Consider the following 72,089-nt stretch of genomic DNA (forward strand, 5'->3'; position numbering starts at 1 on the left):
ATGCTACTGTCTGTATCATTGGGATGTACGGAACGTATTCAGTTCTGATGTTGTCCCTTTGGCTCCTAGCCATCATCAATGTGGACAGAGCTCTAAGGATCTATAGGCCGTTGCGTTACACGCCTTTCGTCGCGCAGCATACGATGAGGATTGTTGTGCTTGTTTTCATACCAATAGCGGGAGCTCCCGCTGTCTTAACTTACCTATTTTCTCGCCGTCTTCTTTTTCATGCACTCACTAAGGCGGTGTGTGAATCGAGGTTTGATGAGTTGACGAACGGCCATTTGAAATGGATGCCGGTGCTGTGGCTCTTTTTCATTGCTCCGTCATTCGTTACGACTTGTGCGAATATTTTCATTATGCGAATCGCAGGGAAGACGTTCCGCACCGATCGCGCTTTACGACGGGTCGTAGCAAAATCCAATCGGGGCTTCGTTGAACCTTGTGGTCGGAAGGTTGGAAGGGAACCTAGCTATTGGAAGAGTGTGAACATGAAAGGACTTCGCACGGTGGCTGTTCTGACTGGCGCCACCTACCTGTCTTGGTTACCAGCGGAGACCGTCTACATCGTTCATGTCATAAGCAGAAGCCAGATTGGAATTACTTGGGTTATTTTCCTGTCTGATATACCAGCCATCTGCAGTACGTGGTGGAATGGACTTCTGTACATGCTTACCAACAAGGATTACAGACAAAGCTCTATGAACATCATCAGAAGAGTCTTTCACTGTCTCTTACATCGCCATTTCTAAAACCTTGAAACATCGATAATAATAGTGATGATGATTAGAAGAAAATCTCGCAAGACAGACCTATGAAAGCTTTTTTTTTCAGTCAGAACAAAACCGTAGGAGTGCAAGTATAATCATATATAACATGCTGGTTTTGCAGTTAAGCTCACGAGTACCGGTACTTAATGTGCAGCCCACAGGGGGCAAACTGCACTCCTAGTGTCTTCTAGATACGCATCGTCCACTATAGAACATCTGCGCAGAAGAAAGAACAGATGACATCAGATGTCGCTGTCGCTTTGCCATCTTTATGATAATATGACCTTAGTTTGTTAAAATGAGCCCTAACTCCCCCATACCGCCGAAGGAGGATGGGGATTGGGGAGTTGACGCCTCAGAGTCCTTAAAATCTGGATTTTTAAAAAAATCTTCGAAGTCGAATAAAGAAATAGATATAATATACAGCTAAGATAGTGTTATATGAAGGCACTAATGACTGAAATTTCATGTTTGATTATGGCGGATCCGAGGTGCCCTGATTTGGGGTTGGGGATGAGGGGGAGGAGGGGAATTAATTTTTCACATTTTCAGCATCTTCTTGAAAATTTATTACGGATTTTCACCAAATTTGGCAAATAGCATCTTTATGGTGATATGATGTTAATTTTTTTAGACATATGCCCTCTCAACGCCAAAGGAGAAGGGGGAGGGCAGGGAGGAGTTGAAGCCTCAGAGTCCCTTCTGGAATGTTTCAGTTTCTTAGTCAAACCAAAACAGATAGAGCTAAGTTAGTGCTTTAACATCCCCCCATTCCCTCTTTGGTGGTGTGATCATATATTTTTCAATAAGATGCCGAAAATGTAGAAAATTCTCCTCCTCCCCCACATCCCCCCCAATCAGCTGGGCACCCCTGGATCCGCCATAATCAAACATGAAATTTCAGTCATGAATGTTCTCATAGGTTCATATCATTAACTTAGTTCTGTCTTCTTCTTTTTTTTGTGGTTCGACTATACGAAGATAACCCCCTTCGGGGATGTGAGTTGGGAGGGGGGGGGGGTGGTCATTTTAACAAATTAAGAGCATATCATCATAATAGATACTATTTGCCAAGTTTGGTGAAAATCCGTCATAGATTTTTCGAGAAGATGCTGAAAATGTAGAAAATTCCCCTCATCCCCCCCCCCCCCAATTAGGGCACCCATGAATCCGCCATAATCAAACGTGAAATTTCATGCAGTCTTTAATGTCTTCATACCTCTAACTTAGCTCTACCTTTTTCGGTTCGACTAATAATAGGAAAAATTCCAGACTTTATGGACCCTGAGGCTTCAAATCCCCCCCCCTTTTCGGCGGGGGGGGGGGGGGGGGGCTTATCTACTCAGACAAATTAAGATCATAATCATGAATATGTCATCTGCCAAGTTTGATGAAAATACGTTTTGGAGTTTACAGGAAAATTATAACGGTAAAGGTTCATGAGCAATTTTGTTAGACATCGAGATCATTTATATACATGTACCATCGGTACATTACGTAACACCGTGGAAGTACTAGTTCCAAGTCAAATTCTGCTTAATCTTTATTCTACTTTGATTACTCCGTACCTTAATTATGGTATTCTTGTGTGGGGGAATGCAACTAGAAATCTTCTTGATATACTGTTCCGTATTCAAAAACGTGCCATCAGAAATATCAACCATGTCGGATATTTGTCCCACACGAATGATTTATTTTTGAAAAATAAAATACTGAAAATATCAGATCTGTTCAGTTACAACGTCGGCATATTTATGTACAAATTTTCTGCCAACGACTTACCGGGTGTTTTTACTAGCATGTTCAGAAAAAACTATTTGATTCATAATTATCCTACCCGCCAAAGTGACGCATTTCACCTTCCACGTACTCGAACAATTTTCGCTAAAAAAACGATAATGTATACGGGCCCTAGATACTGGAATGACCTCTCCCCCGAAATAACAAGCTGCTCGTCCTTATATTCCTTTAAACGTAAATTAAAAGAGTTTTTATTGAGTGCATATTTTGCAGACACTGAACAGTCGTAATGTCTTATGTAATACTGTGGTATGTTATTGTCCAATCAAACATTTTGTCAACACGTTGCAGATTCCATTTAGGGTCTTGCCATCGGGCTCTCTGAATTCATCATTAGCAATTCCACATTCTACTTCGTTTCCCTCTCTTCCTCTTTCCCTCTACCCCTCTCTAACCTTCTATGCAGAGCTTGACGGCAGGCACCAAATGGCTTAATAGTTGTACATGTTACTTTTTGTGTCTTACTGATCATATCCTGGTGAAAGTTTTAATGCAACAATAGTTCATAGTATATATACCAAAGTAGGCTGTATAATAATGATGGCTCGGTCACAGTAAGTTCATATTAATGTATAGTTTGTTTGTTTTTCTTCTTCTTCTTTTTCTTCTTCTTTTTTATTACATAAAATTTGGCAACCTTACATCATCATTCTGGTCTTATCTTCTATCCGTTCTCCGTTTCTTTTTCACAAACACTGATTACTCGGGGCTTACAGCCAAACAAGCTAGCTTTCATGTAGGTCCCGTCATACTTCTCTTTGATCAACCCCATTTCGATTTCGATTTTGACCAGTTATCATTACATGTAATTACTGTGTTATCACCATGTATATTGTTTGTTTTCTGCACATTGTTCACAAGGTAAAAGAACTTGTCTGGTTTCTGTTGTAATGTTCATAAATGAGAAGTATGAAAATAAATGAATTGAATTGAATTGAGCATGATTTTTACAATTCCCGGCTAAATTGAACGTTTTTAAATTTCCCGGCGAGACGTTTTTACAAATCCCGTTGACGCAATTTTCGAGATTTTTACATTTCCCGGCGAGATGTTTTTAAAATTTACGGCGTTTTTACAAATCCCGGCGAGAAGTTTTTACAAATCCAGGAGTTTTTACAAATCCCGGCGTTTTTACAAAACCCGGCTCCATGCACAGACCGTCGTAGCGGCAAAGCAGAAAACACACTGATTGGGTCTCCTATGGCTCGATATGGGTCTGTGGTTGCCAAGCACAGGTTAAAGGTCTACCACGGAAAGCAAAAATTGGTGGAAGGTGGCCACGTTTATAGACAGGAACCGCTAAATACACAGGGTATTTTTACTGTATATATATGGTGAAAATTGCGCTTTTTAGGTAATTTAGGAAGTCAAAACCAGGATGAAAACCTACACTTCTCATTTTTCTTTGCATTGCAGTGGAACAAATTTGTCAAATCAGCCCCCCCCCCCCTCCCCACCCAAAAAGGTATCGAAATGCCCGCCAAAATGGTATCCTAATGAGATAAGCCAATAGTTATGTCTCATAAGATGCTTTCAATGTACCATCCATGGTGTGTCGTATAAACATTGTACGTGGATGTATCGATGTAGGCCTGCATGTAGTATACCATTAGATACCATGCCATACCACGCTTCCGATTTAAAGAGCAAGTTGATATTTGTAGTGCACCTACCCCCTTTTCACACGCAGTAATGCAGTTGCTTTTCTGTTATCATCTACAAAGCTTCCACAAAGTTTAATTTCAGTCAGAGTAATCACTCACCTACAGTACGTAATATCGATGTCGACACAGACGACTGGATACCTTAACAAAGAGGGCGCTCTTTTTAACCTGTCATTCTTAATTAGTTCAGTAAATTTTTGTCACCTCTGGTCAGTGTAAGGAGGCAATTAAGATCTCTGGCTACTATAGTATCATTTCTGCAGCTTTCGATTTTCCGCCCTTTCCACCGCCGGAGATGCAGTGCAGCAGATGAATCATCGGACATACGTTTATCAAAGGTGGGATTGCGCGCATTAAGTGAACTCGAAAAATTGTTTCTCAAATTTCACAGCCGTGGAAACTGATAAAAAACTCAGTGGAATGATTCGTGGTGATACTGGAGTTCCACAGACGTTGAGCTGAGCAGACAGAGAACAGAGTTGCCGAATGTGGAATTTAGCACAAGACATAGTGATTATAACAACGTGCTGGACGCAGCATTAAGATTAAGTTATGCTAGTACCAAGTAATTAAACCAGTCCTTAAAACGTAAAGATGAATTCAACTACATTAATTGAGACTTTACCACGGGGATCGCTACCACTCTTGGCTAGTCAACTGGGAATTCTCGTTCCCTCAACTATTCTCTCAATTTTACTCAACACTTTCACCATCTTTGTTCTCAAAGACGAGAGATGTGGGTTGGACCGTCTCGTTCGTCTCACCTTATGCTTCTTTGCGGTCAACAACATTATAGGAGGGTTATGCGTACCCTTCTATATCTTGGGACCAACCCTAGGAAAGACCAACGTTTGTTTCGGAGGAATGAATGGCATTTACGTATCGTTAGTCATGTCTCTCTGGTTTCTCGCCATTATCAATGTGGACAGAGCGATTAGAATCTATCGTCCTTTGCGCTACAGTCTTATTGTCACACAGAATGTGATTACTGTCGTTCTTACTGTGACACCGGTAACAGCAGTGGCCGTAGTTCTTAGCGCTACTCTATCTCACACTTTGCCCTATAGAGCTATGTACATGGCAGTTTGTGAAGCGAAATTCGCTGAGTTGAAGAGCAATCAACTGAAATGGATGCCTGTGCTGTGGATGGTCATGATTGTTCCGTCCGTCATCACGACTTGCGCAAATATTTTCATCCTACGAACCGCGCTGAAGACATTCCGCACCGAGCGCGCCTTATGACGGATAGTAGCGCACTCCGAACAAACTTTCCCCAATGTCTATGGTGGCAATCATGGCCGAGATGGAGCACGTCCTCATCAGCGGGGAAGAATTAACATGAAGAGCGTACGCACTACTGCAATTTTGACTGGAGCAACGTATACGTCTTGGCTGCCATCCGTACTAGTTTTTGTGATTCACGTCTCAGTGAGAAGTGCTTTTGTTCCAGATTGGCTCAATTTTCTCTGTAACATTCCTGTGATCTGCAGCATGTGGTGGAACGGTTTACTCTACATGGTTACCAATACTGAGTACAGAAACACAGCTCTTGGTATCATCAAAGCCAACTATAGAAGAGTCTTTCCACGCCGATTGTGATAAAATAAAGCGCCCACCCCTGGCTATAGCTAGTATGTACTGAGTACCTGACATCTTACAGCAGGCTTCTATTATAGCTGCCTACAATAATTATGGTAAGGCATAGCCACAGATGAATAACGGACACGCAATATAACTCTCCGGTAAGCCACATCTCGATTGGCGTCGTTTTCACCTCTACGGAATCGGACTTTTGAAACCCATGGGTTTCCTTGCATTCCAAGAGAACCCATTAAAAGCTGCAGGCGCCATAGACCAAGCATATCTTAAAGAATGTCTCAAGAGATATTTAGATACATACAGATCTATCCCTCCAGGTTACGATCTTCCCAGAAAACAAGAGATCCAGTTTGTCTATCTATTGCTCACCTGACTATATCAAGTTCACGTTTCACGCACGGTCCTGCAGACGAGTAGGCCTATATCCTACTATATACTAGGTATTCAATTATCGAAAAACCATCGCAAACCTGAAGGCTTTCGGAGGGCTTCAGTGCGGCATGGTGTCCATTTATATACTCTATAACAGCTGACAAGAATACGTGCCATGTTTGTAACAAATTGTACTATGGTTTTTTAAAAAGAAGATCAGATTGTGAAACTTGATATGGCCCCCAAATTGGTTCGTTAACACCAACAAACCAACCTTTAAAAGTACACCCATCATGCATATAGAATATACCGATAATTTGGCTCTATCGTTTCTAGTTTTAGAGAAAGAAATTTGATTTAAAGATTCTCTGATGGGGAGACTTGATGGGCCCTGGGGATAATCCAGGGGGCCACGGTGTGCCCGTTTGACCAACCTGCATCCCGATTAGCAAAACATTTGTTAGATAGTGTTAACACATTTTTCTGTTTGTATAGAATTCGATATTTGCTTCATATGAATTGGTATCTGTGAGCGTTTACCCATATTGGTGCTGCGACATGACACAGCCAGAATAAAGGTATCATATAATGGGGTACTAGGCTTGCCTTTAACACCTCCTTTATTGGTATCATTAGAAACGACTCCATACACAACCCATGTGTAGAGACGCTGGTGACTGACACCAAAAATACAACGTATCATGTGCCCTGCAGAATATATTGGTTGATATTTTCCACATCTCAATGTTTGACGTACGTTTCCTAGCAACGTTTTGGGCACTGATTCGCTGTATCACAACACACTGCACCCGCCTTGACGTACCAGCGAACAGCAGCGACAAGGCATTACTAGTTGATTACGTTGACATACGACATTAGCTCTCCGCGATAACTGTCAACCAAAATTAATAACTTTGCTAAGCTCGTCGTCACAGATTTCTGAAAGGAATCCAAAATGCAATATTTGAATTCACTATTGATCGTCTCAGTAAAAGGCGAGCTAGCATCCGTATCTCTCTCTCTCTCTCTCCAATTAAACTCTTGGTTTTATACACGCGCTTGAAAGAAAGAGGTATACATGGTATAAATCGGGAGACCTGTTGCATCAACTTGTGAAGTTGCGGAGGAAACGCGCTAACTTTTCCTGGTAACGCCATTTGGCTGTAGTGTTTTAGCCGCAGACATTCTGCAGCCAATAAAACATTCAAGATGAATTCAACTACATCAATGGAGACTCCTCTCCGGGGTTCGCTACCACTCTTGGCTGGTCAACTGGTACTTCTCGTTCCATCCACTATTCTCTCACTTTTACTCAACACTTTTACCATCTTTGTTCTCAAAGATGAAAAATGTGGGTTGGACCGTCTCATCCGTCTGACATTCGGTTTCCTTGCAGTCATCAACATTCTTGGAGGACTCTTCGCTCCTTTATACATCTTGGGACAAACGCTGGCAAAGAACACTGTCTGTATCATTGGGATGTACGGAACGTACTCAGGTCTGATGTTGTCCCTTTGGCTCCTAGCCATAATCAATGTGGACAGAGCTCTGAGGATTTACAGGCCGTTGCGTTACACGCCTTTCGTCGCGCAGTATACGATGAGGATTGTTATGTTTGTTTTCATACCAATATCGGGAGCTCCCGCTTTCTTAACTTACCTATTTTCTCGCCGTCTTCTTTTTCATGCACTCACTAAGGCGGTGTGTGAATCGAGGTTTGATGAGTTAACGAACAGCCATTTGAAATGGATGCCGGTGCTGTGGATATTTTTCATTGCTCCGTCATTCGTTACGACTTGTGCGAATATTTTCATTATGCGAATCGCAGTGAAGACGTTCCGCACCGATCGCGCTTTACGACGGGTCGTAGCAAAATCCAATCGGGGCTTCGTTGAACCTTGTGGTCGGAAGGTTGGAAGGGAACCTAGCTATTGGAAGAGTGTGAACCTGAAAGGACTTCGCACGGTGGCTGTTCTGACTGGCGCAACTTACCTGTCTTGGTTGCCAGCAGAGACCGTCTACATCGTTCATGTCATAAGCAGAAGCCAGATTGGAATTACTTGGGTTATTTTCCTGTCTGATATACCAGCCATCTGCAGTACGTGGTGGAATGGACTTCTGTACATGCTTACCAACAAGGATTACAGACAAAGCTCTATGAACATCATCAGAAGAGTCTTTCACTGTCTCTTACATCGCCATTTCTAAAACCTTAAAACATCGATAATATTAATGGTGACAGATTAGAAGAAAATCTCGCAAGACAGACCTATGAAAGCAATTTTTCAGTCAGAACAAAGCTGTAAGAGTGCAAGTATAGCATGCTGGTTTTGCAGTTAGGCTCACGAGTACGAATGTTCAGCTCACAGGGGGCAAACTGCACTCCTATTGTCTTCATGAAACACATCGTTCACTGTAGAACATCTGCGCAGAAGACTGAGAACAGATGACATAAGATGTCGCTGTCGCTTTGCCGTGGCTAGGACCGGAACCATAAACCAGTCAATTGGCTAGTTTCAGTATCGACTTTCATGTTGAATCACTAGCACGTCCGTCCGAACTAGTGAGAACAAATCGGCATTTTACACAGAACTAATACTTAGATTCATCTGATTAGATTATCGTATTGACCACGATGATGATGCTGTATAGGAAATATTTAAGCAAATGTAGTTTCGTGTGGCACGTTTTTCACCAAGTTGTAGGGCTCGAAGAAGTTAATGAGCGTATTAGACTACAACAGTACCTGCATTGCCTTCGTCAGTGCTGTCATTCCATTTCCTGGGACCCTTTCAGCCAGTCCCTCCGGGGGTCAGCACACGAGCTAGACACCCACGAGTCACACAGCCCACGAGCTAAACGCCAAGCATGCCATGTAGAACAGGTCCACGAGCTAGAAAGGGTCCATAGCTCTTGACGTGCACCCTTTATATCCGCCGCCTAACAGCGTGCTGATCTATTCGCGCTGATCAACATAGCAGCGCGCTGACCCTACTCACTTCAACGCTGAGCTTCTCATCGAGTTATGAAATCATATACAAACACTCGGGTATAGAGAAGAGCTCTGTGGATAGGATGCCTTTGATGTTTACACAAATACCATGGCAGGTCTCGAAACTTGGATCTTCCTTTACTGAATCCTTGATTCATCATGACACACCTATAGTAACTGCATCGATAATGACATCGGGCGAGTTTGTAGTCGGTCTATTGTTTTCATCGTCCGCTTCATCGATATGAAATTTGTACTGAAAAAAACCCACAAAAAATAGACAGAACAATATCATCCATAATGAATAGTAGAATTATGATTCTTTCGGTTATTATTTCAGATAATAATCACAACTACTTTCATCATCGTGGGGAATCATTTTCGTTGTTTATCTAAACTTTTGATATCAATAGTCTTGTAAATGTTACCAAAATTGACCAATATATCCCTGTATAGAATCGGAAAATCAATTTGAATACATTCAGAAAAAGCACTGTTTGTTTGTCTGTTTTTAATAAAAATGTAGGCCTACAGAGCAAACATGTGTCACAATACAGCCTTAGTTATTCGACCAGCTGGATACTTGTTATTCTCAAATCTTCAACAGATATTATAATTTATGTGAAATCGTTCATTGTCACGCAAATGAATTGTTGTACTGTGTTTGTGCTGCTTTTTGCTGTTCCACGTTTACCACGTGTGTCAACACTGATTTTTATGGCAACTTGTACATACAATGATTGATGAGAATATGCGTCGTGATATAGTGTTATAGATACCGAAAATAAATTGCGTTGAAAAAGATAGAGCATCTCATCCGTCAGAGGCTGTTTAATCTTGATTTGAAATTACCCTCTTCTGTTTCCCTTATACAAAAGGGTATAATAAGAAGCTTTGTTACAGGAACTCCTTTGACCTGGTGTGTTTCATAGACTCAGTTTGACGACAGATTTAAAGCCCACATCAAGTGGTAACTTTTGTGATTATTTATACGCAATCGTGTCAAAGTTTATATACGTTTTTTACCCTGGAGTTTAGTCGTCAAAGTATCTTGCAATGTATAGAACAAGAAACTTCTGCCGAAAAGACGTACTGTTTTGTCTTTCGAGTTCAAATGATACTAGCTCTAAAATATTGGTCCATAATGTGACTGCTGTTTAAAAAACAAACAAACACACAAACAAACAAAAACACCCTATTTGCATTGTGTGAGTGTTTTATATGGAAAGTATTGATAATTTGTATAGGCCTAAAGATAAGTCATATTACTCTGTATTCTTTGCCAAAAACGGTCAGTGAGCATACTTATTGTTTCTTTGTGTAAGACATGGCTACATCATAGATTCAAAGTGACTTCGAAGTATTATTTTTAAGAATTTATTGCAAATTCATTTTCATCGGTCAGTGGAAGGCTGATAGGATCAAGGAGACATACCTAAGCTCATTGATCAAATGTATCCACCTCGAGAATTTTACACTGACTGTGAGTGGCATTACCAAATATACCGGTCATCTTTGGTCTATAGACAATAGACTTTAGGAAATTTGCCAGACTGTTCTGAGACCAAAGTGGTTCGGTCATTTATTCATTTCATTTATTCCCAGCGTACATTGTTGGGGGCCCCATAACTAGCATCAACCAAAGAAATATAACAGTATGCAGGTATAGAAACAAATACATTCTTATAATACTAGTAAATTCAATGAAATCAAAAGTTTTTTTTTCAATAGTTTCAAGCCTTACAAAAAGACGATAACGATACCATTAGTATAAAATTATTTTCAAGCAGATATCAACTAATGTTTTAAAGTCGATAATTACACAACCTTATCTATTAAGCCCACCCCATCCCACGGTATCTTTTGTTACATCAGAAATAATAGAACACATCGCGAGTAAGTAGGCCCTACTTATTAATTACTATCTCCAACTGAGCTCAGACTACATTGCGTCAATGACGTCTTTCAAACAGCGAGCTTACTTCATCAGTTTTCCTATTTAAGTGCACAGAATAATAAATTGTTGATATTACTTTGATATCAAATTGTTGTTATTACTTTCTAATCAGCCATCACTACACTAGAGGTGACATATCAATAAAACTGTTGAATGTCTGGTCTTTTCCATGTCGATACCCAATGTGATTGATAACTGTATTATAAAGTCAGGAACTTTGTAAACCTTGTCTCTGAATTTTGATTGCAATGAGCTCTTTATGAAAAGGCAAGGTAATATTAGAAAACATAATCATTGTTATGATGGTTGTTGAATTCAGACTAATTATAATATATATGATTATTGCCCAAGGGGTTAATTACTCGTTCATCATTTGCGAAAGTCATAAACCTCGTCCGTTTTCTGACAGTGTTGAATTACATTCTCCATCAACTGTCAGGATTTGACGAACTGAAAACAAACTAATATAGGTTTACTCGAAATCTCATTTTTAACTGTGGAATCATCAGCCATTCTGAAGAGAATTCTTTGTAGGACAATGTAGGAAATGTCAAGTCGTGTCCATTAGTTTGTTTACTTTGAACCGCAAAGGTATAGATGCTGCTTTTAGGATTTATGCTTCAAATGGATACACCAGTAGGCGTAGTGCGGTGTGATAAAATCTGATAATGTCGAATAATTTTACCTTATTTAAACTACGGGATTCTTGCTTGGGGTAATACATATCAGATATTACTTGATAAACTTTTTTTTATTGCAAAAGAAAGCGCTCAGAATTGTTTTTAATCTACATACCAGAGAACATACAGATGTTTTGTTTTTTGACCATAATATACTAAAAATAAAAAAATTGTATGTGTTCCAACTTGGCCAGTTTATGTTTAATTATAACAGCAATTTCTTACCTAAAATATTTCACGACTTATTTTATCGAAACAGTCATCCCACGCGACTATCCGACGAATTTCATCTTCCATTAATGAGAACCGCACATGCCCAAAGTACATTTCTGTATACCGGACCCAGACTTTGGAATAATTTGGATAATAGTTTAAAAGATTCCCCCAAATTTGTCACGTTTAAATACAAATTCAGAAAACACCTACTCTCTACATATAATTCTAGATAACTCAAATTGCTTTCATTCATGCTTGAGCTTTCACCTATCCTGATGTCGGAGCACTTGGTGTGATCTGTATGCAGACCTCTCTTCTTTCTTCTCTCGTCTTCCTTTCCTGTCCTTTGTTCTTCGTAGACTTGTATTGTTACCGTCTTCTCTCCTCTCGGTACTGTCTCGCGTCTTATATGTGTGTGGGTAATGTGTGGACGAGTGTGTTGTCCTTGTCATATTTTCCCGGTACACGTGGTTCAGTGAACAGTGTCCGGGCATTAGCATTGATATTCATTTTTTTCCCGACCTGCGTATCTCAATATAACTACATGTACATGTTTACAAATGACTTAAATAATCTATATCAAATACAATAGCTATAAAAATACACTCAAATAATATATCATTTACTCATTATTTATCTAGCGATCTACGTTCCACAATCTTTGCTGTTTAGTGGATCATTATATTTTCCATAATCGAATCTATTTTCCGCACGCCCACGAAGTATATATATTTATTGTTCCTCCTAATTATTGTATATATAAATATATGTTGTTATCTCGGATACTACATGAATCTTTTGCAAATGTTTGAACAATATTATTTCATGACATGCATACTTTGTATTATGCTTTGATTTTCGTCCATTGGAAATAAACTATGATTGAATTGAATTGAGAATTGGGAATAATTATTGGTGATATTATCTTGGTGTTATAGTTATGATCCGAAATCTAAGATAGCAGTTCTCAGTAGTGCGCGTCAATGCACTAATGCAAGGAAGGATGAAAATAATGTAAAAATAAAAATTGCAAACTAACGTTGTACACATCAAGGAAACTTTGAAAAGACTTCTGTATCGTTATTATTAAGATGTCGTTGGTCACTAACCGGAGTCTGTCGAGTGTGCTGCCCTCTTTTGACGCTTATGCGTTCAATGCTGTTGTCATTTCCGTCACCTGACCTCAGCTGACATAATGCACTGATATTCTATTTCTGCGGTTTCAGTACATAATACAGTAAATGATATTTTACCACATTTACAACATGAAGTTCATTAGCTGCAGAAGGAGAAATGATGTAGTAAGATAATAGAAATTATAATTCAAAACAAATTTTATAGAGCCTGTATAAAAAGTCTCGAGTTGATCTTGCATCATAAGAGAATAGAATGTCGGTAAAAGCAATTAAAGTAAGGGCAGATGGCCGCCATATACAGGTACATCTTGAAGAAATGACAGACATAAATTCAGACGCAGTGACATATACAAGAGGGCTGTATTATATGATCCATGACTTGTGAGTGCTGTTTGAGGTTTTGAGTTGTAGTATGTATGTGGTGCTAATGTTAATAGTAAATGTTAGGACGACGCGTCATCTTGTTGCAATGCATGAATATCATAGGAATACTTACACTTGTTAGAAAGATGTATTGTTGCAATTCATGCATTTATATTTACGACACTGATAGAAGTGATTTCTTATGTAGGTTTGGGCTTGGAAACCAGTATGTCTGATTTACAAATATAACCGACACATTATTAGTTTCGGGGGTTACACACACACACACTCACACACAAAACACACACACACACACAAAACACAAAACAAAACAACAACACCCAACTGATTGTCAAATTCAGCTTGGACGTTACATTCTTGGAATCCTATGATGAACTATTTTGACGTGAAAACACACACCAAGTCAGTTTTGCTCATTGTTGTCTTCTTGACAGCAACGCTACAGACGGTTTGGAAATGATTAGTCCTGAAATATAAAAATGGGACACTATACCCGAGAAAAGAGAGAAAGAAGTTTACTGAACCAGTTTTAGTTACAATATCAAAGTGCTAACTTCCAAGGAGATTTAAAACTGGAAGGAGAGTAATCACAAATCACAGACACACACATAGGGGTTCTTTTAATTACATACTTTTCGTAATAAGGACAATTCAGACGTCTCCATTTCACGAGCTTATCAAACATTCTATGGCTGAAGCAAATCAAAACTTGTGAAACGCATAATGAGTACGCGCAAGTTAATGATATAAACTTTGCAGTTTTAAATACCATTCTCAAATTCAGGTTTGTATGGGAGACATAAAAGTGGATTACTGCTGTAAAAAAAAAAAAAACCTCACAAAAAGTTATGTTTTTACTACGAAAACTTCTGATATTCCGAGAAGCATACGAATACACCAATAATTTCGGATATTTCACAAATAATTATCAATGTGATCAGATAGGTGTAATCACATCCCGCTGATGTGATCTTGTTTTCCATATTCACGCATCTCATGTTTTCTTTTTCGAAATACATGCGCCCTTTGAAACAGGCAAAACAAGTGAAAGATGTCAATAAAAGCACATACAATGTAGCACATGCTTTTATTGATGTTTTTCACTTGATTTCTGGCATGTAGGCCAGAATATACGAAACGGGGTATACACCATTTGAATAAATTTTCCCTGCAGATTCCATAGCTATATCGCAAGACAATGTATTGTGTGTAGTCCTATATATAAAAAAAAGTCACATGGAAATGATGCAATGTTTATTCTGTTAAACTGTGCAGCTGCACTTCACTCGAACCTAAATAGCACTTTATTTTACAAGGACATGGAGCTATATAGGCTACTATACATTCCCTAAAGACACTCAACACAAAAACATTGACATGTTTGTGGATCACACGCTATGAAAAGTTCTTATATAATTATGTCATGTTAACTCTTTCTCTACCAGGCATACAACGCTATGGGATTTTCTTAGCCAATCTGCAGCTTACAAAGGGTTAAACAAACTCCCAGGGGTGGATTCATCATGATATTGTGTATCTACTCTCATCAACCACAATAGCTTAACTGCATCTTGCCCTTCACCATCTCTTTGTGGACAAGTGCTCAAATTTCTTGTTTTTTTCTTGATTTCAAACAAGAAATGAAATCAAATGAAATACGATCTCATATAAGACATAGTCTCATTGCCCACTCACCCGCGCGGTCCCTAATTCATCCCATTTACGTTAGTGTCTTTGGTAGGTAACAGGCAAAAGACACTTTTGTTAGCTTGGCTTGGTCAGCAGTACTGTCCGAGATGGGCAATAGGTGGCGCACTTCACACAGCTCATTCTGTCCCAGTCCTTTCGGAGTCTGTCATTTTCTTCGACCCACACCATGCAGGGAGGTGGGTCTTATAATATACCCACCTCTAATGACCTCCCTGAGGGTGTATCAATGGGGACATGGCAACTAAGGTATTGCAGAGTTCACTGAGTGGCAACACAGTGGAGGCTTTACACTGGATAATGAAGATCATTATAGTCATACTTATTCGACTTTCGTTTATAAATACGAATAAACAAATACTATTTTAGAGCTCCCGTCGCTGATGTTTTAATACATCAACCAGCTTTCAAATCAGTATGATATTCCACAAAGATTACATTGCAGGATCAAATTATATTTAATTACATTTCGAATGTAAGAGGGAAAATACGTAAAGTTTGCTTTAGCTTACTGTGCTACCCAAATGTTTTTCTTAAAAAAGAAGAAAAATAACATATAGGCCTACTACAGACAGTCATAACCAAGTGAGTCCAGAATGTAATCATGGAGCTACATGATGTAATCATTACTTGGCATAGCACCCAGTACAATCAGTTGTATGTATTTTGCAGATATGAGACGCTATTCCCGACTCACAGATGGTACAATAATTTCATGGCGTTGTACTATTGAATTGATTTGCTATCCCGCCCCTCTACCCAACAACGCAATTCCAGTGAGGCAGTAAAAAGTGGAAGATAGCCAAACTTAATCGGCTTCCCATCCAATCAACTATTGGTGAAGTCACAACAGTCGCCATGCTGCCTGTTGATTGGCTAATCATCTGACAAAAGGACGAATGTCCCGGATGTAATTTTCATCCACGGCTTGTAGTATGTGTGCATGAGTCCGGAAGCCAATATTGTAAAGCGTGAATCTAGCGGACGTGAGGATTGCGTGCATGCAGCGGAATGCGACCATAAGCAGCGGAAAGGTTCCTGGTGACCATCTCTAGCGCACGCTGGGCTCTCCCTCTGCCTGTACTCACTCGTACGGTACTACATCACCCTGCTCGGCCTCGGTGGAGAAACAAAGAAATCACTCGTTGAGGAAATCACAAGATGGGGGTCTTCCACAAATTGATTGCTGCAGCCATATCTCTTCTATCTGTGTCAGGTAAGTCTTGTTTCCTACCTTAAAGATTTCCACGAAAACATTGAAAAAGGGGGAACTTTCCTGTTACGAGTACGTGAGTAGTGCAAGTTATGTCATCCAAGCCTTGTCTCGTAAGATGAGTGCACAGTGTTCAGTTTTTATGAAAGCCTTGGATGACTCGGAGACATATAGGACTCACTCACCAGCGTCCTCTCTGGATGAATGATGGAGCTAAATTTGGCTCCATTGATAATAGCATTGATAGTAGGCCTTTAGAAAAAATGTGTCTATCAAAATTTATCTTTGAGTGTCCTGCTTCAGGACATGGTCATGATCTTGCTAAAAAACAAAAATTCACTTACATCCTTTATTCTTCTGCGCTCATGCCCAGTATCAGCCTTATATATAGCACGGAGCAAGATCCATGCTCATAGTATTCATGGAGGTTTAGCCTAGAATCCTGGTACATTGTACTTAAAAAAAAATGTTTTGTGTTTGTGTTTTGTTTTGCTTTGTTTTTTTTTTTTTCTGGTCCGAATGTTCCCTCATATCGTGGTATGAGAGAGATCTTTCAGCGGGGAGGCTAGAGAGTTGACTACTGACTGCCCCTGCATGGGTTGGAGAGAATAGAGCTACGTATAATCAGTAGAGAAGTGGAAAGAAATCATCTTTAGCTCTTTCCACCTCCCTAATACAGCTGTAAAATAATAATGTAACTACAACGCGTGCTTGGCTCCATGCACGACATAGACGCCTGATGACGAAAACACAAGGCAGGTGTAGGAATTTTGGCAAAGTGTAAATATCATTCACCTTTGTGTCACAATGGATTTGTCGAGAGATAAAAAATACCAAACTTTCTCATAACACAACACACGCCCGCTGACCTCTAAGACATTTCCTTTCATAAACGATGAAGTAGTTGTGAACTCGGAAAGAGGCGTACTTTCTTTTGTTTCTCGATCGAGCGCAATTGCATGCGGGGTAACAACTGCCCATTATACAGTCAGCTATGTAGGCTATTGCTTCAGAACCCTTACAGTTAATAGGGACATCATGTAGACGGAGGACATCGATATCGATGAAAGGTATATTTATCACCAGTGTAAGCCTATCGCGATGCTGATGGTATTATCAATGAAAGCCTCTTTCGTAAATTTCTTAGCCAATATCAACCAATATCGACGTACTGCGTTTAGAATACAAATATGTACTAACTAATAGTTCCTTGTGTAGATTGACAGAGTTGAATGTCAGATGAATATTTATAAAGTGATGAATACCTATGATCTAATGTTGATTTTATCTGGCACAGTTTATTGACGTCATTATTTGATAAACGCTGAACGTGTATCCCTTTCAGTAACACACCGATTAATCTAATAAGACCACTATAGGGTATTAATATTAGTAAAGATAACTGGCAAGATGGACGGTATACCGCTTCCCGCGCTTTGTTTTTGTCTGTTAACATCCAGGGAGATGGTACAACCTGCCACATGGATAAATATTAGGGTTTTTCTCGGCTAATGCCACTCAGATATATAGCTAATCAAAATGAATTGAAGTGACTTTATGCACCATCGATTTCCAGCGGTATGCCATGCCGCAGTATAAGCGCAGCTATTTCCTATCGCCCCAGCCCCTTGTGTTTCTGCTTTGTTTCGTTTTGTTTTGTGCGATGTTGCGTTATTCTTTTGTGTGTGTTTATATTCAATCGACTGAAGTCTCGAATGTTAAGCGGATGAGGAGCGGTCTGTTTGTTGTTAAACATACACACAGCTCACACACGCACAAGAAGCCGAGCACAGTTTGAATGAATTTTGGGTGGAAACTCCAGTCGTAACGTCTCAAGTCGATTAAAAATAAACACAAAAATCCACGAAAATCTCGTACCAAACGGGAGCTGCAAGTGAGAGAAAGACGTAGGCAATTAAATCGTAATTTTATCCTTGATTACAGATTACACTGTTACCCTACTCACAGACGGTTGATGTACTTTGGGATAAACATTGTGGGAACACACACATCGTCTTTGCCTATTGAACCAGATAGCAATGGTTATATACGACCCACACGGGGGGAACAAAGACTGGCGCGGCAACGCTTTGTGCCTAGTTGTAATCTGAGTAAACCTTTATAAACTTTAGTACTTGGTTTACTCACCTCCCTGGTTTATGCTTATCGGCCTGGTAATAAACTATCAAACAGCCTCTATTTTTGCCAAGAGAGCGTGTGATTTTGAATACTACCACGTGGCCTGGTTCACTCAAAGACGTTGATATGAAAAACTCATACGATCCCGTCGCGGCGTGTATAGCCAGCTATGAGCGGCTATAAAAGAGCTTGCTTTGCAAAGAACTGTGAAGATAATGTGTCTGTTTTCTTTCTTTATCCAGCTTGGAGCGAATTGGTGATAAACACCCTGCATCGTTTGCTGTGTTTGTCAGAATATTTAGCATGTGCCAAACTTCCATCATCCTTACTCTTTGCGGCCATGTCCTGCTTTATGCCTAGAAGATCGCGAACATTTTTCAGTCTGATGTCATATCGGGTTCGTTGTAATAGAGCCCTAAAGGCCTAGTGCCTTTTTGCGCCTTTCTACCATGATTGTGATGAAGTATATTCTCAATTCGAATTACGCGTTTTGATGGCATTGCCTGGCAATGAAATAGCATCAATGAAAACTCACAGTCGTCGAATGAATGAAAGTGCCAAAGCGCTGGCCATTTTCTTGACAAATAATGAGTTTGTAGGATTAATTCTCGTTTTATTTTAGCTCATGGCATATCGCTTCAAAATCAAAATCGTTTTGCAAAACAAATACAGTCATAATTATTGCCACAGGTGCGTGTATTTTCAGTTCATGTTGCTCCTGATTTTACACGAATCTGTCTACTCTAAAGTTCCTTCTGTCTATTTAGAGTTGAAGAAGTCGTATCGTTTCATTGTACCAATTCCCGCAGATGTTAATAACACCTTTATAGTCGGATATGAAAGTAGTATGGGCCGCTCCCTGCGAGATTATGTTTTATTTGCTATGTCGACAAAGATTCTATAGAGAACATTGAGCAGTCAGGATTTGTACGTGGTCAAAAGTGTGAGTTAATGGCCTTCAGATTCACTTCCGACAAGATTCCTTTCCGCTGGATGCAGAGCAGAGAGATTTAATAGATAGAGCATGGCTCTTTTCCGGACGCCACTACCGGCGGACCAATAGTATATTCAACAATGTCGGTGTATATGTTGTGTAACTCAGCTCAGCCAATTCATAGTAATATACGGACCCTAACAAAGTGAAAGAACAATGAAAATAAAGCACGAAAGAGAAAAGCCAATGAAAATCAGTATTATTGTAATTTTACATTAATAGGTTCTCTTCTGACATTAATACACCTATAACATCCGTTCGATTTGAAAATTTTCTCGTCGATAGATGATTATGCAATCGTTATATAACTTAAGTTTCAATGTTTTATCTATTACAGGAAGTTTGATTTGAGATAACACTACGCAATGTTTTCTTTTTCGATTAGATGTGTCGCAAATACAAATTCAGCAATTTCGCTTCGATTTCTCTTTGCCATGTTTGAACAACAATATAAAGGAAATATAAAGAAAATTCCACAAAAAAATATTTTTTTTTCTAGCATAATGAAAGAGCACCTGACTAACCGCTTTCAGAAAGCAGAGGGAAAAATTGCTACACTTAACATATTATGTCAGTATCAAGTCAAAATGGAAAGTGTAATTTTCATGAAAAATGAATTATTGTGGAATTCCCTTTATATTGTTGTCCATTAATACGTAATAACCTCTAGTAGTCACCTCATCCAGCGGTTCCAACACCGAAACTTTAAAAATTCATAACTTTTGCACCGATTGTTCGATTTTCCTCAAACTTTCACTGATGTGTTCTACTAATGTTGCTGCTTTCACTCAATTAACATTGCTCTTTTGGTTTGGGTTCCCTTTAAAGGGATGGTGTAGTTTTGGATGAGATGGGGCTTCAGGTTTCCTACTTTTTTGTGAGATAATGAGAAACCTCATATGAAATATTAAAGATAAGATTTTGTTTGAAATGGCTGAAATATCCAAAAACACAGAGGTCGTAGTAAAAGGTGGGGCCCATCTTTTATTAGGACCATGCTATTTTACTTTGTTTTGGGGTATCTCCGCCATTTCAAAACCAATTTTCGTCAAATAAACTTTTGACTTCTCTTAGAATAGTATGCTCTTCGATATTTTGTAAGAGGATTCTAATTTTCTCACAAAGAGTTAAAATCTGAATTCCCCGTCTCAACCAAAACTATACTATCCCTTTAACTTCGATTAAGTATTTCCCTGTTGTTTTATCTCCACTTTGACTTTATACGTCTTATTTGCGTCCATACCCTAAATCGTTTTCTATCGATAGCACCATTGTTTATAAGACACATTACCTCGCGGTATAGAACAGCGGGATGAGTGGCAGCCGCCATACGCGATATTGAATCATTTCCTCTCCTCTTTCTAGATGTTATTATACTAATGATGCACAGGATAGAGTGCGTTAGTGTAGGCGTAGTGCACTCGAGGGTATTTACAATTGTGAAACATGCACGAGGCGAAGCCGAGTGCATGTTGCACTACATAAATACCCGAGAGTGAGCTACGCCTACACTAACGCCACGAAATAATCCTGTGCATCATTTGTTTTATAAAATGGGTCGAAAATTCGAAAACTAACATCATTTTTCAGCGTTTTTCACGTACCTTTGTGGGTCAAGACGTCCGAAGATGTTCGTCCCAAACTTTTACGCACGTCGCACTCGCGGAAGTCCCGCACATACAGTATAAGTATAATGGGGGGTTGGGTTTCCGGACACCCGCATGAAAACTTACTTATTTTACATAGAATATGCACCCTTTATCTTAAAGACTTGATATAGACTCCTCATATAGGCCTACTAGACAACATACTCTGAAAACGGCGTGAGAATTAACCTGCTAAATCGTTGGATTTGCTCTTCAAAGTGACTCCATGTACGCGTCCGGTCCCATAACGCTTGGTCTACTGTACTGTACAAAGTGTACGTATAGTACAGTATACGTACGTACGCCACATATGTTATGCACAAGGGAAGACAGGCCGGCTGGCCGGCAGCCCGAACTAGAAGTTGTTTACAGGATTGACAGCGCGTACGCGTATGCATGCAATTCATCAAAGGAGCCGCCGCGCGCACAGACGATCGGCAATCTACCATAGGATTACAGGCAGTGCAGTTGTACTGAAGTAAAGGAAGGAGGTGTGTCTCATTTCAGCGCTTCCTATTGGCTACATTCTTGAACCCATTTTATAATTTGTTTTATCGTATTTCCAGATATTTGTACATGTGCGTTCACTTCGTTTTTATATTTGACTGTATTACGTGTCCCGTTGCTAATCTGCCACAATTATCTATTTTTAAACAAATTATTTTTTCATTGTTGGTGTTGTTACTGTTGTTGATGTTGTTGTTCATGATCCATGGATTTTTACGAAAACAGAGCCCTGAGGAAGACCGGCAGGTAGTCTATTTCAATTTCAATTTATTTTCGTATTTCTCGATGGAAAATACATGGTATATAACAAAATATAATACAGAATGTCCAGCTTGGATATATACATGAGGAAATAGGAATACAAAAGTAATACGTAACGGTCGATGTGTCATTTTCAATCAAAGTAAAGGATGCGAAAGAAATACGATGGAACCTACTAAAAAGCAAAGCTTGTTGAGTGTAGGTCCCAACAAAAGCCTAGTGAGGGGAACAGGATGAGGAGCACGAGTACAATTAAGACCAAAAGTAAGGATAAACAAAAGAGAATGACTATCACTCGGGGCTCAGAAGATTCTTCTCACATGTATTTATGTGTGTGATAAAATGAGAACAAGTAAGCACATGCTGCACACTATAGCAGTTGCTCTAAAAGCAATTTTGACATGGGAGTGATAATGACGTGAATACTTAAGTACTATATAATTTTAGGGTTTAAACATTCCGGCTTCCATAGACACTCAAATCTGTATGATTGTATGATATTATTTTATTTAAATACTTGATGTGTGTGACTACTTTATATCGTTTTGAAATGTAATTGTCTATTTTATACTGTTATATATTTTATGCTGATCAGGCTACTCTGGATAAAGAATTGCAATAAATAAATAAATAAATAAATAAATAAATAAATAAAAAATAAATAAATAAATAAATAAATAAATAAATAAATAAATAAATTGAATCCTGTAGGCCTACTATGGGGATGTTTGCCATTACAGGAGACTACATAGTATTACACTCTAGGGACTCGAGACTCGAGCAATATATCGAATTATTTTACCATGCTCTGCTCTGGTTGTTTGCCTTACGTGATGCACGTTTTATAAAAGATTCGCCACTGCACACTAATGCTGAAAATAAATATAATATCGTATCGTGCGATCTTCGTCCATTTTGTACAAGAATGATTTACAAACGCTGACTGCTACAAGTGGTTTGGTTGCAGCGTTGAGTAGTGTTGGAGATCGTACTTGAGTCTTTTGATATGCTTGCGGTACGAAACAATGCCAAAAAACTCGAAAACACTTGACTTGCGTGTAAGAGTGTTATCATGACCTCTATGTAAGGGCAAGTATGTTTTCATTGAATAGCTTCCATCGTTTGTGTCTCTTTGTGATGTCACGACTTCGTGGCAGTAATTCTTAGCAGCACCATGACATCCTGTTAAAGGGTGTGTACAGTTCTGGTCGAGGTGAGGATTTAGCTTTTAACGTTTTGCGAGATATTCAGAAACTACTCCATGAGATGTCAAAGAGCATGCAATTTTAAAGGGTATCAAAAGTTTATTTGATGAAAATCGGTTTTGAAATGGCTGAGATATCCAAAAACAAGGTGAAACAAAAGGCGTGGCCTGTCGCCTTTTATTATTATCACTTTTTGGGATATCTCGGCCATTTGAAAACCAATTTTCATCAAATAAACGTTGAATCCTTCTTAAAATTACATGCTCTTTCATATTTCATAAGAGGTTTCTCATTATCTCAATTAGGAATGTTCAAAACATGAATCCCCACCTCAACCAGTACTGTACAGTCCCTTTAAAACACACTGTCAATACCTGTACCCCGAGAATGTTTTGGTACCAGTGCCTACCATCAGTGCATGGTGCCTACCATTTTTTTTTTTTTTACCAACATCCTCTTACCTTTCCTCCTTCGCTGGTCTTCCTCGTCCTCCATGCTGTGAAGTGTGACGTCACAGTGACTGCCATCGGACATTGAACCCGGCCTTGTGTTGGCTGTTGGGGAAATTAAGTCTCAATACTATGATAGCTCCACGGTCTCAATATTCCAGGGTTGTATCATAGGAACTGTATGCGCGCGAGAAGAAAAAAAAAATAGGTTGGGGGGGGGGGGGGGGGGGGGGGGGGGTTGATGAGAAACCTTTTAAACTACCTTAAAAATGAAACAAACTAAAACAAACAAACAAAAATGACCCTTGAAACTATGCTTTACTACGCTGACATGATAATTGTTGTGCATATAATGCAAATGAGAGTTGGATATGTGAACTATAATCTTCATATGCCTACGTTTTTCTGGAGGGACCAACATGGGTTGCATTTATTATTATGTACAAGCTAAAGATTGTCTTCCGGCTCTTTTATTTGTGTAAACAGTTTAGTTTTCAATTTGTGCTACTTTGTAAATCTATTCTATGCTTTATTTTATCGGTTTACAATGCTGTTTTCATATTTACTTTTGTAATGTGCGAACAGTAACCTCGGTTTTATGTGTTTGTTTGTTTTGAAATCTTAATAGGTTTACCCACTATTCACTCGCACATCAGCACACAAATCCTCCTCGAGCATCCAGGACTGCTCTGGAAATTTTTGTCAGTATATTTGTCTATACGTAGCCTGGCTTCCAGACGCAACGATTTTACTCGGCATGCTATCCTTTACATTTACATTTACATTTACAACGCTGATTCAGGATTCAGCTTTCATCTTATCACGGAGCTACATAGCTCCATGATCTCATAAAGGCCAAAGATAGTGGTGGTGGTGGTGGTGGTGGGTGTAGTATGTTGGAGACCTGTCCTCATTTTGAAAACTGTGAATGCCGATTGTAATTTGTATAGGTCCTTAATGTAACAGAATGTAAGCATGCAATATGGCAATATGTCATGTATAATCAACTTTTTCTTCCGATGCTATGCGGTATTGGCTTTTTATCTGAATCCTATGACATTACCACTTTGTCTTGACCCTTGTCCATCGCCGCCCACCTTTACGCCGTAATCCTAAACTTGTAAATCTGCATCATGCAGGATTCAAGGTTCTTAAAACAAGACAATTTTATGAAAGTCTTCCTGATTTGGTAATTATTTTTTGTTGTTGAGATACATTGTACATTATACGTGTACCACCATGCAGTTCCATGGTAAAACCAGTGTATCTTCATTGTAAAACCTGTGTATCTTCATGATAACACCATGCAGCTCCATCATGGTAACACCAGAAGCTCCATGGTAACACCGTGCAGCTCCATGGCAACATCATGCAGCTCCATTATAACACCAGTAGCTCCATGGTAACACCATGCAGCTCCATGGTAACACCAGAAGCTTCATGGTTACACCATGAAGCTCCATGGTAACACCAGTAGCTCCATGGTAACACCATGCAGCTCCATGGTAACACCACAAGCTCCATGGTAACACCATGCAGCTCCATGGCAACACCATGCAGCTGCATGGTAACACCAGTGTATCTTCATTGTAAAACCTGTGTATCTTCATGATAACACCATGCAGCTCCATCATGGTAACACCAGAAGCTCCATGGTAACACCGTGCAGCTCCATGGCAACATCATGCAGCTCCATTATAACACCAGTAGCTCCATGGTAACACCATGCAGCTCCATGGTAACACCTGGGCCTCATTTCATAAAAGGTTGATACGATGTCAACTCTTGCTGGAATGGCAATTGTCATGGTAACGACAAGAATCCAGCTTCCTGATTGGCTGTTGCTATTGGAAGTTGCCATTCCAGCAAGAGTTGCCATCCTAACATCTTTTATGAAATGGGGCCCAGAAGCTTCATGGTTACACCATGAAGCTCCATGGTAACACTAGTAGCTCCATGGTAACACCATGCAGCTCCATGGTAACACCACAAGCTCCATGGTAACACCATGCAGCTCCATGGCAACACCATGCAGCTGCATGGTAACACCAGTATAGCTCCATGGTAACACCAGTAGCTCCATGGTAACACTATGCAGCTCCATGGTAACACGCAGGTACTGTATCTTCCTAGCTACTCTTTGTATCAGTGAATGTTGGTCAGTAGCCGCGCATTATGGGCCTACACAGACGGATTCAGTATAATCTGTTGTAGCTCCCATGTCCATGGTATATGATCATGGAGCTATTAGTAGCTCCATCCCACTAGGCAATTTGTTACCGATTACCAATATTACCGGATATTACCGGTAATATCGCCCCGAAATTTGACTAAGACCAAATATTACCGTTATTACCATGTTATTACCCAAATGATACTACCTGTTACTGTTATCACCCCGATGAAACCGACATTTACAGTTACAACAGGGTGATGAGGGGTAATATGGGTAATGCTGAAAGGCTTCGTTTTGTTATAACCTTGCAAACTTGAGCAATAACAGTAATCTTACAGCAATTCCAGCGAAATTTTCAAATCCAAAAAAATTACTGTTATCACCCCGATGAAACCGACATTTTACCGAGTTACAACAGGGTGATGAGGGATAATATGGGTAATGTTGAATGGTTTCGATTGGTTATAACAATGCAAACTTGAGTTATAACAGTAACATTCATGCATGTTCATGAATATTCAAATGAGAAAATGTGAGACCTAATTTTAGTAACCATGTCTTCACGCATTACAACATTTTGCAGGTATCCCCAGAATGTGATAGAGTATACGTCAGTTAGGAATAGGATGTAGTATAGGTATAGATGGTAGGACATTAGGAACAGGTAAGGTTAGGATAGGATTAGAATGAGGAGTAGGGCATATTAATCTCAAAATTGTGCCGAGCATAATCACATAACTAATTAATATGCCCAATTCAACCCTTAGTCTTTATTTTTTGATAATATCGTGAGGTAATAACATGAGAATGTGGGTGATATCGGTTACATCATACTGGGTATTGGGGAAAAGCAGTAATAACGGGTAGTAATAACGTGGAAATGCTGGAAATATCGGTTAACATACCAGGTAATTGGGTAAATGGAGTAATATCGGTGGTAATATGAAACGTGGAAATGCCAGAAATATCAGTTTCATCATACCAGGTAATATTGGGTAATGCAGTAATATCAGGGTAATATTGGGTAAATGCATGAAATATCGGGTGGTAATAAAATGGAAATGCTGGAAATATCGGTTACATCATACCGGGTAATATTTGGTAAATGGAGTAATATCGGGTTCGGGTGAAAGATTGGTCTACTATTTCCCCGTTTATTACCCACTGGTGTTACCGTGGTAATAGCAACGTTATTACCTGGTAATATCGGGTAAAATGCCCAGTGGGATGCTGTAATCAGGGACGTACTCGATAGGCTCGTATACCTCCTTGATATAAAACTTGGCATCCCAAACTAGGAATACCCAGCTCACCAGTCACTGTTGTGATTGTGGCTTAAAGGACAAGTTCACCTTCATTAACATAAGGATTGAGAGAATGTAGCAATATTAGTAGAACACATCATTGAAAGTTTGACGAAAATCGGACAATCCGTTCAAAAGTTATGCATTTTTGAAGTTTTTGTGCAGTAACCGCTGGATGAGAAGACTACTGTAGTGTGTGAATAACTTAGATGTCACATGCGTACAACAATGTAAGGAAAATATAAAGAGAATTTCACAAAATTTCATCTTTTGAAAAAAGTACACATTCGCCCGACTCGTTACCGACAAATGTTATGGGTAATATTATTCCCCCTGCCTTTAGAAAGAGGCAAGTCAAGTGCTCTTTTATTATGCGAAAAAAGTGAAAATATGTTGAATTTTCTTTACATTTTCTTTATACTGTTGTACGCATATGACTCACAAGCTGTAGTAGTCTCCTCATCCAGCGGTTCCAACACAAAAATTTTAAAAATTCATAACTTTTGCATCGATTGTCCAATTTTCCTCAAACTTTCACTGATGTGTTCTACTAATATTGCTGCATTCTCTCAATCCTTATATTTATGAAGGTGAACTTGTCCTTTAACAGCGCGGACCACATGCCTGCCAGCTCCCGTGCCATGTGGGGTCCCCAGTGGTTATCAATCAATCACCCTAAAAGCCACTAGAAAATTGAGACATGTTGTGATAGGGCCCGCGCTTTTATCCCTCGCACTTGGCGCGCTTATCCCGGGGCTGTCGGCTTGGCCTACCCCACTGAGCTCCGAGGGCTGGGAGGTCTCGCGGCGGAAAGCCCACCCACCTCGATGGGCATGGCGTTGTTATAGGAGCGGTGGAAAAGAGGGGGAAAGTTGTTGGCTAAACATAACGCAACATGAATCATTCTACATACTTGGTAGGCCTACACGTTGATGCCGCTGAAAAGAGACTATTCTGAGCTAGGCCTCCCATCATCTGAGAAGGGTGGTTGGACGGATTTTTTTGAAGAAAAGAAAAGAAAAACAAACAAACAGTCGGTCTTGTAGCTCCTTGGTTCAATCACAATCATGGAACTGGTTCAATTGAACAGCTTTAATGGGATATTAATTACTTAATCAAAAGTTGAATGGTTCATTTACATTTCGTCTAAATGCCGGCATGTTGGCTTGTTTCTTTTGTTAGGGAAAACCGCGATGGATAAATGAAAAAAGAAACCAACTACATATCGTTATATGATTATAAAAGCTGTCAAAATTTGTAAAATTTTCTTAGATTAAATGTTAATCACCGTCACGTGTTGGGAGTGCGGTAGAGGCCAAGCGAAGAATGCCAAGGTGAGACGAAGCTGATCACGTGACTCAGGGAGCTACTCGTCTGAGGTCATCTAGACTGGAACCTTGTCAGGTGTGATACCTGACGACCAATAAATCATCTCTTCAAATTGGCTTCTCGAGAAATGGAAATGAAAATTGATGCAAGTTACAGGTACTGTATCACTGTCACAGTAGAACGGACCATGTAGCTCCAAGGACGTACGTACGTTGAGGTCTTGTACATCCACATCTCCATCCACAAGTTTGCAATTACTCGTTCTGGTGCGTGTGTAGTAGCAGAAAGAAATAATTCAGTAATAATGGAATGCATCTATAATTTAAAACCCTTCCGAAAAGCAAAAAGTGTTCAATTGTTCACTTGAAAACCATAACAGAAAACGTGATAGACAAAAATTCTGATCCTTGTAGTGGTAGAAGAATATTCTTTCTTCCCAGAATTAAGGAATCACAATTTGAATTGTTGCAGATTTAGTTCATGATGCAACTTTGCTCTCTATTTTTTTATTTATTTATTTATTTATTTATTTTTTTTTTTTTTTGGGGGGGGGTTGTTAAAAATCAAAAGGACTCTGTTTTGCATCCCCCAACTGAATCATTCGTGATCGTCGAATGTTTGTCGCTCATCAATGCGACAGATGAAATGTACTCACATTATGATGCATGTGACATGCGGCAATTATATAATATTGACTTGCCTTGAGTGAGATACCAGAAAATATTCTTTCATTGCGGGCAATATTTTCTGGTATATCATTCATTCATTCATTCATTCATTCATTCATTCATTTTTCATTTCCAACAGAAACATATAAATATATTACAAAAATTGAACACAGTGCATAAATTTCATTATACAAAGTAAAGGATACATTTACAGAAAACTTGTAGGTATAGGAAAATGTTGGAAATGGGGAGGAATGCTAAAAAGCTGAGCTTGTAGGGTGCATTCCCCCCACGCGTAATACAAGAAATTATATGATCGATTGACTGATAAACATTGAATATGGATGAAACAAAGAAACTAAGACAAAAAGACCTATAACCTAACTTATCCGAAACAAAAACCCTGAACAAATCCCTACACTAAGTCGCTGTCATGCCGGAAGAGAGAGGAGAGAAACAAAGAAGTATGTGTGTGTGTGTGTGTGTGTGTGTGAGTGTGTGTGTGTGTGTGTGTATGAGAGAGAGAGAGAGGGGGGGGGGGAAGAAAGCAGCTTATTGCGTGGAGTGAAAAAAAAATAGAAGGACACGAGAGGTAGTGGATGGATGGAGCCAGTCAATATCATAAAATTATTACCTATCCCCTATAGGTAAATTAGGAAAATAATAAGTGAATACGGCTATACACTATGATATAGATCAAGCCACATTTGACTACCTGTAGATCATCACCAACATGTCGAATAATTGCAAACATGTTCATCAATGTACATCATTCATCTCTAACTTCCAAGATACATATGTAGTTGTAACAGGCGAACTTCAAACATCTGAACGTATTTACACTTTGTTTTTGCTTCTGTTTCAATTTGGAGAGTTGTAATAACTGATGGTCACTGTGCAGTTATTGAGCACGAATGGGACTATAGTCATTGTTTGACGCGTATAGTGCTGCTGGAAGTGGTCGACCTTGTATGAGTTGATTTATTGGCGTTCTTCTGCGGTCCGTGTGTCCCGGATTTGTGAATGTCTCCTCTTTGTGATTGACCGGAATGTTTACATGTAAAGTGAATGGCGAGACCCGGATGAAGGGTGATACGCACGATTATCGCCCGCTGACCTCGAAGACCGATCAAAATACCAACTACAATTGCCCCGCAAAACTACCTCATATAGGTAATAATCAATGATGTTTCTTACGTAGAGTTCAGTATGCTATGACATGCAGAAATGAAGATGAGGCTAAAAATCCTTTGGAAATGTTGGTTTAAGTTGATCGGAAAACTGAAACGCGACATCCTCTCGCAAGAGGACATCATATCTCTCCTTTCAGGTGAAACATTCCTGAATAACTCCGATTATTTCCTCAAATAGCGCAGAAGAGCTCGAGGTCTCTTCATTAAATAAAATACATATTCTGTATTGTTACTGCATTCTTCCACTCCAGTGAAGGCCACGCCCCGAAGGTAGAACCATGGAGGTGTATATACGACGGAGCAGTTGCATATCCATATAGCAACGATCTGGTACCGTAGCGTTTTCATAACAACGAGGAGGTGTGCTCACTGACCACCCAAGTTCAATCCCAGCGCCAAACATTCAGTGCTAGTCCCCGGTCAGTCAGGGGCTTAGCAGTAAATGAAAAGACCTGTCCGTTTCTAGTCTACCTCCCAGTCTCAGAGACAGTTTTCCGACGTTATTATGCCAGTTTAGGTATAAGCCTATATATAGACCAGATTTCGTCAAGCTCCAGCTATACATCCTTCACATTCAAATAAAATGTTTTCCTCCAGTAGTTCAATACGTAATCAAAGAACATTTGAAATAATTCACGGCTGGGCAATATAAACATTAGCTCTTATGAGAAAAAAAAAAAAAACAGGAACAAAGAAAAACAAGTGCCCAGAAGTACCGGCATGACTGCACGTTGAACACAATGTAGAATGTTTTAGGGGCTGCCACAATATTTTTTTTTAATGATGTTTTACCAAATCTTTTACCAGAATTTTATTTTGAATATAATCCTGTACTTTGGCGTTCTCTATTATATTCCACGTATTGCTGGTCTTCATCCTATTATACGTTTGCAAATCAAAATCGAACTTTCGGGAAGTTTTCTGGAATACAGGCTTTCCTAACCCCGCTCATGCATGGTGTGCCATGCTACAGCCGGGAGGGGAGACGAAACGCTATAATCATTTCAGGGTTTGCGTCTGAAGATTTTCAGCTTTCTTCTAATTCTTCAGAAGATCACTTTGTCTTACTTCATATCCCAGTCATCAGCTATTATGTGTATACGCATGGATTTCAGTAGTTTCAGTGTTCAGTGATATGGATGTGAACATGTGGTTGCGGTTGAAAGGTCTATGCAGTCATATAGGGGTATTGGCCTCTTGTTCTTAGATACCACAATGTTTTTACAATAACAAGTTAACAATATACTATATAGTATACAAAGATGAGTACTTGTTGGTCCAATCAAAATGAGACTTACCCAACAATTATGGTTAAATCACGAACGTGAATCTTGATAATTAGTCATTTTAAAATCACCTTTCACTTCCTGTGTGTCTGTCTGTGGTCACGTGATGGTTTCGATGGTCGCACCTACCAAGGATTTGGGATCAAATGGTCTATTTCAGTAGCCTTCAACTCAATGTAATTCATAGGCCTATAGGCCTAGGTCTAAAAACTCCAATTGTTATATTGAAACACGTTACATATTTACACCGGTAGGTTTTTATGTCATGTTCGCCACGTCTGATTTGCATAATTATGTGCTTACGACTAGTATCTAGTCCTCAGTGAAAACATAATGTAATTCCAAAACAAATGTCAAAACTGTAATTCTCAAATTTCTTTGAAACCGCGCACTGTTTTCACCAATTTTCCATCTCCCTGAGTGTATAGTCGTCGGAAGAGGACAGAGGCGCCGAAAGTAATGGCATGACTTTTATCACTATCATGCACTAGCTATCTGGAAGACCTTGGAAAAACTGTATATCTGTAGGTATGGTATCCTGGGTACAGGAAATGTATAGGAGTCAGGAATTTAAAGTAGGGGATGCCGGATGACCCGGCGATGGATGAGGATTATAATCCGAAATGAACTTTAGCCATTTTCATAATGTCTTTCTTTTTGTAATAGGATTGTATAGGGAGGTATGAGAAAATAATGTGTAAATTATCGATATTAACAATATTACCCAATAGTTATTCCAGAATGTAATGACAGATGGTTTGCTATTGCATCATACCCACAGTAATTTTCATTTCGTTGCTTTTCTTTTGTTTGTGTTTATGGTTGTTTTATACTTTTACTCTTATGTTTGATTGATTGAGCTCCCTCTAGGTTCCCCAAGCCAATATCCGGTGCTGTTAAACAACCAGCGATAAATGACATGTGTAGTTTAGCCTCACTCCAATGCAGTCTGATAATTATCTCCCTGATTTCTCTCCCTGTGATGCGATTGCAGCATTCGTCTCTGCGTCTTTCAATATGTGACAATTATATTATATACTGTATATAGGAGGGCCTAAGTTTTAGAAATATGTCATATTATGTGCTGATCCTAAATTCAAAATTTGAGTACTAAAATTCTGCATCCAATTCCAAGACCACTGTCCAAGACTATATAGCAGCATATTGTAGCTGAGCCTACGGTTTAAATATCCCTCCGACAAATTAGATTGGATTTTCTCTCTCTCTCTCTCTCTCTCTCTCTCTCGCAAATATAATGGTTCGATACAGTTTTTCTCTCAGCGTAGACTGCATAATTTCACACATAAAACATACCACGCGCTGTTTTCTGTGTGTGTATGTGTGTGTGTGTGTGTGTGTGTGTGTGCGTGTTGGAGTAGATGAGTTGAAGTCTTCACATAGTAGGCAGGATTCTTCTGATATTTATTGGAGTTTGTCAACAAAGAGTAACAAAAATATGAACACCCGAACAGCAAATCACAAAACTTTCATTCACAAAACGGTCGCTCATGTTAAAGACGTAATAGATATATGTTTACCGTCACGTTAATCAGACTAAAATGATTATAATGAGAGGATATCTGTCCCAGGATAAAGGAAATTCGAACATTGTGGTTACATAATGTGACATGAATAGTGACTTGCACAAAGGCTACACATGTACGATTCTGTCCGTTGCGTCTGGGTTATTTGCAAAACAGAGCTCATATAGGCGGAGTAATGTTTCTGCTGACCGACCAAAAAATTAGGACAATTGTGATATGGGCGGAGGATGACGAATGAGCCATTAACGCGATAACCAGTGAGCTGGCCAGAGAGTCGATTGACAGCGTGCACGAAGTGACGACAGGTGCTTGTGACAGTATCATGGCAGACATGAGTATTTAAAGGGAATGATACAGTTTTGGTTGAGATGGGGGAATTCAGATTTTATAACTTTTTGCGAGAAAATTAAAAGAACATACTATTCTCAGAAGAATTGAAAGTCTATTTGATGAAAATTAGTTTTGATATGGCTGAGATATCCAAAAAACAAAGAGGTAGTCATAAAAGGTGGGACCCATCTTTCATTTGGACCTCTTTGTTTTACTTTTTTTTAAATATCTCAGCCATTTCAAATCCGATTTCATAAAAAAAATCTTGTATGCCCTTTCTTATTTCATTAGCGATTTCTCATTAGCTCATAAAAAGCTAAACCTGAACCGATCTCAGCCCAAAACTATACCACCCCTTTAACCCTCCTACCTCCATTGTTGTGAAATTACGATTGATGTCTTGAGGAGTGATGCCTCAGGTGGAAGAGATGGGGTCAAAAGACTATCATGTCATATTATTCCAAAACTGATTTCCCATATGGAAAAGTTGCTCGACCCTTACCCTCTCGGACTTCCTGTCGACTAATATGGAAGGGCTTACGTGGCTACCATTTATAGTAATGGTTATGTGCATGTGTGTACGGCTGTGTGTCCCGTACGCGTATATTATTATGTGTCCTTACGATGTTCATGTCAGCATTTCATTTTCGTGGTTTGAGGGCGTACTTCTATCCTTGTTACCCAGCTGTGCTTGTGTGAGTTAGCAGGGTGCCTTTAACCCAATCTCCCTTTGGAAATTCATTTAGCATCATAATTGACAATGATTGACGGATGATTACGAACAATTATCGCAGCATGATCGAAGCAACTTGTGAAACATATGATGTTTATTAGCAGGAGCCAGTCTCGACCCCTTGTCAAAACCAAGAGTGCGGACCGCAGGGGAGACAATGAGTGATAAGGCACAATCCCTCAGCCCCTCATAGCTGCGATCCACTTCTCACCCTGTCAATGAAATGGACTATTCCATCACGACATGAAATGCTTTCATTGCTATAGTATTCAACGAAACAAGAAACAAAACAACAATAACACTTTCAATCGCCAATTTGTAATTGGTCTGCTGCGCTGTAAAATAATGGATCTCTGCACAAAAATCCACTCTTTATGAATACATTTTTTTCAAGTAGATTATTATTAACTTCTTCAGACGAAGATTGAACGAGATATTCAGAAATTTATTCACACTTAAAAAAAAAGACCCCAACAAAAACTAAGAAACAAAGCGAGATATAGCCTGTATTTGAATGAACCTAGTGTTGAGTTTCAAATGCAACAAAAACAAATTATTAAGATTAAAAAAGCTCATTTTAATATTTCTGAACTGATGTGGGTCGACCTACTCTCAGACCAGTTGCTATGTAAAGCAAATAAAAATTTTCTGAGCTTTTATCTAAAACAAACAAACAAACAAACAAACAAACAAACTAATAAACAACTTATTAAGAAGACAAACCAAACAACTAACGAAAATTCCTATCCATGGCATGTTAGGAAGGGGAGGTGTATAGGCCTATGTGATGTGTGCCTGTCTATTTTATTAACTTACTTGATCTTTGCACCTGTTGTTTCCTCTCGGAAATGAAGCCATATTTCTCTACTTTTCCTGTTTCTTTCCGTAGTGGTTCAAGGTCAGCTTCCCTTACAGAATTCGTCAGCCGTTGGTAAGTCATCTACATTGATATTTGTTTCACCGGAAAAGACTGAACTAGGGCATCTTTGTGATTGAATTAGTGTCCTTTAGTCTTTGTAACGAACGTTGTCAAGATTACGTCCAAATGCGCATATCTGGTGCACTTGTGTCCACATAATAGCATGCACAATCTATTCTAATCGTGTTTTAAATATAACACTTGTTAAGCTTACCATCAATTAGCAGAAATATCCTGTGTTTGAATGACTGATAGTTATTGCAGCTCAGTGAATAAACATTGTTTATATGGGCGACGGAAGCTAGGCCAAGTAGGCCTATTGTCAGTTCATCGTACGATAGAAATGGATCAAATTTGGCATGATCCCAATGATGGTTACACGCATGTGCAGTGCTAATACTGAAGACACCATACCCGTGGTCTACATAAGACCAAAATATTATGTTATGATGACGATGATAGTGACAATACTGATTATAAGGAAGCCTATATGTCACAAGTTATCGCAAGATTCGAGAACATCAGGCTGATGAATAATGTGTACACTCGCATCTCACCTTGTGTTCGTGTACGTCGACGACTCAAATTTCTGCCTTCAATGATTTTTCTCTCACGCATCCGTCTGTGTTCACACGCTGACAGGTTCTCCGCAGTGTGAACCGCTAACTCTACCGATATGTGTCCAGAGAGATCTTGGCTATGATCAGACCCTCTTTCCCAACATGGCTGGACTCGCCCGACAGAGCGATGCAGCAACTGCCTTGGAGGTATGCACTAGTCCCCGGTTAATCGGGTGGCCAAGTAGTGAATAAAGATTGTCATGCGGTTCCCGATTATCGAGTAAGCACTGTACTAGAAACATGAAGATCTAGAACAGGGGGGGGGGGGGCATGGGCAGAAGAAAGAAGTGAATAATAGCCCCTTGGCCCTTTTCAGAATCACTGCAGTATGAATTATTTACTTAACTTGCATATTATGGATATCAGCTCAACGAAAATTGTGGTCCTGTGACAATCAAGAATGCTTGTGTATGAATGGTTTCAGGTTTTTGCCGATAATTGGTTCTTCGGAATTCAACAAAGTGCATCTTACAGACGACATTTTCACGTTGTAAGATTATGGATATAAATGTGGAGATATTATTTTAGTCTCAATGATTATGATTTGCCATAAATCACAGACATGAAGAGTATCTTTTTAACTGCAGGGGGCATTTCATGAAGCATTTTGTCCGACAAAGTTGTCGGACAAATTTGCTCTCAGCCATGCAGATGCAAGGATTTTAGTAGCTTGTAACAGTTTGTAAGAAAAATATCTGACCAAATCGCTTCATGAAATGCCCCCAGGTCTGGTCTCGGCCAAACGTGTCGGACATGGTCATTCTGCATCGCAGTTCCTACCACGCGGTAAATTCTACTTTCTTTTCTCGCAGAGTTTTGGTGCGCTCATCCAGTTCGGCTGCGACAAGATGGCCGACTTCGTGTGCCTCCTCTTCGGCTCTCCCTGCGTGGAGGTAGGGGGAGCTGCCGTCTCCATACCGCCATGTAGACACGTGTGCGAGGATGCCAAACAGCAGTGTCTTCCCCTCTTGCAAGCCGCTGGTGTCCCGTGGCCCGAGCAGTTCCAGTGCGACCGTTTCCCCATGATGACTGAGGGATCTGTCCGCTGTGCGGAGCCAGAACTAAGTGAGAAAACCAATGGAGAAAACCATTCCACGAAAGCAAGAGTGTATTAAGTAGAGGGATGAAGGTTGAGGTTATAGACCAGCAGTTGCGATCTTACAAATTTCATTTGCAGATGGAGACAAATGGAAGAAAATTCACACCTCAAAAACACTGTAGTTCATTCTCAAGGACGGGTTAAAGGAAAAGGAACAGATGTCAAAGCGGATTCTTTTCAGCTATTCTTGTGTTCGTTTAGATTTTTTAGATGGAAATCAACGATGTGTTTTTATCGCTTTCATAAACGGCCTCGTTGATAAATCATAGATATTCTGAAAATGCGATACCAAACGCAAAGAAATTACATTAATATCAATGGATAAAATTATTAACAAAGACGACGTATTTTTTAGAACAGTCCCACCTTTGCCTGCTTCTAACTCTTTCAACCTTACCTAGACACAGCATCAAACTCAAATTTGGTCACCATTGTTAAAATCTGAAAAAGACTTAATATAATTTCATTTAAGTTCATTATTCGTCTATCCAGAATCGCTGAGTATCGCTCATTCTCATTCGACATCCAAGCAAGGTTGCTGAGAACTGTTCACCAGTTGATAGGTTATGATGTATCCTATAATTAGAATTTTTCTCTTTCCTTCTGGATAAACAGAAGGGATAATCCAACATCTTCTCCTTTTTTTTCAGGGGTACTGGACACCATAAATGAAATCACAGCCCCTCCACCACCTGCTCCAACACCCGATCCAAACGCGTGCGTTCCTGTGAATATCGCCCTCTGCCAAGCGCACGGCTTTACCCACACCAAGTTCCCCAACGTGTTCGGCCACACGGGACCGAACGACGCGGTTGTCGACATCAGCGCCCTCACGAGTCTGATCGGCTCGCAGTGCTCCAATGACATCATCCCCTTCGTATGTGGTGCCTATATGCCCAAGTGTAACCCTGTGACCAACGAAGCCATTAAACCGTGCAAGGAAACATGCAGGAGAATCTCCAAGGAATGCAAAGACACCATCAAGGAACTGTCTCTAGGAAGGCTGGATCTCTTCTCCTGCAGAAACTACGCGTCGAAGAAGGATCCAGGCGCATGCGTGTTAGGTGACTGTCTAGTTTTATCCCGTTTAGTTTTATATGGTTTAATAGTTTTGTCTGGCTTAGTTTTTCGATGCGATAGTGGTTGCATAACAGAATATCAGGTAATCCAGATTTTGAACGTGATATGATTTGATGATGATTTGATTTGATTTGATGGTGGTAATAATAGGAGATTATGGCAGTAGCACTTATCATCACTTGACGTAATTCGGATAATAATTCAATTTCAACTTTTAATATGTCTGCAACTTTTCTTTCAAGAATGAAATAGTTCGCTACATGACCGCGATTTCTTAGACACTTCGATAGTAAGGACATATTTGTATTAAAATTGATTGCTTAGCGGTCTTTGATCTGAGGGAGGCTTCCTGACACTGTCAGGAATCTTCTTGACCTATCAGGAAAATTTGCTGAGATGCTTGTAACATAGCTTGTATCCTGATTATTGTTCTTCGCTATCTCCCTGATCCTTTGATAATCCGTATGTTCCAGTAAGTTGTGAGTTACTGAATGTCTGCATGAACGTTTCTCCTAGACATCCGGGCCCCTGCCAAACCGATCATTATGAACGTTACGCGCCCAGCCGCGTCGCAAGCCCGGATGTACTTCCAGCAACCGGCCATTCCCGAGGTCAGAGTCGGCGGTCTCGAGATCACCTTCTTCACTGCAATGGGCGACGATCAGGGCACGCTTACCACCGCAGTGGATGCCGAGGGTGTGGCGGATATCGATGTGATGACGGGATCGCAGTACACCCTCATGGTTCGCGCCTTCAATGACTGGGGCAAGAGTGAATACGTAGATGCTATCGTGCCTGAATATCTATACGGTGAGAATTCGTGTTCTCCTTTGAAATGTCCCAGTGCTTTAAGAGTCTTTGGATCAGAGATCAAGTGTCAATACCATATAAAGTACAATTCCGTTATAACGAACACGGTTATAACGAATTTCAATGAAGTAAAATATTCAGGCTGCAGCATTATCCACTCTATGCATTTTTATAAGTTTATTTGTTCGGTTTTAACGAAATTTCGATCTGACGAAAGAAAACTGCCGATCCCGAGGATCTTTCTTAGGACGGGAGTCCACTGTAATTTAGACCTAGAAATTTGTCAAAACTGATAAATTTGGTGAGCCATTTTAATTTATGATTAGGAGCAAGTGGCCATGCAATTTCTTATATCTTTAACACAGAACTATAAATATTCGAACTTTGCGTCTTGCGGACTATAAACTTCAGGTTTTGCTCATACACGATGAACATTGCACACATTCTCCGTGAAGCCTGAGATTCAAATTCAACCACATTGTTAGAAATGATTGAAAGATTATAGTTAACAAACAATTTTCATGTGACGATATCCCAAAGAGCCAGCTACAACATGTCGAAATTGGAGAGAGATCCAACCAGGGATAAATGATTTACTGCTCAATGATTAAGGTCATGTCGATTTGTGTTTCGCAAAAAAAAAGGGGGACTGCCATAATGGTAAAATGTCAAATAATCTAATTTGACAAAGGTAACTTCAATCGATTACCATGAAGACGTTATCAAAGTCAATAATTATAGGAACAATTTCGATTGAGAATTCAATAAGCCTCAACGTTGGGAAATGTAGGTAAAAGTTGATCATATTAGTGTAAGTGAGACACGCTGGAATGAACTTGAAATCTGACAACGTCACTGTCAAATTTCATACTTTTCATCCCACGCAGGAATTTTGATAATTTTGAATTAGTTTGCAAGACTAAAACTGTTAGCTGACATCTTCCACCCATCAGCTTTCAGAATGTGTAAGAAAATGTCAGGGTCGTCTTCCATTCTAACGAACTAATTCAGCTGATCTGTGCACGAATAATCCTTAATAGATATCTGAGCCTCAAATCACGGCAGGAGCTGGCCTAGGAAATCTTTCAGATCAAGGGATCTTTCAGATCAAGTGCCCAGATTGTTTTTTTCTGCAAATAAAGTGATTTCTTTCATTATATTCATGCAAGGAGATATGACAGAAATTTTTGAGCCTTTATTCACCAGCTGTCGTACTCGTAAAGGCCACCGCACACTATACATCTTTCTGTCGCACGACCAGGCGACTTTGGATCTGAAATAAACCACCGTGTTTATTCGGAGGCCATTTTGATTTACAGTATTTCGGATCCAAAGTCTGTCAGTCGTGCGACCGAAAGTCGTATATGGTGTGCGATGGCCTTCAGTCTTCTTCATCAACAGTTTATATTGGTTGTGCCTCGATTTCGTTTGTTCTGCCTTTTTTTTTCTTGTTTTTAATTCTTTTATCCATTTCATATGTCTCTTTCTCCATCGTCATCGTCATCGTGATCATCATCGGTTTCTTTGTCATCTCCCATTCCAGATCACTGTGAGAGGATCACAATGACTATGTGTCAAGACTTCAGGTACTCCTACACACAGTTCCCTAACATCTTACAGCACCAAAGACAGGAAGACGCAGGTCTAGAACTCAACCAGTTTTTCCCGCTGGTCAATGTTGGCTGCTCGGCGGATCTCGCACCATTCCTCTGCTCCATGTACGCCCCACCCTGCACGGGAACCAGCAACCAAGGTTGGTATCTAAGGTTTACAGGCCTATTGAATGGGGTGTTAGCCAGTGAAGGCAAAAGGTATATTCTGTACTTCATATTGGCAAAAGGAGAAACTCATCACGTTATTTAAAGTCACATGCTTCCATCAGTAAAGCGATGATTTCTTCTCGATAATCGGTATTCCCACCTCTCCATTCACCATGAGTGCTCGTGGAAATTGTGGGAACTCGGGTCTTTTCTTTTCCGAAAACGAGATGATTACTCCTTATGGATTCAGAGGGTGTGCTCGACGGCTCAATGTTCTAGTCATCGCTATAAATTATTGATCATAAAAAGCAGATCTTATGGAGAACCATGATTTGGCTCAGTCGGTAGGGCGTCTGCAGCCATATCCAAAGGACCCCGGTTTGATACCAAAGTCTCACTGAGGAATGTTGCGTGTGATCATTCCGTCCCTTCTAATACGAGGCAAAACATTCTCTGTCACTCGGACAGGACGTAATGTATATCTGAAGAAGGCTTCCGTGATTTGGAAATTATGTTTTACTACTGAGATTTACATGTTGCAGTGAAACAGCTCCTTTAATTCTCCTTTGAACCTGAGTTTGATCTTTGTGGAAATGTCAGCAGCCACAGAAACGCAGAGCTTCGCCAACACTGTGTAGTTTCTCTAGGAAGGGTGCTGAACGCATGAACTTTTGTCCAAAGGAGTTCCGAAATGTTAAAATGATTTCTATTTGTACTCATGTCCCGTTTATAGAAAGTCGTTATATTGATGTCTGCTCCTCGAGACTAACAGTCTGTGTCTCTTTGTATGTTTCTCTCGCGCCATCTCTGTATGTTTTGTGCCTCTCTGTATGTTTCTGTGTCTCTCCCTGTATGTTTGTGTCTCTCTCTATATATATGTTTCTGTATCTCTCTCGGTATGTTTCTATGTCACTCTGTATGTTTCTGTGTCTCTCTGTATGTTTCTGTCTCTCTGTATGTTTCTGTGTCTCTCTGTATGTTTCTGTCTCTCTGTATGTTTATGTGTCTCTCTGTATGTTTCTGTCCCTCGGTATGTTTCTATGTCACTCTGTATGTTTCTGTGTCTCTCTGTATGTTTCTGTCTCTCTGTATGTTTCTGTCTCTCTGTATGTTTCTGTGTCTCTCTATATGTTTCTGTCTCTCTCTCGTTATGTTTCTATGTCACTGTGTATGTTTCTGTGTCTCTCTGTATGTTTCTGTCTCTCTGTATGTTTCTGTGTTCGTTCTGTCTCTCTCTCTGTATGTGTTCGTGACTCTCTGTATATGTCTGCAGTCATTACACCATGCCGTGAGCTTTGTCAGTCCGCCCGCAGTGGCTGCGAACCGCTCATGAATAAATTCGGCTACGATTGGCCTGAAACCATGGACTGTTCCATGCTTCCATCTGTGGAGGAAGAAGGCGGTATCAAGTGCTTCAATAATGGTAAGTCAACGACGTACTTCCCTTCGATCCCTTCAAAGAAAGAGGTTACATTGCAGTGTGCCTGTCTGCTTTACAGGACTTTTTCCCGTGAAATCCCAAAACAATTTCCCCCCACGGGGATATTTATCATTTTACATCAAACTAATATTCATCTGAACACAAATTTCAAATAATCATTTCAAATAATCCCAAAATCCCAAAACATGACCAAGATTTTTGCCATGTTCGTTGTCATTCAAGATACTTCACAAGTATAGGCCTACTTCAGAAAATACTTACGTATAAATTACAATTTCTACTAAAATTAAGTAAAAAATTTTTAATGAGTTTTTTTTTTCCTTTGGTATATTATGTTCTGAGTTGCTTATTCTACCCATAAGTCTGATTAAAAAGGATTTATAATGACATATTTTGGTGTTTACATCATGTTTTTATGATTTTTAATGAAGAATACATGTTCCTTTAAGGAAAATAAGGCGTTGCCATGGCAACGGGTGAAGACGTCGGTTAGAAAAATGGCAACAAGTGGATTCGCGTTCAGCACCCCCAAAATAGGGGAAATAGCACAAAAAATCAAAATCTACAGAAAATTTTAAGAACACCCCAATATTGTGACAACTCGCCGTGTACTATATGTGCTTAGATTACACTGAAATGCCGCAAAGAGGGTAGCCTTTTGCCAAGACCTTCTCGCTGCATGGTGGTAAGGGGATGGGGGAGAACGAAGTGAGCTCAGCTGAGTTGAACAGCGCGAGGTCACACTCAGCTGAGCTCGCTTCGCTCGCCCGTTATTGACGTCATACAGCGAGAGGGCCTTGACAAAGGTCTACAAAGAGATTTAAGTAGCATGATAGGACTTATCTGCCCTAACGTATGACAGCAGACAGGTATCATACCGCGCCTAAAAATAATTGTGAAATATTTAGTTTATTTTCTGAGAAATTAATTTTATGCAAAATAGTGATATAACGCAGATGAAGGCGCAATTAAATCTCAATGACGCGCCTCAAACACAACAACAAACAGTAGACGCTGTGTACGACTGATAGTCTATCATGCCAGACCTTCTCTGACTACCTATCGAAACTGTTCCCATTACTAGTAATTCATAGCTCCATAGCATCCATAGCATTGCAACAACTAACGAGCATAAAGTCGCATCACGTCCCCTCGCCTCGTCACCTTAAATGTTAATGTGCCCGTCGATCTCACTGAATAACATCAACCAACCCACTATCTAATCCGATGCCCTCCACAACAGTATCGTAAAAGCTCTAACTTTGACATTAAAAAGCTATAACTTGACATTAAAGGGAAGATAAACCCCAAGAACAATGTGGATTGAGTGGAAGCAGCAACATTAGTAGAGCACATCAGTGAAAGTTTGAAGAAAATCGGACAATCGATGCAAAAGTTATGAATTTTTAAAGTTTTGGTGTTGGAACCGCTGGATTAGGAGACTACTAGAGGTTATGACGTTTGAGTGGACAACAATACCAAGAAAATATAAAGAAAATACTACAAAAATCCATTTTTCATGAAAATTACAAATTCCATCGACTTGATATTGACATATGTTAATGGTAGGATTATTCCCCCTGCTTTCTGAAAGCGGTTGGTCCACTGCTCTTACATGATTCAAGAAAAGTGAATTTTTGTTGAATTTCCTTTATATTTTCTTTGTATTGTTGTCCACTCATACGTCATATCCTCTAGTAGTCTCCTCATCCAGCGGTTCCAGCACCAAAACTTTAAAAATTCATAACTTTTGCATTGATTGTCCGATTTTCCTCAACTTTCACTGATGTGTTCTACTAATGTTGCTGCTTTCACTCAATCCACATTGCTCTTTGGGTTTACCTTCCCTTTAACTGGCACCAACCAATTCGATTAAAGCGTTGAATTATGCCTACAGACACCATGCGAATCTCATGAATAATATTATTGTCGCTGTTCCAAGAGAACACGAGTAGACTTATACAAGTAATATGTTGCGGTGACTGGCGTGTCAAACTGCCTTTTCTCATACATGTACTTGAAGGAAAACTCGTTTTGTATATTTGTTCCGATAAGATTGAATCTTAAAAACTAACTATCAATTTTTTTTTTCTCTCTCTCTTTCTCCAGTGGGCTTAATAATGCGGCCGGACGAGAGTCGCCTCGCGGTCGAAGAAGGAGACTCGATCACGCCTTACTGCACGTCGACGACCAGGGACTCGAGGCCGCAGTGGCTGGATCCAAGTGGTCAGATTGTCCCTCTAAAACCTGAGGGTCAGTGCTATTTGCTTTATTCAAACAATAGCCCAATAGCCAGTATAGTCCCATTTCAGTCCATGTAGTATTTTTAAATGCGTGCCCGTTCTCGCTCTGGCAAGGATATGTTAATATTTCAACTGCAATCATGCTTTACTTTTCGTAGTCACAGCCACGTCATCGTAATCCAGTCTACACCATTGCTGAAATACTCCTGTAAGTTAAAATTCACCGTCAGCCTGTCTTTTCATATTCGAAAAAAGTCTTTGAAAATGAAACATAGCCTTTCTGTCGGTTTGTGACGTAATCAATGCAGGTCTCACGGCCGAGGTACCAAATGTGTTCACCAAGGAAATCGGCGGGCAGACGATCTCCCTATCAATTACGGCGCTGTCGGCAAACTCCAGCGGATCGTACACGTGCGAGCTTGGTAGCGAGCAAAGGTCCATGGTCATCTCTATGCCAAGTAAGTGCGCCCATGCGCAAGTCACATTAATGCTATGCGTCCGGCATTGCGTCAAAAAAAAAAGAAAAAAAAAATGGACAGGAGGTAATGCCCCAGTCACACAGTGCTTTACGATGGGTTACGTCTGCCGCGGATAGATACGGATGAGTGCACGCAGGGGGACGCAGCGTGGACGCAGGCATCCGCAGGGACGTATGTAGACGTAACTGTCCGTAACTCATCCGTAAAGAAACGCAAAATGACGTCGCCAAAATTTTGAATTGTTCAAAATTTCGCAGAGGGACGCCATGGATGCAAACTTACGCAAGTAACCGGAACCAAACGTGACTATCCGTAACTTAACCAAACGTGACTATCCGTGACTACCCGTGGCTTGGACGCGGACAATCCGCAAAAATGTTTACCTCCCGTCCGTTTGCGTTCGCTTACGTCCACTGTAAGTATCCGAAATTAACCGCAAGTTAACGTATCACAACAGTTTCGTCCGCTTACGGATATTTACGGACAGCTGCGGATGCTGCGGACAATTACGTCCTTCGACGTTTTCCGTTTTCCACTCGCATGGGAACACAAAAACTCGTGGGAAGCCACACAACTCGTGTTGCCAAGCTGCAGCGCCTTTACCTGAAGGAATGCTACAACACAGTCGGAGCGGTGGAGAGGCAGAACCGCATGGTCAAATTATGAAATTTCTCCCACAATTAATGGTCATTTTAAGTGGCACCCATATACCATTTATACTCATGACATTGGTTGACTGTTGGTGCTGAACTTTTTTTTCTTGCACTCTTCGAATGCATATTTTTCGAAAAAAGCAATATTTTGGGTAGGGGATGGGGTGACAGCATTTTATTCACTTTTCTGGCCGGGGAAGGTGTGGGACAAGGGCAACTATATAAAATGACAACGAATTTAGTATTTCTCTATAGTCTTACCCACTTCACGCTCCATCGAATGTGTATTACGTTTTTTTAAATATTGTATCTGGGTGTGGGATGGGTGTTTGAAAGTCTTGATGTCTTTTTTTTCTGGAAATTTAATAAGAATTGCTTTATAATAAATATCTCCTTAACATAACCCAATAAGTCATGAATATCGCTGAACAACGACAGCGTAACCACAGTTTGTCTATTCCATGACTGTAAGTAATATTTTCTTACTCTAATGTGTAACTTATCGATCTATATTGTATTTTATTTGTGGTATAATGATGTTATAATATTCTTTACATTTATGACGTTTATTCATATTTGAGTTGCACAAACAAAATTCAAACTTCATGTTCAAAATTTCATATATCTTTTATTATTGTATAGCAAATTAAAGGATTAATTTTTTCACAACATGTACGTAATTCAATTTCAGTTTTCCCCAGCGTACGATGTAAGACAGTCCAAAATGTGATAACCTTGCTGTGTCATAATACACCGACTTAGCAGGGATCGTAAGAGAAAACCAAATTGTCCATAATTATTCATAACAATCTGTAACTATCCGTAACTATCCGCAACTCTCCGCAAGTGTTCAGAACTATTATGTGCCAATTCGTAAGAATATCCGCAAGTGGACGCAAGTATTCGCATCTGGTCGTATCTGTCCGTATCGCCCGCATTTTTCCCGTATGTTTTGTACAAATTTCTGGTGACGGCAAAGGATCCGCGGGGGTCCGCTGAAAAAATGACTTCATTGGACGTAACACCGGACGCAGAGCATTATGTGACTGGGGCCTAAACATTTTGCCGGATGGTCTGCGTCCAAGCTACGTAAAGTTACGTTCACTTACGGATAGTTATGATTATTAACGTATAATCTGCATTCAAAATATCGAGGGTCTGCCGCTGTAATTTGGCGTTTCACTACGGATCAGTAACGTCTACTTTTAATGACCCTGCGAATCCCTAGGTCCGTGCTCCGTCCACTTTTCCTTATCTATCCGCGGCAGACGTAACTCAACGTAAGCGACTGTGTGACTGGGCCTTAAGGCGAATGCCCACTGTCCAACCTTAGCCTGCGAGCTGGTACGAGCTGTATGGGGCGCCATACAGTCTGTGGCTCGTGCCACTTCCGGGTTTCATTTTCTTTTTTTTTTCCTTTTTATTTCTTATGTTTTAAAAGAAAATAAAAAAAGGGGGGGGGGCTCTCTGGATCCGACACTGAAGATACCTCTCAACGAATAGATTGGTTGCAACTGATTGACAATTGCCCTGCATCGACGTATAAGCACTGAATCAATCATGGGCGTACATAATCGAGTGGGATTCGAACCCACGACCTCCTGATCACCGCACAGGCGTCATCTCCACTAGACCACCGAGCTTTCGCCCGACAGCAAGTGTTGGTTCTAATACTTAAAGCATGCAGTGGGTACTGCGTAATAATTCAAATTCATGAAATTATTTAGTCGAGATGCTTTCATTGCAACTGATTGACAAATATTGTGTTTTTGCCCTGCATTGACGTAAAAAAGCACTGAATAGGTCGTTGGTTCGAATCCCGCTCGAGTATGTACGCCCATGATACTACTAAACACCGATTAATTCAGTGCTTATTTACGCCGATGCAGGGCAATATTATTTGTCAATCAGTTGCAATGAAAGCATCTCGACGGAAGAATTTCACGAATTTGAAGAATTGATTGGTATGATGACCTGTTTTAAATTTGAAACCGAATTCGGCAAGCAGTGAAATTAAATTTACACTCAACCAGTATTGTCGATCTTGAAGACTGCTGTTAAATTTTCCTTGTGACAACATTCAATGTTTTGGGCACATTTTGTAATTTTGATGTGTTTATTGTCCTCATTGTTTATACTGAGTAGTTGGTAATCATGCTGTATTATCTCCGAACAGAAACCTGTGAGATGCTTACATCAGACGGGTGTCTAAGGGTCCTACCGTACAACGTGTCGCTCTATCCGAATCTACTGGGCCACACCACGTCTCTAGAAGCCGAGATCTCTTCGTACCAGTTCCTCCCCCTTCTTGCCGTCGGCTGCTCGCCCATCAACCTGCCTCTCTTCGTCTGTTCCCTCTTCCATCCACCGTGTCAAGATGCCATTGTCCCGCCGTGCGCCGAGCTCTGCAACGCAGCCATGACGGACTGCGCGCCGTATCTTCTGGGCGCGGGACTGACGTGGCCCCAGGGTGCGCAGTGCAGTAGATTCCCCAGCGCTTCAAGTGGGGCGTGCGTACCACCTGTCGGTAGGTTAGAAGCCCTTGTTTGGGAATGTGAAGTAAAGTAGGCCGACGTAACTTCTCAAGTCATTGTTTTTAATGTTACATGATTTAATGATGAATAAAAAGAAGTTTAAAGGTAACATAGGAGCCTAAAACTCACAGCAAAGGAAGTAAAGGTTCTTTCTATCCAAACCAGAATGATTGTGCATTTTTGCATATTTTAGGAATATTATACGCGTGGAGTAACTTTTCTACTACCTGCTATCAGACATGAATGTGTTGCAGACAGACGGCGGAGTAAACAGTGAGGGTACGTGTGATAAAGTATCATGCAACATTGGCCTAAAAATCTTTTCAAAATGCTTCTTATTCCGTCCGCGTAATTTCTTAGGTCTGCCCACCATCACGCCATCAGAAGGGCCGGATCCTACAGCTATGCCGGATCCGACAGATCGACCGGGCGAAACCACGAAGTTACCAATGGAAAGTGTCACCGCAACCACCATGCCTGGTAATGCTACCAATACGACCGGGGAGTTGCTGAGCCGATCGTACGCCATCCGCGACCGCGGAATGGTGCAGATGTTCCGTGGATGGGTGGATGTACAGGGACAGGGCGCTCCCAACGACTTCTGCAGGTAAATGTAACTCCTTAGTCTCTCTCTCCCCCCCCCCTTCTCTGTTTGCGTGTAACCCGCCAATCTGTTGTGCTGTGTTTTAAAGAAAGAAGAGAGAGAGAGAAAAAAAAATAAGGCCCTATACAACAAATAATTTGCCCCAGACAATACTGACATAAATCAAACATAATAAAATCTTAAAGGTATCAAAGAAGAATATTACATATACCATAATGATGTCTCCGCGAGGGAGCTCATATTGGAAGTCTCCGCAAGGAGCTCTTTAGTCTTACAAAATAACTCCACGAAGAAGCTTAAGCAAATAAGAATTATTAGAGTGATATTATTCAGTACCAAAAATAATAGTCATGTCTCTAAAAAGAGCTCATAATAAAAGAATACTATACTCATGGAGAACAAAGTCTAGATTGAAAAAAAAACAAAAAAAATAAACACTAATGAGACCTTAGTGAGTTTGTCACGATGAAAACTGAATAAAAATTGTCATTGTTGATGTTTGATATATGTCAAGGGATATTTACCACAAGATGACTTCTCGTAATCCTGAATCATGTAAAGGTAACAACACGGCGTGGAATAGCATGCTAACTTTTCATTGTAACTTTGTTTGATTTCATCGCTAACCTCGAACATAATTTTCATTTACCACAGTCTTCTCTGCGCATATTGAATCCGAGTATAACTCGTGTGTAAAGAAAAGATGTTATCAGATTTTTTTTTTGGAGAAAGGTACAATAACTGACACTCTGCTTTGATGTTTCAGAATCATTAACGATTGTTCCATTTGCTGACTTAAATTTGTACCACACACCAATGTTCTTGTGGATAAAGCACGAGTTTATTTCGCTCCGTCCTACTGAGGTCATTAATACATAGAAAAAAAAATATGTGAATGGTCCACTTTGTATATTGAACATGGCGGCTGATGACGCTTTGAAGTACAGCATTCAGGTCTGCTTGAAATCATGTCAGCAAAAAGGTTTGTTGAAAAACTCTGGTGTGGATATAGCTAGACCTGCATTGAAATATGGAGCCAGCTTTTATGATTGTGACGTTGACTGATACGATGACGACATGTCATGTGTTCATCTCACTGAATTATACTTCAGTGGTTTATCTCTCGTCGTCACTTTTGCTTTTCAGATGACGTAGTGGATGTTCTCCATTCTGATTGGCCCTCGAAATCGACAGCAGCAAAAATAAAACAATTTGACTCAGGGACAAGAGCGTAATCTGACAGGATAGGAGTGATAATTTCGTATTCTCAAAACATATTTCGTGGGATTGCTACGTGTAGCTCTAAAAGATTTAATGTTTTTCTTTATCAACCACTCAGAATCGTACGAACGGACGGAAAACCTTTTATATCTTGTCTTCTCGCTGGCTCCGAAGTAGATGATCTGATGGCCTACACATCACCGGACCCTTCTGTCGAATGGTTTGACCCAGGTTACTCCCATACTTGGTACATGCGAGATGAGGATGATGATGGACGAGACGATTATTGCAGGTAGGGACAGGACCACAGTGTGTTCATGAGGGTCAAGAAGCAGATTTCCATCTCTGAAAATGTAGAGTTGATTGTAAACTCTTTAATAGTAAAACTCTTTTTTTTTTGGGGGGGGGGGGGGGGGAGGGCATTTACGCTGTCGAGAGACTATGCCGAGATTAAAGGTATGTTTTTTTTCCCCATCAGGGCAGACTAACAATGTAGAAATGACAACAATTAAAAAAAAAGAAAAATAATGGATGATAAAACGCTGACAATTATTTTTTTTTTTTTTGATCAAAGTGGTTGGAATGTTCACTCTTTCCTCGTTTTCCTGTGCTTGAGCGTAATCAACACATTCTGTCTAACTTCCGTAAACTTTACTTTTAGTTTTATTATACATTCATACAAAGCCAACTTATATGGTGTTGAACTATAATCTAGACGTTTAGAGCTGTGTTCAATTTCATAAATTCAAATTGTTCTCACCTTTGCAGGCAAGATACCTTGTGATCGTTATTTTGTGTCGTAATGTGCTCGTTTTTAGAAAAATTTTCGTAATCAGGTTTGCTATCCCTATATTATTATTCTACATATAAATTCCCGTCACTCTATAGCATATCGCAGAAGATTCATTCTGTTTGCATTATGCTGAAGGGAAATTCAACTCGACGAAAAAGAATATTTTGAGAGAGGGAGAGCACTAATCTGAAGCAATAAACAAGATATGAAAGTCGTAGAATAAATGTCTGTTGTTACGATTACTAATTACTCGATTCGGACTCTCATGGACGCATTTAACCCTAAAAAGACTGGGCTATTTTGGTAGCTCGAAAGACTGGGGGGGGGGGGGCCTAAAGGGGCCCCCCTTAAGATCTCAGCCGTGGATCGCGCGATCGCCGCGGAAATTTGCACAATGGTAGTGTGTGATGTAATCTACAAGATCGTATATTTAAATTTTCCAAAATAGTCTTCTTTTATTTTATTTTGATTAATTATGCTAATTTATGCGATAAATCAGACTTTTTTTATCTAAATCAGTAAATAAAGCTCCAAAAGTGCTCATTTTTGGTCTAGATATTCTTTGTAGCATTCTTAGCAAATGTACTTGAAAAAAAAATCGGTATCAAAATTAATTTCTTATTTGTTTTATTGTTTTATGAATTTCTTATGTATTTCTTTGTTTTTTCGACCTTTTGTTTTTGTTGTTTTTTTCAGCAAAATTTGTGGCAGACCCTTTTTGAAGCATAATACTACTAAAACAAATTGATTTTAGCCATTGAGAGTAAAAATAAGCATATTTATATGAACCATGTGATAAAACTCTATTTGTATTGACTTTGTACACAAAATCACATTTTTGAGCCATTTTCGGTCTCACATGCATGTACAAAAAGTTATGTAACTTCAGAACCGTACCCCCGGGCGTCACAAATTTGGTGTCAAAATGTGTGGGAAACTCGAAAGAAAAAAGTCATAGAGCATCGCGGCGAGAGCATTGCGTGTTGCTGAGTAATCGCGCGAAATGTCGAGGGGGGGGGGCCTTTTAGGCCTTTTAGGCCCCCCCAGTCTTTTTAGGGTTAAACAGTCGTCTTTTCACTTAATTGTTACTCATTTTACACTCAGTCCTCTCTCGATATCTTGCCCAATTAATGTGGAGACGTCGTAGCCTTTTGACAAGACCTCGTGGCTATAAAAGAGACTAAAATTGCGAGAGAACGGGTGAACACGAGACCGAGAGACGCTGCAGCCACGCCACTGCGGCGTTCACCCGTTTCTCGCAGTGAGGCTTTGTCAAAAGGCAAAAGGGCTAGAGACGTGGCGGCGACGTCCCGCGACTTCTGGGCGAATAAGTTGTCCCCTATTGGAGACGTCTTGGACGTCGCTGTCGAGATGTTTTCTGCATGGTCTTGGAGTAGCACCAGTCGCCCCGACATCAGTCGGGCGGTAGTCGCAGGGACGTCTCTTCCAGTGAGACGGGCCTCTGATACTGCTTTGTACATTGTGTTTGTGGAACAACGACAAAGTAATGCGATTTATTTGTGTGTTCTCAGTAATATCTTTCTCTCTCTCTTTATGTTATTTCGATAACAGGTGTGTCGGTAGTGTGCCCTCTACGGTGGTGGTGTGTATGAAGGCTGGAAGGGATGGTTTCGAGGGGCCTAGTTACGATTTTGTACCCGCTAACGCCCCTCAAGATTGCCTCTTCTACCAGGCTGATCCTTTCTTCGGCTATGAGTAGTATTCGTTTGCCTGTCAAGCTGTAACATTTTATACACATAAAAGGGCAACACTCAAATTCCGTGACTACTTTCTTATGAGGTTTTTCCTTTTGCTTTTCCATCTTATAGTTAGATTTATACATCATTTTCACTTCCGGTATTTTTGTGAAAAAAACCAACAATAATCCAGAGTACTATCATTGCTAAGGATTGTGATATTATATTGTGTTATGTCTAACTTACATAGTAGACAAACGTGTGTATTGAATATGCCTTTATCAGTAGGCCTAAACTCAGTTCCTGAAGAGAAAAGGAAGTACATGAAACGTACTGTAAATACATATTAGTGTAAATACATGATGTATCGTCATTTCCTCATAGTGGTTAATATTGAGGGAAAATCAATAAAAAAAAAGAAGAAAAAACAGCGCTGCTAGCGCTGCTGTAAGTTGATCTGTTTAATTTTTATGTCCATCATCCTGGGTAAGCGACAGTGATGTATTTTAATCATGGAATTGAAATTACTAAATGGATCCTGTACTCCTATTAACAGATTTGTCGAGGGGAGTTCATGGGCTTTCTTTCACATATGCTTTTCCGTTTTTGTATAGGGTTACAATGTCATCCTACAGAGAGGGGGGGGGGGGGGGCTTTGTTCAAGGTTGCAGCTTTTACAGAAATCTCATAATGAGGGCTCGCTTGACCAATCACATGTGTTCAAGTTCCATTATGAAACTGAAGCTTCATAGCTTGACGAAGTCAACCACATAGGCCCTACCCAGTAAAAAGCTGATGTATGGAGAAAGTCTCCAGATCAACCAAACGTGATAAGAAACAAGAATTTAATCACTGCATCTGGACGTATTTATATTTCAAAATACAGTAATCGAGTTCCTATAGTTCCGAGTTCTCGAACTAAGTAGTATGTTCAGATGCAGTAATTTAATTCTTGTTTTTACGGTTGAATGTTATTACCAGAATCTACACCAATCAGTCTCCAAATCAAGATTTCATTGACGACGATAACCCCGAATATAACACTAGCAAGTTCATTGTGGTAATGTGGATAATGAAATTCTATTCTGAAGTGTTTGATTCACAAAATTACATATTGAGTCATGATGGGCTTTTCCCTTGAAAGAGGATATGTTGAGAAGGGGAAGTGAGTGAAACGTAGTGTAAATACGTTTTAGTGTAAATACATAGACCTTCATTCAGTCCTAATGTTGCGGGAACTTCAGAATCTGAAAATCCCAAGCAACAATCATTAGTTATTATGTTTGGTTGTTTTGATTAATCAATTCAGGTAGAAGCAGTGATGTAACAATGATAAAATTAGATTTTAAAGATTAACACATCATGACTGTATTCCCAACAGTTGTTTGGTTTTTTTTTGAAAGAAGAAGTGCAGCTTCCTGGTCCAAATGCATTTATCTCTTGGGAGGAGTAGACCGAGAGTAGAATGTCAACCTTCTCACAAGAGTTGTTTTAGGATGCAGCTGTTAAAGAAATCTGATACACATAATTTTTATCCTTCAAGATAGATAAAGACTTTCTCCTACACATCAAAGGCACTCGAGTCTTATGATGAATAGGAAGCTTAGATCTGCGAAGAAGTAACAGCCAGATATAGGAGTAACAGTTGATGCCATATGCAATTTTAAAAGGATGATCTAGTATTGGTTGAGATGAGGAATCAGCTTTTAACTTTTTGCGAGATACGTAGAACCACCTCATGGCATGTTAAGAGCATATAATTCTATGAGAAATTCAAAGTTGATTTCATAGAAATCGATTTTGAAGTGGCTGGGATATCCCCCCCCCCCTCCAAAAAAAGAAAAAGAAAAAAGAGTAAAACAAAGCCATTATAATAAAAGGTGGGTGCCACCTTTATTAGGATCGCTTCGTTTTGGATATCTCAGCCATTTCAAACCCAAATTTTCGTCGAATAACTTGAATTCCTCATATTTATAATATGCTCTTTTATACTGTATTTCATAAGATGTTTCTCATCATCTAAAAAAAATAATCATCACAAAAAAAAAAATTGGAAACCTAAAGCCCCATCTCAACCGAAACTGTCCTATCCCTTTCAATATCTCTAGATTCAGTATTTCGAAGAAAGCGATATTCTGAAACATAAAAGAAGCAAGCGCAATGTGGAATGAATACTTGTATTTTGGTATTTGCGCATGGCATTATGGAACGTAATAGGCCTGCCCGGAATTTCGTCTTCAGAAAAGGCACGTCCGTGCGTGCACTTGTACTGTGTATATTTAATGATGTATTTTGTACGTACTGTGTATACATGCCGTAACAGTGATACTAAAGGTTAGTGTCACGTGTCAAATGCTCTATAGCATTCTCATTACCTCTGAATACGATGTCTTGATATGATTGTAAAATGGAAGAATGAATAAACATTCGTTTCTAGATTAAATCAAATTCACATTCTCTATTTTGTGTGGTTGCAATGTCTCTATAGTTCATTGCGGAAGTGCTCTTTGCATAAATTGAAGATTTCTTAGTTTGGATTCCATCAGAACATAGGCCTATTCAGCATATATATATATATATATATATATATATATATATATAATATGCTGAATATATCAATTTGACCCCCCCCCCCCCCCCCTTCAGATCTAGGCCGCCGATCGCGCGATCGCCGCAAAATTTTGCATGAACATAGAGCCGGATGTCATCTACAAGATCACATGGTTATACAGTAGAAAAATATTGATGTTCTATTTTTTTTTTGTAAATTAATGATGCAAATTTATGCATGAAATCATATTTTCACCTGTAACTCCATTAAAAAGACTGAAGACTGAAAGTTTTGTGTCGGAATCCCTCAAGACACATCGAACAATTTTCTTGTAAAAAAAATTGCACAATCAAAATCAATTTCTGACGTATAGGTGATATTATTTTGTTGGAACTCCATTTACGAAAGTAATTGCCCACAGGCTGCATAATATTATTATGACATCTTTGTATCTTTGTCAATAGAGGTAATTGAGCATGCACCAACACAAAACGGAGAGTCAAAATAACAGAATCACCTTGGATATCGAAAGATATTCTGACTTCGATTCGCTCCCGGGATTAAGCCAAAAAGAGCAACTCTATAATACATGTATAATGCATGACTGGATATTTATAAAAGGGCACGCAATGATATAACGGAGGCCGCTCGGAAAGCTAAACGGGATTTCATAACTGAAGAAGATTAATTCAGCAATATACACAATCTAAAAGAAATATGGAACCCCCTGAAAAACTAATGCCAAACAAGAATAGTCGGCCTGACATAATTTTATGACAAATAATGTGCCTTACCTATATGTACAGCTAAGAGCTGGCGAATGCTTTCAATGATTTTTCATATACATTGGTAGTAGTGTTGAGAACAAAAGTCATGAAACAAATGCAGACGATCATTTTTAAAAGGTTACATCAAATTTTACTTTCGATACCGTTTCAGTGACATGATACAAAGGCTGTGTAAGGCTTTTACTTTTTTTCAGTGACTTACTGTACAAAATCCTCTCCTTACGAGGACAATGGCAGAGTAGAATCCTCTACCAACAAATGTTAGGGACGCCCCAACGGTTGATTCAAAAAGGTAAAATTAGGTGACGCGGATATCCCAACTTCAATTCGGGGGCCCATTTTTTATGCATTGTTATAGCCACCCTGCGCATGAAACTGAATATCCCAGCTGTGGAGTCTTGTTTGCACTACAACGTGTATAGCCGGAAGAAGAAGAAGAGTGAATTTCTACGTGGCAATTGACCGTGAGTGTTTTAGTGTGAATAATAATATGTGTGTCCTGTCTGTGTGTTTGTCTGTGTATGTATAGATGTGTGCGTATATATATATATATATATATATATATATATATATATACATATGTTTATATATACATATGTATATATATATATATATATATATATATATATATATATATATATAAAATATATAAATATACATATCCATATATAATTATATATATTATATACAATGTATATATATATGACGGAGGAAGGGCTGCTGGCAGATGTTGCAGTATATAGTTAACTTGTTGCCTTTTACTGCTGGCAAGCTTTCGACTCTTTTACAGGTCTTCTTAAGGGCTTGGGACGTAAGCAAAAAGCAACCAATTTACGAACACTTAAATAGAATAAGGCAAAAACAAGGCATGCAAAATAAAAGAAAGCCAAAATAAAAACAAACATCAACATAACATATAAGGTGACATTCACCACAGAACAGCAGTATGTCATACATTGGCATGCACGGCGGTGAAAGTTACTGATAGGAGATATATATATATATATATATATATATATATATATATATATGTGTGTGTGTGTGTGTGTGTGTGTGTGTGTGTGTGTGTGTGTGTTTGTCTGTTGGCCGTTGGGGTGGTAATCTATAAAGTTGCGTGTAGTATTGACCGATTCTGTGACGCGCTATGTGTATTTTTGGCATGGGCAGCGCCATACTGGGTGTATCAGCCGACCCCCCCCCCTCCGCACTCCCCCACCCCTCTCCCTACATTAGCACGCGCGCAGAATGAAAAACTGCTTCAGCCAATAGGCGTCTCGTACTGAGTGCGCGAATGCTTGCTTAGTGCGCGAACCTTTGTTACAAGTGCGTGATAAACATATTGCCCCGGGGTGGGGGAGAGCAGGGGGGGGGGGGGGGGGGGTCGGCTGATACACACCATGGCTGCGCCCTGTGCCGTAAAATGTCTGCTGCCCTCAACGAACCCGAATCGGTCAATATAGGTGAAAACTTCGTACAAATGTTAGTTTTATCTGCAGTAGTACGACGAGCTGTAGTTACCCCGTTGTAAAAGCATTGTCTTTGTGCCTCCATCATAGTCAGTTTCAGCACTGATGGCTTTGGAAGGTTGTGAAAATGAATAATAGTTCAATAAACTTGAAGACGCCCATCGACCTGGACATGTTATTTGCTGGTGGTATGTTAACAACGTTTAATGTCATCTCTTTGTTTTTGTCAGCTGCACTTGCTCTTTCGGTTCCAAGTATACGACTCTTGAATTTTCTAATATAGTATAGGGCCTAATATGCTACCCCACCACTGCCCACAGGACGTAATTCCAGCACAGTGCTTATTGATGATGGTCTCTTTATTTGTACCCTGATATATCACAAATACATTTTGACGTATTTCTTTCATGGGTAAACCCTATGTCTATTATAATGTTACGGAGGAAGATAAGAAATCTAATTGTTGCTATATTCTGTACGTTTTTGTTCTATTTGTACAAACTCATGGACAAATGGAATAAAATGAAATTGAAAATTGAAAATTTATCACTTTCTTTGCGACCGTCTCCGCTTAGAAAGAAAAAGTAGATTACAGAGATTGTAAATGCCATTGCAGCTATGTAGACTCTCTCTCTCTCTCTCCCTCTATTATGTACATCATCAATGGTTAATAAATTGAACAGAACTCCAGAAATGGGCTTAAATCATTGCACTAGTGCTGTCAATACCAGCAGTTAAGAACACACAATTTTTTATTTTATTATCATTATTATTATTATTATTTTTTTTTTTTTTGGGGGGGGGGGCCTCCTTGCATGCTCTGTAATGATACTCTCTGTGTTCCTCAATGAACTGCCTGATGGCATGTTAGCGGCATGATTCATGCCATTTCTGTAGTTCTGTTTCTGTTATTGATAATATCATTTGACCAACAAGTGGACTACGTTTTACTTAACATTGGTATTGGCCTTATACTTGGCGAATATCAAGCTCATTTACGGTATAACACTATCAAATACAGGAACGAATTTTGGTCTGTCTGTTTGTCTGTCTGTCCCTCAAAGAAAAAAAATTGACATGACGAAGGGAAAGTTGGGTCTGCCAACATTTGTTTCCACTTTTACTCACAAAATAATATTGTCCCTTTGGTCGTTATGTAGGCCTATGTGTGTGCATGTGTGCGTGTGCGCTTTTGGTGCCTTCTTCGCATAGGCTCTATTATGATCCGTGACTGATAATGAATCAGAATCTTTCAGAATTTACAGTAGGGTACTGTACTTCATCGTCTGAAAAATTGCAATTCCGAATGAATTTTTCTCTACATATAACACGGCTGAAATTACCGTTGTTGATGATGTTTTTATGCCTACGCATGGGAATGATTATTTTACCTTAAATGTTTTGGTCAGACGTCATAGGATGTTATAGCTTCTGCAAATTTTCTGCATTTGTGGCTTATTAATAACACCTGTCAATAAAAAAGGAGGAAGAATCGCCCTTTTCTGTTGGACCTTAACAGTGTATTTTAACAGATTTTGTTTTGCTTCTGTCTTTGGTTCCGTTTCATTGAAAGACGTCCATTGTACAACTTGTACTACAGCTGTGATATAGTAGACCTAAAGCCCGCCGCACACTATACGACCCATCACGACTATACGACCGTAAGACCATAAGACCCAGTCGTAAGACCTGCCAACGCACTCGATACGACCTGACCTTACGACTTACAACCTGCGCATGCGCTCTTTGCGTGTCCCGTATGTAGCAACCGTAAAATATATATTTTGGATCAAAAATTTATACTCTAGTGATTGGTTGTAAGAGCTTCACGTGATTATAGGTATTATACAAATATACTTGGCCTTGAGAGTTTCCTGTTAAAACTATGGGCAGAGGTGACTCCAAACTAGTACTATTCACTGAGGGGCGCAGCCCCGAAGTGAATAGTACTAGTTTGGAGTCACCGAGGCCCATAGTTTTAACAAGAAACTCGAAACTAGGCAAAGTATATTTGTTTTATATTTTGGATCAAAAATTTGAATAAAAAGTGAAAATCATTATAGGCTTTTAATAGCCTAACTCCGGGACGCTCCGTGTACACAGTTACACTGCAACACTGCGTGTTGGGGCTGGTCGCAGTTCGGCTTTTAGCCGCACTGCGGCGGCAGCGCAGCGCCTGCAATACGCAGCAGTGCGAGAGACCGGAAATTGAAAAACGTAGCAGCCGTGGCACCGCCAGAGTTGCCCGTCGCATGTATCCAAGCGCTCGTATGGCCGCTGCAAACCTGAACACTAGAATTCGGGACCGGACGTGGACGGACCACGTACACTTGATTGTAAAGAAGGGTGATTGTGACATCATTTTGCAAATAGTATATACTATTTGCAAAATGTCGTCATAAAAGTGACGTCATCTTGCAAATAGTACTTCATGGAGTGTCAAACACACCAAAACTCTAAAATAGTTCAAAATACCTATAATCACGTGAAGCTCTTTTAACCAATCAATGGAAGACAAATTTTTGATCCAAAATATAATTTCAACTACGCCAGAAAGTTTACACTCCGTAAAGTACTATTTGTATAATGACGTCACTTCTATGACAACATTTTGCAAATACAAGTGTAGTACAAATTGTATACTATTTGCAAAATGATGTCACAAAGCAATTCTGAAACTATGCGCAGCTTTGTACCCGTCATTCTGTGTAATGTTACATTTTTAACAAACAATTGTTACATCACAAAGCAATTTTGAGTGACATTACGCACTGCTCGTACCGTCACTCTGTGAAATGCATCAATTTCTAACAAAAGGATTGTGACGTCATAAAAACAATTCCGACATTGTGCATTGCATCGCGCTTGCAGTTATGACATCGGGCGCTGCCGCGGCTGCTGCATGTTTCTTATGGTCAACGTAGGATCCCAACACAAGATTGCATCCACCATCTCTCGCTTTGCATTTCCCCCATTTGCCTTTCTTTTTGTTGAATTTTTGATTCAAAATATAAAACAAATACACTTTGCCTAATTTCGAGTTTCTTGTTAAAACTATAGGCATCGGTGCCTCAAAAAGAACCGTTCACTTCGTGATTGCGCCCCTCAGTGAATAGTTCTTTTGGAGTCACCTCTGCCCATAGTTTTAACAAGATACTCTCAAGGCAAAGTATATTTGTATACATGTTTGCAAAGGCTCAGCGAGACAGAATCCGAGACTACTTCAGTTCCCCTGAAAGAAGAGTTGAATGACAAGATAGGACTCTTGACTGAAATTGAAGAGTAGGCCTGAAGCATCTGTACACAATTTTCCTTGTCTTTTATGAGGAAATAACTTCATTTTCTTTATCACAAGTCATATCAATACATGTCACACTAATCTATGTGATGTAAGATAGTCCTTGAGTTGTTTGCAATTATATTTTGTAAATGCAAGGAAACTTTGCGCTGTCGTCCCCTTATCCAACATCGGGTTATCAACTTCAAAATACATTAAACATCTCAGACATTCAAAGTCTTCAAACAAAACAAAAAACCAACGACAACAACAACAACAAAAAACGGTTGTAGTGTGATACTTTCAAAAGGTTTCTTAAATTAGGGCCTAATGTAAATTAAGAATCGATGTTGCAAATACAAAACATCCTTTTCCCAGATCCTGCAGTATTATCTGTATCATCTCGCGTGGATTACTCGAAATACAACTTTTATCTTGCATATCTCACCATTGATAACGGAAAAACAGAGAGTGCATTCTCCTTGTGATGATTTTCTTTCTTCTAAAAAACATTGCTACTAATGATTACTGTAAAAGCACGTTTTGTGTCATCAGGAAACCTTCTGACGACTGTCTTCGTGTTTACTACCATAATATGTACGTACAAAGTATGTATGATGCATTCATATTTACTTGTATGTTATTAATATGTAGGCCTATGCATGTAATTTGTACACTAGTAAATGGTCAAGAGGGGTCATGCATGATTGTACACGTTGTCAATAAGGTTGAATTTGTTGTTGATGTTGTTGTTTTGCGCGCACTCTCATTGCACGTTTTACATGTGTACCTGTGCGCATACTGTGATTTTACTAGTAGGGCCTATAGACAGCTACACATTTGTACGCAGACTTCTATGTGTACAATACTAAGTATCCGACGAGCTTGGTTGTTGCTGGCATCGCTATATCGATCCATCGATCCATTAGTCAGGTGCCATCAGTAAACATCACCCGAGAATAGATTCCGGAATCCTGATCTTATCTACACTATACTGGACACTTTCTACAGAATAAAGGGGCGCCAGTTTTGATCCTAACATATTTGGATTCGAATTTGATCGAGGTTTGAGTGATCTCGCCATCGCTCACTCGTCACACGCAGCTCAACACTCAACACTGACAGTTCAGCACTTCAAACAATGATTGGACTAAACTTGGATGTTGGATTCAAGCAGGAGTAACGTAAAATAGGCCTATGAACCTTCAGGGCTTATTTGGATTCGAATTTGATCGAGGTTTGAGTGATCTCGCCGTCGCTTACTCGCAGCTCAACACTCAACACTGACAGTTCAGCTTTTCAAACAATGATTGGACTAAACTTGGATGTTGGATTCAAGCAGGAGTAACGTGACATTATATAGGCCTATTATTAACCTTCAGGGCTTCTAACAATACGGTACTCGGTACGATGATCCACGCCGCAGCCAACGACTCAAACAGTATGTGAACAGTGGGGGAGAATCTACACCTTTCATCTGTACTCTTGATCTCTATTCTTACTAACGTTAGATACGAGTACTAGTAATTCCACATGCCGAGAATAATCGGAGACTTCATTCAAGCAAGTTTGCCTGTGTAACCTTGTACCTGTGCCTGTAACACACCTGTACCTCCGACGGACCATGGATCCATTGGACAGTAGACTGGGTCTAGATCTTTAGCCTTAACAATGTTAACTGTTGGGAGGTAAGAAGACTAACCACAACGTTAGGGCCTAGGGAGTAGCTAGGAAAGACGGTAAGTGTCTATGAAACGTTAGACTTTTAACACTACAGTTGGGTCTAGAGTTCTAGCCCGAGGGTTCTGCGTACGTAGATGAAGTACACTGTAACGTTAGAACTTAGTCTGTATCTCTAACGTTGTCGTTACTGTACTTTTTAAGATCCATAACAAGAGAATCTAAAGGGATTTCTCAATTCAAAGCTAGCCAAAACTTCGTCAAAATTGCACAAATATTGTTCATCACATATCATTATTCATCCAATAGAGTCTAACACGTTACCGTACTCCGTAGTTTCTACAGCCTAATCGTTATAGGCCCTTCGACGATTGTTCTTTTATCGGAACCACGTCAGGTTGCGAAGAGTTCGTCTCAATTCCAGCTAACGTAATAGGCCTAACGTTAGAAACCCTAACGTTAGATTTTAGTAGACCTTTCCAGGGGCGGATCCAGGAATTCCGTAAAGAGGGGGCGCGTTTACAAAATTAAAGGGGGGGGGGGGGCGCACGCACCCCTCCCCCATTTTTTTCTTTTTATTTCTTTTGTTTCAACAAAAGATAAAGGGGGGGGGGGGGGGGGCGTGCGCAGGTTGCGGTCCTCCCTGGATCCGCCCCTGCTTTCCGTGTTAAACGACCGCGATCGAGTTTAGAATAATACTATTTAGCGTAGAAAGTAGCCTATCTAGATTCTACATTTAAATGGTAGACGTGTTAGACGTCGGTATAAATTCCATTTCTAACTAGATAGTACAGTAGATGTAGCCCTAACTGCGACCAGCCCCAACACGCAGTGTTGGGGCTGCGCATTGTAGCAGACATGATCATGACAGGCGAAGTATAGCGCCTAAAAATCAATATGAAAACGCAAAAATTCCGCAATATGAAGACTTACAGGTGAAGATGTAATGTTGAAGACTGACTGCGTTCAACTTTTGGTTCTGGTAATAGTCCCTTTCTGCTCGGTTTGATGAGTTAAATGCGACTCGGTCGAGAGGAACTCGGGAGAACTACATCTTATACAGTAAATGGATTTGAGATTTGTGCGCATGCGCTGGCCATCAAGTCGTGTAGCTTTGTGGCAAGGCCTTATCATACTGTTGGCAAACCCTCTCGCTGTATATTGCGTTGCTTTCTGGGTGGGTGCGCGCGCGCACGCCTTGTCAGAAGGCTAAACACATTGCGACTCCGCCAGCACATGAATATTTACGTGCGCAGTGTACTGCATACTGATTTCGAAAATGGTGAATGGGATGGGGAGCTAGGACTACGGACCCGTATATGGCCGTGAAAAAAACGTTTTTCAAGATCATTGGACCAATGTGAACAAGAACAAGGTGAACGAAGGGTATTAGTTAGATAGGAATCTTATGTATACTATAAAAGTACGTTTTTTCCTCGTGATATTCGAAACCTACGGAGGTGCGAAAATCTGTGACAGACTGTGTATGTTTTTCAAGCTTACCGATATAGCACTCTATTGACTCAGGACGCTCCCACAGTGTGTAACTGTGTATACGGAGCGTCCCGGGGTTAATGTAGCCCTAAGGTATTCATACATGACTGTCATGGGTATAGACACTCACATAGTAACCATTAGTAGTACTAGTACTTGTAGTCGTTCTTACTTAATAGCTAGCTGTTTTCAACTGCTGTAAAACTTAAAAAGTCGGCTAGAGTAATAGCTAGCACTGCAAGGCCCTAACGTCTATCGGTAGGCGTTGCACGTACTACAATTGAGTAATAATACTAAAGGTTAGGCCTAGTAATACTAGTACTGTAGGCCTACTAACACGTTAGTAGAAAAACAATAGTTCTTTCTGGTAGCGTGTAGTAAATGCTCTGGAATATAAATGATGAAAGCGAAATCGATATCAACCAAAACTGACCGTTTAAGACTTTTCTCGGTATTGTTTTTGTTTATTCATTTTTTTTAATGTGTGTAGTAGATAAATCTACCTCTACTCTGTGTAACCATTATTGTTAGAGGTCTAACCGTTAGGCCTACTTAATGACGAATCCACTACTACTCTAGTTACAGGAGTGGCTAGTCTACTGACCACTGTCTACACATGTGTAAACCTAGTGGAATGTCTAACAGTCCATAGATAAAGTTTGAAGTTTGGAGTAACATGGTCTAGATTTGTAAAAAACAAAACAAAACAAAAAACAAACAAACAAACAAACAAACAACAACAACAAAAAAACTTTATTCTGAAAACTCCACATTTCAGCCCCAATATCTCACCGCCCATACCAAAATCGAACGCGTGTAATAACTAACGTTAGGTGAGTGTATGTAAACGTGACTTTGTCATACATTGATCATATTGGCTATTGCTTTGCATGTTTGTTTGCTTTTTACCACGGTTGCATTTTATAGTATGCATTCACATTCGAAAGATAAGGAAAAAAGCAGTAATTATTTACCGAAAAAAAACCCCCATGGGATCTCCTTTAAACAGTAGAAGTCTAGAATAGTTGTTTATCAAGGGGCTGCTCCAATATGCAGCAAAAACAGATCTGATTCTCAGTCGCCATGTAGTGACATAGATCCATCAAATTAAACTAGATATATTCACTGACAGTAAAAGGTCTACACAAATCTGGTTCGAGCTGCTGGCTCAGGGACATCCTGTGGCAAGGGTATAAACTATACCGGATACTAATTGGCTCACTATAGGAGTACTACTTGTACCAGCAATATTTAGTATTCTGCCAAATGTCACAAATTTTGAGATAAGTACATCTGTGTCCTTCATGCAGTGCAGATCTACAGTTCATCTATAATACACGGAATGTATTGTGGGACGAATTTACAAACTACGAGTTGCTATCTTATCTGTGAGCGGAAACCGGAAGTTTAGTATTTATGTGAACATTACCAAGAGGAAATGAGGTGGTTCTTAAACAGAGATTGCAAAGTAGACCCATCAATATATTTTGCAGATTATTGATGAGTTGCTTGATTTGTAAAGCTTAACGCCAAATCCAGTTCGTGTTTATTGATGAACTGAAAGATTACATGGTTACCTTGAAACAGTACAGTGTACTTCGCTGTAAAGCATATTCCAGTGTGTTTTCTCTTCTCTTTTTATTTCTATTGTCAGTTAAAAAGGGAAATTGTACACTATTTTATGATTTGCTGCTTTTATTCAAAGCACACGCATTAATTGTTGCTAGCACAGAGAGCAGACTGCAGCAAGGGGAGGTCTTTTCTGATCTTAGAATGCTTGTACAGACTGGACTAATAATGCCACTAACACTAACATGGATACCACTTGGCGCATATCTTGTGTCCGGTATCATAAGCACGCGTCATTCTAAAGGAGAACAAGAATTTCGTTTATACTTCATCCATAGCACCTCATGTGTTTTCGTTCGAAATTGTAAACCAATGTCGTGTAGAGGACCATGCAGCTCATTCAGTATTGATTTGATTAAAAGAAAGATCAAAATGATAAAGCTTCTCGAATTAGAAAAATATTTGTAATGCTACAAACGTACAAATTAACATGAATGAATGAATGAGTCAACGTTAATACTGAAGGGCTTTACCTTCGGCAATCGGCAACAATTTCCAAGTACACTATATAGTCGGTACATGTATTTGCAGACAGCTGGCAGTGTTAGGTTAGTATGTGAGTGCGCCTGCCTATAGTATCATTGCAAAAATTATATTAGAATAAATTATCTCTAATATCTGGTGTTTTTTTTTAAAACTTTAATCTCCTGCAGGTGTTAAGAATACGGTTCGTCCTTGCCCGTCGTCTCGACAGAAGAGCACGATGCGGCGGATCTGCTCTCCGCTGATCGTCAAATTTTCCCTGGTACTCGTATCAACATGCTGGCTGTTGATTACTTGGCACTCTTGTAAGTCCTTCGTAGAATTCTGAAGCTCATCCCATTAAACCAAAGTTACGTCAGCTTCCAAACTCAGCTACCTTTCATCTTTTCACTTGTAAAATACTAATGCTACGATAATCGCAACAAATCAATATTTCTACTGCACCGTTTTCACTCTGAATAACCCCATTTTCACTGGTAATGCCCCAGTCACATATAAACACGGATGCTCAAGGATCTGCACGGTGATCCGGGGAAATCCGGGATTCTGGTATGACTGTACGCACAGTATCAACACGGCATCTACACGGATAAGGCCGGAAGAGCGCGGCGTCTACACGGACAAACACGGCATCTACACGGATCAACACGGCAGCCACACGGACCACCCGGATTGCTCTGCCAACACGGCAATCCCCGGATGACGCAGAATGTTTTTGACCTCTAAAAGTTGCCGTGTTGGCCTCCCGGCGTCAACACGGATCTCTCCCCGGATCAGATCCGGGGTGGTCCGGGGTGGTCCGGGGTGATCCGGGATGTCTATGTGACTGGGGCATTGGAGCCTGAAGTCACGAGTGATTACAATTTGATAACAGATATTTCTGCTTGATTTTCTAACTATTGAAGAGTTCAAGACAAGGGTTATGTTCACAGTGAAAAGTGGTGAGTGGGAATAAAAGGAATAATGAGTCTTGCTATTCAAATGAGATTTTGAAAATGTTGCAGTGGAATTCCAAACCTTGTTCTCCTTGGCTTTACAAAATAGAGTAAAGTAAGACATTCCTTGCTAGAGAATCCATTAAAATTTGACAAGCTTTAGAAGGTGCAGAAAGGTGTTACTTACAAGTATAAAAAAGTAATTTTAGAAATATCATGAAAATAAACAACAGTACCGGGTACTAACTTTCCTTTCTCATTATCATGTACATTTTGTAATCAAGCATCTTTTTATTTGCTTATTTTTTTAATTTTTTTTGGAGGGGAAGGGGCTCGCGTTGCAATAATGAGCAAAGTTAAATTTCAATGCTAGGGGTTGTTACGTAATTACGGTATCGGCCCCAAAGCACAATTATTTATACACAAAGCCATAGAGACATATGAATTGTTGAAGTCATCTCAGATTATTTGCATATGTCTTTGTGATCATTACCGCTTTATTCTATAAACATTTACGTTAACTATTTCATAAACTTTGTTATTCGAAGTCCGAACCCGAAATTCATTTTCTTTCTCTTTTAGCTAACACATTGGTAACAGCGTTATCTTATGGGTATCGCTTGCCTAATGCTAAAACCATGACGCTGCGTGTTGCCACCACACTTGGCCCCACAAACCAAAGAGACAGTAGGAAAAGAACCAGAACGGTGGGTCCCGACCGGGTGAATGGAACTACAACGACACAGGTGCCAAACACTGTTGCACAGGGTGTTAACAGAACAAGCAAAGACAGGAACAAATCTTTGGTAGGTGCCTCTTTGTTTCAGTGTTTGCTTATACATGTACAATGTATCATACTGTTTTATAACAACCCCTCCCCCCGTAATGAGCAAAAAACAAAGATAGATATAAAAAAACACGATCCCTAAAACCCCTAAAAAATAAAAACAAAAACAAGGGAGCCATTTTGTACTTTAACTCGAGGTAATTTGCATTCCGCAGGTATTCATATTGAATTGGGAGTGCTTAAAAAAACAAAAAGAAAACAAGACTTAATTAAGGATGCAGAAATAACTGTCCCTTCTTTAATTGCATTGTAATTTTAAATGTATGTTCCATGGGATCCTTTGCAATTGCCAGTGTATCAGTTTGCATAAGTTTTAACGCTTAATTGTTACAATTATTCTAACGAGAAAGACAATTGTTTTTCATTTGATTTTGTGGATGTGGCACTTTTTAACAACTGTGGAAATTCACTTTGCTATCGAAATCTATCTTACAGTTTACTGATCACCTGGATCACCACAGTAATCAGCCAAGAATTCGAGATGGACGGAGGAGTGTTCAGCTGAGAAAAGCTTGTGCTCAGCTTCAGTTATCGAAAAAATCCAACAACTTCACGGAGATGCAACAACAGCTCAGCCACATTATAGTTTTTCCGAAATACAAACTCCTCTATTGCGATATTCCGAAGGTCGCCAGTACAAGCTGGAAGCGATTTTTCTTGGATTTACACGGACATAAGGAGAAGGGAAATGCTCACGTCCTTGCAGAGCGTCATTTCAAGACATTGGCTACTCTTCCAAGAGCGGCTGCTGAGCAAGCACTGGCCGAATACAAGAGTTTCGTGTTTGTTCGAAATCCGTACTCTCGTCTCCTGTCGGCCTTCATAAACAAGATGCTCTCCCCGGGAAAAGAGGAAGTTTGGCGTGTTAAAAGAGTCAACAGCTGGCTGCAACAACGTGACGCCAAACTTGGTAAGCGTCGAAGTGGAAGACAGAAAATGACTTTCTCCGACTTTGTCAGCTATTATGCAGAGTCCGGAGAAAGAGATATTCACTGGAAAGCCATGTCTAGTATATGTCATCCCTGCTTTGTAGATTTCGATTTTATTGGTCATCTCGAAACTCTGGAACACGACTTGAAGGTGATCATGGATATCGTCCAAGCACCACGTGGTATTTCATACCCTGTCGCCGACAATAAACATTATACGGGCAGCTCAGGCGCGCACACTTTCCGGGATTACTATTTGAGCTTAACAGCAAGAGATTTACACGCATTGTCGTTGGTGCCGGATTTTGCGCAGGACCTTGCCTTGTTTGACTACCAAGTTCTCGATAGAGATGAGTTACTTAATAATAGCCGGGTTTGAGGTACAACAATACAAACTGCTAACTTTGAAGACAACCTTAAAAATCGTTCTCATTAACTTTCACTAAATCTCCGTTCTTCTCACTTACAAATCTTCGCATCAAGCATAATTGGGGAGATCGTGTTTTTTTCACAAACGGGCCAAAAACTCTGGAATAACCTTCCATATTTCTCTGACAACCAACTTCTGTCGATGATGTTTTCAAATTGAAACTTGAAACCTACCTCTTTGATCTACATTGGTTGTGTTTACGTATTTTTGTGATAATTATGATTTTCGCATATTTCCTTTTGTCATATTTTGTTTTTGTGAAACTACTCACGGACCTTATTTTAATGTCGAACTCGTGGGATGATCCAGCTAGAACAGCATGATTTCGGGTAAATACGACTGAACCCCCCCCCCCCCAAAAAAAAAAAAAAAAAACAAAACAAAACAAAACAAAACAAAACAAAAACAAAAACAAAAACAAAAACCAACAACAACAGCAACAAACAAACAAGCGTTTCTTTATAGTATAAGTGACGTCTTCAATGAGCTCACATCCTCGTGCACTCCGATCACAACACCGACTAATCTTCAAGTCCCCCGCGTCAACACTCACTTCTACATCTCAAGTTCCTTCTCTGTCATGGCGCCCACCCTCTGGAACGCTTTACCCATCTCTGTCCGTACTACACCAACTAAAAAGATCTGCAAGGCTGGACTCAAAATGCATCTATTTTAACAATACTTTTGTAATTCATTGTAGTATTTCATTTCATTTGTAGTACATGTATTTTGTAACTGTGATGCTATCATTGGAATAACTATTGTAAAGTCCATAGACACTTTTCTGTACCATTCTTATAAGCAGAATATATTATTATTGTTATTATTAGTAGTAGTAGTAATAGTAGTATCATCATTATCATCATTATTATTGCTATTATCATTTAGAAACGTTGATCACCTGAGTAGCTGTTAACGATCAGTTTTGGTTCTAGAAAAGGCACAGCTCCACCCATTGCCTTATCACTCCAGAAGTAGGTTCTGGAAGATGAACCTACAAACTGAAATCATATGTGGACCATGGACTGTTATCTTGGATTGCTATTATTTTGGAGTAGGCCCAACTATCACACTTCATCCACTCATGCTAGCCAAGAGAAGGGGTACAGGCTAGGAAAAAACAGTGGAGCGAAAACTTGTGGAGCCCTAGCTTTGACATGGTTTTGAGCTTTATTCAGAATTGGTTAAACGTTAATAGACGTTTCTACCGTTACAAGGACTGTTTTTGGTGTAAGATCAGGCTCTCATGTATTCGCCAGATAACAGCAAAAACGGGGGAAAAAAGGAAATTAACATGACAAACGTCGTATAATTTGAGCAAGAGCAGAGTTTACAGAGGCTATTGTCGACTGTCAACGTGTATAAACGGGTGTGAAACAGTTGTAAGATGAATTGAAAAAAAAAGAAAGTCCAATAATCGTACCCCTGCGTTGTTCTGGCGGAATGGTTAAAGGGCGCAGTGGTACAGTTCCTAATGTCAAAGTCGTTCGGGAGTTTGTACGAGTTTGATTGGAGTGGAGAATCTGTCACTGAAGACAACCGTTATTTACTTTCATTACACAAAACATTCTTTAACAAGATACATGTAGCAAACCCACACATTTCGAAGTATCTATAATCACAACTGTAAACAATGTCCAAGAAATGATGATACTTTTATGTGTAAGAGATTGCAGAAGATTAGCTTTTATTATTTCTTTTCTATTACATGATTTTAGAATTCACAATAATTGGCACAAAAAAAAATTACATCAGTTGAAATTTCTATTTTCTACGAAGCAAATAACGTATAGGGTATGTTAAGATATTAATGGATTTTAGATACCAAATCTAAGAGTTTGTTCGCAAAAGCAGGTAAGTCCATTTTGTTCAATTATTCTTAATCAAGATTTCTTCGTTAAACTCTGTTAACGTAGAGATCAGATATGAATGTCGGTAGCCTGTCTAATGTAAGGTTTAATTTTCAGAGAAAGGAAAATGTGAAATTTTGTACTTTTTATGTGTTTTACGGCATAAACCGCTAAGTCTATACTTATCGTTTTGTCGCAATGTCCGCCGCGCGCGGTATAAAATAGATGAGTTGCTAATCTTGCGAATCGAATTACTTCTCCAGGTTCCAGTGATTACCATGAAATTTAGCACAGACACATTGATTCTTGGATGAAGATGCGTAAAACTTTTTTTTTCGAATGTTTTAAAAACTGCGTTGCCATGGTGACAGCGTTTGGCGCACATATTGGCCTTGGGAAAAGATGTGCAGGTCCTATTCTTTTGTGTGTCAAAAACTGCGCTGCCATAGTAGCGGCATGTCATGGTGATAGATAAAGAAAATATTTGGGATCAAATAAGTCCCTCATTTTTCAAGCAAAATGCTCACGAAGCGTGGCACACATAATAGAGGGTGTAGGGTAAAAATGTTAGAGACATACCTTTCGAATGTCTTAGAAACTGCATTGGCACATTCTGTTCTTTGCATGAAAGAGGAGCAGGACACATGTTTCGAAAGCATGGGAAACTAAGTTGCCATAGTAACGGAATATTATATTTCTTGCGCTCCCGTTTTCGTCCCGGGTCGGACGGAACTAGGTAGCCTCCGGAAGCTTCTGTCACATACCTTCATAAAATATTTAGATCAGTGATCAGAACGCAGGCGCGCCGCGGGCGCTGAAGCCTCATGCTTATCACAAAGTCCGTATCGTGCTTCTATGTACATACTGTTGTGCTTCTATGTACATACTGTTTACCATGCATAACACAGCGTGCCATGGAGGCAGACATCTTGGAACCAAGTAACACATATGCGACGTGTTGATTTTCGGATTTCGCAAAGGAGGAGAGCGTTTATCGGGTTTCGCAACAACACACTGATTTTAGACAGAAACAAAAATCCGAGTTTGAAATGAAATCACTCCGTTTTGTTACAAATTGATTCATCTTCAGATTGGTCCCACAATTAACTCCAGTATCATATCGACTGATTATCATGAAAAATCAACTTATCGGTTTTTGCAAGCAAACTCTTCTTATCAAGCGTACATCATCTCGCCGGATGTTTTATAAGTAAGACATCATCAAAGACGTTGACATATTCAGTATATTCTAGTCTTGATCTTGTTATGTAATCATCATAATAAAATCCATATTACGCACTTCGCTGACTCTCCTAACTTGTTGATCAATTTTGCGCCTGTTCACTCACTACAAGTTTCTTCCTTAAGAACGTTTCTTCGAATGTAGAATGAGATGAAAAATAAATATCATAATCTAAAGCCCGCCGCACACTAACGATCCGACCGGTCCTACGACCTTAAGACTGGAAGTGTGACGTCACCAGTCTTTCCAGTTTCCAGTCGTACGACTGGGTTTTAGCGCC

General features: G+C 39.8%; 1 protein-coding gene across 1 annotated transcript; it reads left to right on the plus strand.

Annotated features, from left to right (window-relative positions):
• Positions 1 to 491: 491 nt before the first annotated feature.
• On the plus strand, positions 492 to 52,230 carry LOC139729391 (uncharacterized). The gene is made up of 15 exons (XM_071640322.1): positions 492 to 642; positions 7,548 to 7,703; positions 35,144 to 35,185; positions 35,816 to 35,940; positions 36,606 to 36,858; positions 37,543 to 37,956; positions 38,489 to 38,782; positions 40,326 to 40,535; positions 41,816 to 41,965; positions 44,093 to 44,236; positions 44,535 to 44,684; positions 47,535 to 47,885; positions 48,253 to 48,499; positions 49,836 to 50,009; positions 52,083 to 52,230. The coding sequence occupies exons 1-15, from the start codon at positions 492 to 494 to the stop codon at positions 52,228 to 52,230; spliced, it is 3,009 nt and encodes a 1,002-aa protein (XP_071496423.1).
• The last annotated feature ends 19,859 nt before the right edge of the window (positions 52,231 to 72,089 follow it).

The sequence above is a fragment of the Diadema antillarum genome, unplaced genomic scaffold, assembly GCF_040938485.1.
Source record: "Diadema antillarum isolate AM-2024a unplaced genomic scaffold, OU_Dant_1.0 scf00000020, whole genome shotgun sequence".
In the NCBI taxonomy this organism is placed as follows: domain Eukaryota; kingdom Metazoa; phylum Echinodermata; class Echinoidea; order Diadematoida; family Diadematidae; genus Diadema; species Diadema antillarum.

What these genes read in the sequence shown, in the direction of transcription:
- LOC139729391 (XM_071640322.1), top strand. Translation starts at nt 492, where the DNA reads ATGAAAGGACTTCGCACGGTGGCTGTTCTGACTGGCGCCACCTACCTG. An exon ending in TGATATACCAGCCATCTGCA is followed by an intron (nt 643 to 7,547) that starts GTACGTGGTGGA and finishes TTGTTCTCAAAG; the next exon opens with ATGAAAAATGTGGGTTGGAC. An exon ending in CGTGCCTGAATATCTATACG is followed by an intron (nt 38,783 to 40,325) that starts GTGAGAATTCGT and finishes CTCCCATTCCAG; the next exon opens with ATCACTGTGAGAGGATCACA.